Source organism: Haemaphysalis longicornis, unplaced genomic scaffold, assembly GCF_048455015.1.
Source record: "Haemaphysalis longicornis isolate Haplotype H1 unplaced genomic scaffold, Haemaphysalis longicornis Haplotype H1 scaffold_4, whole genome shotgun sequence".
Lineage (NCBI taxonomy): Eukaryota > Metazoa > Arthropoda > Arachnida > Ixodida > Ixodidae > Haemaphysalis > Haemaphysalis longicornis.
Window position 1 is genome coordinate 103,342,633 of NW_027526361.1, and position 70,564 is coordinate 103,413,196.

General features: G+C 47.1%; 5 protein-coding genes across 5 annotated transcripts in view; 2 read left to right on the forward strand and 3 right to left on the reverse strand.

The window, feature by feature from the left end:
* Positions 1-2,937: 2,937 nt before the first annotated feature.
* Positions 2,938-4,999, forward strand: LOC144179904 (uncharacterized). Its single transcript, XM_077708327.1, has 2 exons — positions 2,938-4,785; positions 4,847-4,999. The coding sequence occupies exons 1-2, from the start codon at positions 2,938-2,940 to the stop codon at positions 4,997-4,999; spliced, it is 2,001 nt and encodes a 666-aa protein (XP_077564453.1).
* A 177-nt stretch (positions 5,000-5,176) lies between these two features.
* Positions 5,177-6,196, forward strand: LOC144180470 (uncharacterized). The gene is made up of 2 exons (XM_077708811.1): positions 5,177-5,361; positions 5,441-6,196. Exons 1-2 carry the CDS (start codon positions 5,185-5,187, stop codon positions 6,194-6,196), a joined length of 933 nt encoding a protein of 310 aa, XP_077564937.1. The 5' UTR covers positions 5,177-5,184.
* Positions 6,197-10,613: 4,417 nt separating this feature from the next.
* LOC144179906 (ornithine decarboxylase-like) lies at positions 10,614-34,326 on the reverse strand. The gene is made up of 9 exons (XM_077708328.1): positions 34,243-34,326; positions 32,163-32,259; positions 27,081-27,157; positions 23,879-24,045; positions 17,191-17,328; positions 14,175-14,340; positions 13,399-13,552; positions 11,981-12,084; positions 10,614-11,446 (listed from the first exon to the last, which is right to left on the reverse strand). The coding sequence occupies exons 1-9, from the start codon at positions 34,324-34,326 to the stop codon at positions 11,117-11,119; spliced, it is 1,317 nt and encodes a 438-aa protein (XP_077564454.1). The 3' UTR covers positions 10,614-11,116.
* Positions 34,327-47,839: 13,513 nt separating this feature from the next.
* LOC144180471 (uncharacterized) lies at positions 47,840-49,534 on the reverse strand. The gene is made up of 3 exons (XM_077708812.1): positions 49,402-49,534; positions 48,691-48,749; positions 47,840-48,371 (listed from the first exon to the last, which is right to left on the reverse strand). The coding sequence occupies exons 1-3, from the start codon at positions 49,421-49,423 to the stop codon at positions 48,084-48,086; spliced, it is 369 nt and encodes a 122-aa protein (XP_077564938.1). The 5' UTR covers positions 49,424-49,534; the 3' UTR covers positions 47,840-48,083.
* Positions 49,535-57,351: 7,817 nt separating this feature from the next.
* The window catches only part of LOC144179907 (uncharacterized), a 518,871-nt gene continuing 505,658 nt past the window's right edge, over positions 57,352-70,564 (reverse strand). Inside the window, exons 24-28 of the mRNA XM_077708329.1 lie at positions 69,638-69,798; positions 67,883-67,974; positions 65,947-66,090; positions 61,607-61,769; positions 57,352-57,488 (exon numbers count right to left, since the gene is read on the reverse strand). Coding sequence (XP_077564455.1) covers positions 57,402-57,488; positions 61,607-61,769; positions 65,947-66,090; positions 67,883-67,974; positions 69,638-69,798 — 647 coding nt within the window. The 3' untranslated portion in view covers positions 57,352-57,401. The remainder of the gene's footprint in view (positions 57,489-61,606; positions 61,770-65,946; positions 66,091-67,882; positions 67,975-69,637; positions 69,799-70,564) is intronic.

Below are 70,564 nucleotides of genomic sequence, written 5' to 3' on the forward strand. Positions count from 1 at the left end.
TGTAACACATCAAACCAACACAAAGCACTTTGTATAACCGGAGAAGAGATTTGGCTGAACCACCGCCGGTGTTGGTGGAGAGCATGCGGAGTATGCGGCCGAATGAAGTAATCTTGCCCTTGAGGTGGCGAACATGAAGCGACGAGCATTACTATCACATGTTACTCCAGAGAACCATAAAAATCACCTATTGCGGCCAGAACTCCATATGCAAATGTAGTCGGCGTATAGACGGAGTTTTACCGACTGGGGCACGCATTTCTCCAGCCCTACTATGGCAATGCTAAACAGTGTAGGGTTCAGCACCCCACCCTGGGGAACACCCCGGTCACCCGGTGTAGCGATAAATCGTCGCTGTCCGTAAACATTTACACATACCTTTCGGAGAGGTAGTCAGATAGGCACACGTACATGCGGCCCCTGATGCCTACAGATTTCAGCACCGAGCGGATGGCTTCATGCTCGACGCAGTCATACGCTGACGATGTCGAGGAACACGGCAACAGTAATGGACCACCGAGAATTTGCTTGTCTTATGCTATTTGCAATGGCGATGAAGTTGTCGAAGCTGCTACAACCCTTGCGGAAAACAGAAAGCTGTGCCTGGTATATATCTCGGATGGTCAAATTCTAGTCCAACCGGAACAGCACCACCTTTTCCATCAGTTTCCCAACACAATTCAGGAGCGCTATAGGTCGGTAGGACTCGATGGCGGTGAGACCTTTACCTGTCTTCAGGATTGGGACAAGGCGAGCGTGTTTCCACTTTGGATCTAGACGCCCAGTCCCCCACGAAAGATTGAAGGCATGCAGGAGGCAACCTTTTTCCCTTTTCACGTAGATGCGAAAGGGTTGCGTAGGTGATGACATCCGGGCGTTTATTATGTACTCCGTTTTGGCGAATTGTTTCAACTTTGGCCGGAACGCTGAATCAGAGGACAGACAGACAGACAGACAGACAGACAGACAGACAGACAGACAGACAGACAGACAGACAGACAGACAGACAGACTTATCGTGTTTAAGTGGCCCAAGAGGAGCTATATTCTTGACAAACGACGCGCTAAAAATGGCGAAAAAAGGATCCACCACGTGAGATATGAAAGCAAGCACAAAAAGTACAAAGTACATACACTCGCTCGTGCTTTTGCAGGAAGGACAAGAAACAAAGTATAAAGAAAAAATCTGTGCTGTCCCAACAGATGGTGCCCGAACAGTGCGGAGGCTGGAGGAACAAAAGGAGAGAAGGAGAGCGTGACGGTTGGGAGCGCCGAGCGGAAAAAAGAGTTACGTGGCAGGGACGGTGGACGAATATCATCTTTCGGTGATATCCGCATCGGAGCAAGCAGTTGCCCGGCCACTTTTCATTAAACGACTAAAGGAGATTGGGTTTTTTTTTTTTCAGGGTTTTCTTGCGTGTCCCACAAACAAGACATCTTGCCACCGCAATCTAAGAAATCGCGCACAGTCTCTATACCGAAAAACGTAGTGGATGCAGACCAATAATACTCATCAACATTAATCCCAAAGTTTTCCTGAAAGTTGTGTATAAGCAGCTGCAGTCAATAATGAGTTCATTGCCGGGTCCCAGAGAGACGTACGGTGTGAATAAGGGTCGAAGTAATACAGGTAAACCTGGATATAACGAAGTTTCCAAAAAACTCGCAATTTTTAGTTACATGCAGGTTTCGCGTTAGGGCATGCGTGAATGAAGCCGACTCGAAGCCCAAATGCTACACATCAGTGAAGGTGATGTGTAGCATTTAGCATGATGTGTAGTGAAGGATTTAGTTCACAGTGAAGAACTGGGATTTGCGTCGGCTGCTTTCGCACGAACGTGGACAGTATGCAGCGCTCCAAAGAAGCGAGGTCACTTACCTCCGTATCAAAAAACGTAACTGAAGTATCACTTCGGCCTTTTGACAGTTCTCGGCACCTTAATGGGTTTCAGGTACCGAACGTATGCCGAAGGGTGCCTTTTCATAAACTTGCTGCTCTTTTCCGCACTCAGAATGGTTGAGAGGGTGCTAACTGACGTACCGTACCGGACGGCAACGTTCTATTTTTTCGCCGGCGGAGACGGCATTCAAACTGGCGAGCCTGTCTTGAAAAGGCACTACTTTCCCTTTTTTGGCAGTAGAACTCATCATCGGTAAAGCGACACCACAGACAGCAGCGGAGACGCGCTAGTACACGGCGACAGGCAGGCCTCGCACCTTACCGCACCTTACCCCGCACTCACACCTCCAAACGCACGGTTGTTTGCGGTGCTGGAGAAATTCGCCGATTCAGGATATTTCTCACTACTGACCTGGCTTCCTCTCATCGTCCTAGCCCGGCCACATGGCAACCGACCCTCCATACCCTCGGTGGTGTTCATTAGTGAGCTCAGTACTAGCCTTCGCACATCGGGGCATGAGGCTACAATTCATAACACCATAACTGACTGGAAAGCTTTTCGAGCACAAAGCCAAGTTCTCCCATCCCCGCTAAGACACCTCTAAAACCGCCCTCAAAGAATTGGTTAGTAGCCTCATAAAGACCAAAGAACAACACGAAAGAATTGTCGATCCAAACACCCCAGCCCCTTACGTGCACTGCAAAATGCTGCACCTATGGGAAGCTTATACCAGTATTAACAAGCGACGGCGGAAACATAAGCATAGTATGTGTCGCACCTAGCAACGTTACTAGACTTTTTTTCAGTTGTCAAACTCCGCCGCGGCGCGTGACACCTTTCTATTGAGCGCCGCGTGGGGGCGCGCGCGACACGATTTGCCCGGTTCGGTGAGAGGTGAAACCGCGACGGAGCCGGCCCTGCAAGCGCAGAAAGCGACCGCGTCGTTCTGCTTGAGTTGTTGTTATGCGCGTTTGCTTTGGTTTTCCGTGTATAGACGTAAAATGTTGATGACTGCTGTGACTGTGTAGTGAGAAGCAATGCCCCGTTGCTTTGTGACCGGCTGCAAAAGCGGCTACGACTCTGCGAAGAGCGCAGCTGAGAAGAGACACTTTTTCAAACCGCCTAGCGAGACTTCGAGGCTTCAAGAATGGCAACACGCAATCCCAAGGAGCGACAGGGAGCTCACGAGCTCTTGTGCTGTGTGCGACCTCCACTTTCAGGAAGCAGACATTGTGAAAAACTTCGTGCACAACATCCGCGGTGACGTCGTCGTCATACCGCGAGACAAGTGGAGCCTCAAAGATGATGCCGTACCCCGCTTGTTTTCAAACTGCCCGAAATATCTTTCGAAGCCTTTGCGGAAACACAAAGCTCCTGCTGTGAGGTCACCTCTCCAACCGAAGCGTCGGAATGTTCAGGACGACGCCGAAGAAGAAAACACAGCGCCGAACACCTTCGACTATGGGGAGAGAGACGGCTCTGTGGCAGGCAGCGTCGCACTCAATAGCACCCAGTCCTTGTTCGAGGAGCTATCGACAATGGCGCAAGAGGGACGGCGGCTGCAAGGCTGGTCGACTGAACTCGTTGGTTCTATTGTCGTGCTCTACAAACTCGAGGTAGAAAACGCAGTCCCCCGAGTCGGCAAGGCAGTGACGTTGTCAAACGACCTTTCTCTGTCAGTCAGTGTGAATGGGCGGCTTGTACCACGAACTGCCTACACAGAATGCTCGCCCCTGGAGGTTAAGTCATTAAGTGACCTAACATGCTTGCTGACCTATGTGGAAAAGCTAAAGCCATGTCAGGGCTTTCCTGCCAAGCTTTACCCACAAATATCGTCTTCGTCGGTAGCAAGTAAAGATGGTGAGACTTGGCAACGCAAAACATGCACCACACTGAGCTTGGATGCCACCTGCACAGAATGCAAAACGTTGGGTAGACTGCTTTTGATGCGCACGAAGAACTGCCAAGTGCGCAAACCCAGACCCAAGAGTAAGTGCATTAAAACGCTGCGTCGTAAAGTGATCCGAGCCACGCTCAAGAGAGAGAGGCTAAGCAAAGAGCTGGCTTCTATGAAAAAGCAACTTTGTAACGTGACTGAAGCTAAAATCGAAAGTGTGCTTCATGTTCTCCCTGCAAAGCAGCAACTGGCTTTCAAAACGGCTGTAATGGCAGCAAAGACAAAAATGAAAAACGGAAGGCGTTATGACGACGAATGGGTGATGACATGCCTGTTGTTGCAAATTTCCAGCCCAAAAGCTTACACCTTAATATCAGACATGCAGCTGTTGCCCCTTCCCACTAAAGCCCACTTGCGTCAAATAATCAGTGGCATCCCATGCAAATACGGGTACAATGAAGTTGCGCTAAGTACAATTAAGGCGCACTTCCAGGGTAAGAGTCACATCAGAAGGAGCGGCGTTCTGCTTCTGGACGAGATCAAACTAAAGCAGTCGGTTGCATTCAACAAGGCGTCGTGCAAAATGGACGGCTTCGTCGACTATGGTGACGTAACATCCACAGCCACTGATCAGCTTGCTGATCATGGCCTAGTCCTCATGTTTGTGCCGCTGTTTGAGGACTGGGTGCAGCCCATAGCAAGCTTTGCGACAAAAGGAGCAGCCCCTGGGAAGGTGCTTTCGGAACTCGTGCTGAGGGCTGTGCTTGAACTGCACAAAAGCAACGCCTCTGTGCTTCCTATAATAAGTGATGGAGCCGGGAACAACCGCTCAATGTGGACCCAGCTCGGTATATCGGGCAAGCTGGACTCGACGTGCCATCACATCGAGCATCCTTGCGAACCTTCACAGAGGATTTATTTCATTTGTGATGTGCCGCACATAATCAAGTGCATCAGAAATCATCTGAAGAAACATACTTATGGATTGGTAAGAAAAAAGGCGCAAATGTTTGGAGTTAGATTTTAATCGCTCACTTTTTTACTTCCAGGCAGGTGATCATAAGATCAACTTTGGTCACTATGTTACACTGTTCGAAACAGAAAAGGACAAACACCTAAGAGTCGTGCCAAAACCTACGCGAGCCCATGTTGCACCTGATAACCTTCAGAAGGGTGTCAGGCTTTCCACCCAGGTATTTTGACTGCTATAGTCTGTGAGTTACTCGTTACGCGTTGTTTGTTTTCATTAATCTCCACACCGAATGGAGCCCACACCCTGGACCCCTTTTCATTGCGATTGAGCCTAGTACGTTCTTGAGCACTCACTTTGTTCAGCATGTTAACATCATGACACTAATATTTTCAGCTCCTAAAAGACTTCCTGGAAATGCTCAACACGACAGAGCGAAATGCAGTCAAAAAGAATCTGAAGCTTTTTGCATCACAGCAAACAACAGAGTCTTTACGAGTGACTTTGCTGTCCACCATAGACGTCATTGCATTTTTGCTGGCTCAAGGTGCCAACTATGTCCTTACCGCAAAGTTAAATCAGGACCCTTTGGAGGTAAGCATGCTGTTCTTGTTTTTGCTTGGTGCATTTTGTTAGCACATTTCAGTGCAGTTCAAAGGCATGTCTTTTTCAGCGACACTTCGGACTGGCGCGGTCATTTGGAGGTGACGAGTCTCATCCGACTGTTGTCAACTTCAGTCAGATATTCCGCCTCCTCAGCCTCTACACACCGATAAAGACAGCTTTGCGTGGCAGTGTGCAAGGCACACCCTGTTCTGTGCTCGTTAGTGTAACTGACACACTTAAGATAACGAAGGACGACCACCAAGAAGAGAAAGTCCGCCTGCATGACATAGTGGAAGCCAAAATGATGGAAATCACAACTGCTTCTGCTGACACATCTGAGCAAGGGCCAAGCGACCACGCCTATTTCAAGGGTGAGGTAGAGGACAGCGTTGTGTACTACCTGTGTGGCTATGTCATACGCAAGTTCACCAAGCATGCATCATGCCATCTCTGCATAGAAGACATCAGCTCCGCCACACCTGTGCTTGCTTCTGACAGCTACTTAACCGACTACAGGAGCTTCAAGCAAGGCAGTTTAAAGCATCCAACGCAGAAGATGTTGACGTTTTTTAAAATAGTCAACAAAGTAGTTTCAGCTTGTCTGGACAAGGAAGATCTCTGCGGGGACATATTTTGGAAAGAGTTGGAAGAGTTGGAGAAGCACCACCTTTCTCGACTTGGCTGTGACCAGCACAATGCAGCATTCACGTGCCCACTGTTGAACTTTTTCGTCACCACCCGTTTCTTCTCGCGGGATGTGAACCGCCGTCTGGGAAGCAGCCAAAAAGTGGCAATAGCGAACAAAAAGGCCCGCCTTCTGTGAGTAATCACGCAGCAGCCGGATAAGGTTGTTTGTGTTCTCTGAATGTGTGAAGTACTCATGCAGGTGCGTTGTTTGTGTTTTTAAGTGTGTGCTAGTGCGTTACTTTTGTTCTTTGAATGTGTGAAGCACTCATGCTTGTGCGTAAAATAAATGTTTGTCAGGGCGTACATACATTTCCTCGGCGTTCGCTGCTAAGCTAGGAGCCGGGCTGCAGCAAAGGTAAGTGCGAGCGCTTTGAGTCGTCGTCGTCTTTCTCTTGTACTCGCCGGTAGTTCGCGCTTTCAAGAAGCAACTTGTTGCACCAACTGCCACAAGCAACCACGCCTGCGAGTGATGGTGTGCGAAAATAATCTAGCTGTTTCGAACCAACGTGCTGACGCACGCTCGCGATACGCGCTGCTTTCTTTATCGAAAGTTCGCGAGCAATACTAGCCGCCCAGTCGGCCTTTTCCGGTTTTCTGGAAAATAGGAGGCAACGTGCCTCAAATAGAAGGAAAATTTTATCCGAAAAAGCATACAGAACCTATGAACAGCATCCGCAACTGCGCTGAACTGCAGGGGAACGTTGCCTGTTCAGCTGCGCGCCGACCCGCTCGATCGGGCCGACCGTGGCGCGAGCGCCCCTGGCGGCAGTAAACGGAGCGGGGTCATTTGTGGGGCGGTCCGGGCGGAGTTTGACAACTGGAAAAGTATCTAGTAACGTTGGCACCTAGGCCCTCCTACGTCACCTAATCAACCCGACCAAGACCCCCATGCACTACAACACTCGCATTACACAGCTCCTGCATCATCTCAATATATCCCAGGAAGACATATTCCGAAGCCTCAAAAGCACATACATACCCCAGCTCCTCCTATGCCTCACAACCCTCCCCCCCCCCCCCCCATACACACGCTCCCCTATCTCCATCCTGAATGCCGCCATAACTCGAGAGGAAATTCAAGCTGCACTACTTCAGCTTCGCCGACACACATCAAGGGGTCTTGATTGTATAAAAAATGAAATATTACTACACCTCGACGATTGCTCACTCGACTATCTCATTGAAATTTTCAACTCACACTGGACATCAGGCACGCTCCCGGCGAAAAGAAAGTATTCAGACAAAACGCTTATACCTCAACCTGGCCAAGCCCTGGACATTCCCAACTTACGACCAATATCCCTTATTTCATGTCTCGGAAAACTTCTCGAGCACATCATCCACACACGTATCACACTCCATCTCGAAACTGCCTCTCTCTTGCCACCTAACATCATTGGTTTCAGACCAGGCCTAACAATCAAGACGCCCCAATTCAAATTCAGTATGATGTAATACACAACACCCCTGCCAAAGACAACGCCGCCATTCTAGCGAAAGATCTGCACAAAGCCTTCGATCACATAAAAGATGAGGCCATCCTACACAACATCAGCACACTCAATATTGGCAGCATAACGTACACCTATATCCCAAACTTCGTCCCGAATCGCACCGCGTCCCTCCGCCTAGGCACAAGTAACTCAGACAATTAAGTCACCATGCCGAACTTCGGAACCCCACAAGGAGCCGATACTCCCCGCTACTCTTCAACATAGCCCTTTTTCCCTTGCACTTGATCTCAACAACATTCCCTCGCTTAGAAACATCATGTGTGTGTACGACATCACAATCTGGGCCCAACGGGGTAGCGATGCACCCATAGAGAACACACTCTCAGAAGGAGCTGCTACAGCCTCAAAAGCTGGTCTCACCCGCTCCACCAACAAATCCCAGCTTCTCATATTCCCCCCGCCACGAACCCGCACGGCCCCTAACACTCCCATACGCATCCAGGTTCATGACCAACCGGGCTGAACCAACCGTGGCTGAATTCATGACCAACCGTGCCCAAATTCATGACCAACCGTGGCTGAAGGGCAAGATACAGGAGGGCGCCAAAAACCTGCCCTCAGTTTCACAACTGAATACTGCGGTCGAGTTTTACAAGCTGCCACCTACACTTGAAAAGTTAGCACTCTTCCGGGTAACAACGACGATGGTTTATCGCAGATTTCTCCTGTGGGTTTCCGTGGTTGCCTTCCGTATTTAAACTTTGAATAATTGAGCTTTGAATTTGCCCAGCACGGAGTTTGGTCTTTTGATCGAAGCGTCTTTGAGTTTCACCTTTTCCCATTCAATTTCGAACAAAGAAAGCTTCTCGTTCAGCCATTGTCGTCGTTAGGTAGAAAAGTGCATGATTTTGATGCTTAATTTTCCACTTCCATGCTCCGCGCCTCTCCACTTTCTAACTGCTGCCACTGTGTCCGAAATACGTCTGTGGTGGAGGACTCAGTCTGAAGCACCCCTATTTGAGGCAACGGTCGCGAGTTTTTCTGGTTTCTTCACAAGGCATTACACGATTTTTTAGGTCCTCCGCCAAGTATACTTAAACAATAAAAAGCGCGGGCTGAAGTTAACACTGCCAAATTTTTTAACTATCTGTGCCAGCTTTTATTTCACGCACGTTGTAAAATGGGAAGTGAGGCGGGATGGTTTGTAGCTTGGGCTGTTGGGTGGTTGAATAACTTTGGCTCTTGATAAAATGACCACTACAAACGTGGTAGTTCCGCTTCGGCTCTCGGGCTCCCATGCTGTCACTCAAGGAAACTGAAGGCATAAGGCTCACGGTTGCAGAAATAAAGTGTAAACTGCGGCGACGATTCCACGGCCACACGGTAGTCGATCTCGTACGGGCATTTCTCTTCAAAGCACGCGTATCGAGGTATCCCACCGTTAAGGCAGGCGTGGAAACCGTAGTCGTTGAAACCAGCGAAGATAATTTAAAGTGGTAGAAAAGAATGCTAATAATAATAGTTTTATTCCTAATCAGATACCGTGTAGCCAGGCGCAGAGCGCCGCAAAACACGCTCATGTCAATGTAGCCCGTTCCCAACCTTAGAAGCGTTCAATAAGTTTACGTAGCCATTAGTACATTTAGGAACAAATGAATACTAATAGTTGGAACCATGCGTAGATCGCTGCAAAAGCGCTGATGTCATTGTAGCCCATATCCAAATTTAGAAGCGTGCGACAAGTTTAAGCAGCCGTTACTTCATCTAAGAACCCAGCACATCTGTCTCGACTTCGTTCCACTGCACATATCCGCTTACAACACCAGAAAAACATTCAAAGCACCGAAGCAAACACGGCAAAAATAACGGAAGGCTGCGCAGTCCGATGCAACGGCTCATTCCACTAACCAGGGGAGCGCTCAGTGGTGGCACTGCCCGGTGCCTATAGGGACCGGGTACATATAGGGAATAATTTTTATAGGGAAAAATTATTTACGGTTGGAATATCAAGGAATAAGACATTAGTAGTGGATCGGAAAGCCTATCATCTGTGGCTCCTGCTGGACCTCCACGCTATATGGCGCAGTCGAATGACTGTGCAAAATTGTGTTGTAATGCACGCCCTGTGCGCGGCAATTTCGTGCATAGCATTTGTTGTGAGCAAAAGTTCTGCTGTAGAAGCGAATGCGATGATGAAATGTGTTCGCTTGCTGAGCTAAAATTCATGAACGTGCGCGAGAATGTTGCCGCCAAGCACGAGCATGGTGCTATGTACTTTGTTTTTAATCTTTGTCTTGTGTGTACCTGCCCAATCAGGCAATAACAACAAACCTGTGGTAGCCAGCACTCGGTTCCTGTTCTACAGACCCGGGTTCAAATTCTACTCTTCTAAATTCTACACTTCAAATTCTAAGCTCTTACTGCGCGGCCTTTTCCTACACCCGCCAACAACAACGATGGGTGTTCTCGCGATGAGGCATTTAGAGGTTTCGCGTTATAATTTATTTCCACCTCTCGGGGCCAGTGCGCCAGCAGCCAACGGCCCGAAAAACTGCGCATGCGCGACAGCCCGCGACGAGTTTTCTTTTTTTTTTTTTCCTTGCTCGCCGCGTGAGAGCAGCCGCGGAGTCTATCGTTCTCGTCCTCTTGTCGCTGTGTGGACAGATCGACGGCAAAATTTTTAAAGCGAAGCTCTCTATGCCTCACTGATGGCGTTCGATGTCGCCGCTGCTATTTGCAGGAAAGCCATCTTTACAGTATTGGTTTCACAAAACGATGAAGGTGATAGCGAAGGCAATCAAGCGCCCCAAGAAAAACAAAACGCTTACCGTGGTCGGAATCAAAACCGGGTATTTGCGTTACGAACGAGATTTAGATCCTATTGCGCCATTCCGACGTGGTCGAAGCAGTTTGTACTTTGAACTTTGACGTTGACTCAGGTTGCACGGAAAAAAGCTTCGCGTTTTAAGCATCCTTCTCTTAATAAACGGGCTTTGACATTTTGCACACATGCCTTATATATTGCTCACGGAATAATAGATACATTTATTTACAGGTAGGAACAACGCCTCGAAGAAAGCAGCGGACGAAAGACCGAGACATACGTTTTAATTCGGATACAGCGACAAAGAGAAACTTTTTGTTAAGTAAGGTGAGCGGAAGGATGTTATCAGGGCCTCCACCCTGTCAGAAAGAAAAAAAACGACTATGACAAGGCGCTGCACAATTTGCGTAAAACAACTGCATCCTGAGAACTGTGAGACTGAGAGAAACGCAACTGTGAGACTGAGAGAAACGAAACATTAAGAAAACACACTTAAGCGGCCAGCATTATTATTTCGGCTGAAAGACCTTGAACAATGGTAGCTGCATTTTGCCTTACTTTTTCCTGATGCTTTGCATTCCTATGATAAGAAATGCTTCAGGGAAAGCAACAGCTATTCTTTCGACTTTGTTTCTTAATGTTGTCGAATCTTTTATCTAGAAATGAAGCCACGTTGGCGTGAAGAAAGAGAAGCGGTAGGTGAAGCGAAAGCAAATACGCGGAATGCGTGAGGTGCGAAACCGTTATTCTGGAAACGCACGAGTGGAACACCACAAAATTACACCAGTGCTCCTGGTTTCTCCGCCGATGTGGCTGAGTTCCCCAAGGCTTGCACAGCCTGGCAGTAAGCGGGCGATAGCCCCCATGCCCGGAGAATGCGAGAGACGCGATCCACGTCATTACTCTCCGTCCTGTAGTGGACAGGCGGGAAGCCGCTGCCGTTGAAGCCGCTGACTTTGACCATACTGTAGGCACCCATGTTGTCCATGAGCAGCCACTCGCCCACGGTCACGTCGAAGAAAGGCACGTCGCTCTCGAACACGTCATACGGATGGCACGTTGCACCCCACAGGGTCGCCAGCTGGCTTCGGGGCCGTTCGTACGGGGGCTGGAAGTCGAAATTTTTGCATGTATGGTTATGTTTAGAGGAACTTGAGATCAGGAGTTTCTCATTACTGAACTGAGTACTTACTAGAAATAGTAATATCAAAAATGTTTCGTGTACAAAAGTGCCTTGAAATCTTAATACCATACTTTTGGTGTAACTGTTCATTAATTTCCACTGCTTTTGTTGCCGCCACTTCTAGATCCTAACCGCACCCAACTCAGTTTCACCTTTTCTTCGTCCGTGCATTGTTTTAAGGAATAAGTTGGTTTACGTTTAGACCTAACCGGGATAAGTCGTTTTAAGACCGCAATTGAGCCTTGCAACAAATGTAAGAGTTGGTACTTTCCAAATTACGTAGCATGTGTCTCAGGCCAAGAAGATAAGCGGGCTTTTGACAGACGAAGGCACAAGTGGAGGTTGCCTGTTCATAAGTGCGTTGTTACAATTACTGGAAGATGGCATGTGGACACTGCTCATTCAATGTTAATCAAAAAATGGCATGTCCTGACTCAGTTAAAGGAAACATTCTCTTACCGCCAGTGGTGAAGGCACGATGTCCAGGATTTTGTACATCTTTCGCGGGATGCAGTTCTCGCGACTCTCGTTGACGTAGATATCGTGGTGTTCTCGCACGGTGCCTAAGAAGGAAGAAAAAAGCTACAGCAACACGCGAGAAGTAGCATTTGTGAATTTCGCGAGCAATCTTTCTAGAGGATACCTATACGCTTAGGTATGTTTATCTCAAACCGCCTACGCCACAAGGCCCAAAGCCTTTATGAAATAAATGTCATTTTAGTCTGAAATGCCGGTTTAATTCATACGTCCCACAAGCATGCCATGAAGCGCAACCTGCCGCATGGTGCCTACAGGCGGACGAGGGAACAAGACGGATTGATTTCTGAAAGGCTCGCAGAGTAACGCTGACGCACAAAACCTTTTTGCTCATTTGCTCGACGTGGCCCCATTTTGAGAGGATAAAACGTTATCAGGCTCCAGTGGTCAATTTTAAAACACTTTTTGGACGAGGTTGCTGGTATTTATGCTCATCTATGCATCATCATATATCTACCTGAGAACAATATAGTGGAAAATGTTGTAGAAGAAAGTGTTGCGTCTGAACCTTTGTCTCGCTTCGATGCTGCATTAGAACCATTTTACCAGCGAAAAACAACAGGGACCTAGAGAGAAGCAAGCAGGACAATCGCTAGACAATCGCTCTCTAGGTCCCTGTATTTTCGCTGGTAAAATGATTTTAAGTCAACACCAACTAGCCCAACTTTCAGTCTTATTCGTTGCTGCAAATCGCAGTCTACTTTTCTTGGCCACAAGCAGGGTTTTCCGCTAGGGGGCCGTGCAGTGCAGTTGCGCTACGCATAGCCTCCAATGTTCGCTCCAATCGACAAGTATGTGAAGTCGTGGGAATCAAAAAGAGAGACGGAGTTTGAAGACGCCAGATGTTTGCGTGGTACCTACGGTGGTCCATCATTTATGGCTGGCTCAGGTTCCGCGCTCGTTCCAACGGAGCTAAGCCAAGCGAAGAACACGCAGGACTGCTAACCGCCGCGGCACGTCCAAAAGTACGTGGCCCAAGCATGGGGACCAAAGTACCTGACACCTACGACTGCATGCACGTAGCACGTTTCTCGACAGACCCCATCGCGTTACACGCGCTCACGTATAGATAGCGATGCCCTCCAAGCAATAGCTGATGACGACAAAAACAGTGGCAGAACGATGTAGAATGGCTTGAGGGTGTTACATCAACTTTCATAGGATAAAATTTACTCTTAATATTACACAATTGGCTCGGTTTTTGACTAACTGTAAGGGCCTGTTATACCGTTAAAACCACGCCTAACAACAAGCCCACCGTTATGAAGGGGGCGAAAGTCAAATTCCCATTCTAAATGGCGGGCAAGCACATCAAGGTAGGCCTTAAGTGTATTCCCTACCATCAATGGTGGTTAGCTGGCTTCTCTTGGCGACGACCTTGACCGCCAAAGTATAGGGCGACGTGGCAAAGAACGCTCCTGGCTCAGCAATGACCGTGGTCCCGGATGAGGGCGGAAAATGCGTTTCTAGCGCTGACCGCACACCTGCAGAGACCTGCTCCGGAAAACCACGACGCAGTGTAAGCAAACAAACATAAATTTCACAATATGAATTTGTGCTCCGACACAATTCGCGTTCACGGACTGCCTCCGTATCGTGTATTGCTTAGCAAAAAAAAACTCCTCAAGGCACAAAAGCCTCCTCACGTACCTTCGATGGGGCAGCATTATGGCTTCTCTTAGCAATACTTTCTGCAACGTGTTTCTGTAAAGTGACGTCACGACTCGGTAACAAGACTCTCACTTGATGCTGCAACGTGGCGCCATGACTTGTCCAAATGACTTGCGATGCTATGTCATGACTTCGTCACTTGACTGTGACGGGCACATAATGCTTTCGCATTAAATAAATGTTGAACATGTTTAACTCCTTATATCAATGCTATGGCAATCATCCGGATATACACAGTAAATGTGCGGTAGCTTTGAAGCAATTCATCATCATCATTAACATGATCGCTAGTATTGGCAACATTTTTCTAACCGAGTCTGCCAAAACAGTATGGTTCATACTTCAGTTGGTTTAGCAACCTCATTTTCCATTGCTGGCACTGCTTTTCAGCTTGAGCAAATAGCAAGAAAGCGATGCATTATTTTATTAAATTAGGTATCCTTACTTCAGCAAAGACGTCCATCTTGCGGTGACTGCCTAACATTCCTCCGCCGATATCAAGCACGCTCATTTGGACCCCGAGCCGACCAGCAAGGTCGAACAACTTCTTCGCTTGCTCGATCGCAGCTTGGTAAATCCCCGGGGTGCTGGGCACGCAGCCAAGGTGAAAGCTGTAAAGCAAAAAAAAATTCCCTGAATTCTTCGAAACGCAAACTTATTTCAATTTTGCGGTAACCGAAATGTCTCGCAACAAAGGTGTCGCTTCGCCGCGTTAAACTCCACGTACACAATCAATTTTCAAGCGTAAGCGCGTTTTCCTTGGCTCCTTAAAGGGCTACTGAAGTGCTTTTAAAATGGGGTAAAAATATATTTTTCGCCATTAATACATTGGGTTGTTTATGCCTGTAAAGTTTTTTTCGTCATTTTTAGCTTGGGGACAGAGGTATTCGTCGGTAAAGTTGACCTTACGCCCCGCCCATTGCTCCCTCTCGTATCGCCGGAAGAGCGAAAAACCGAGAGGCAGCGACCGGAAGTAGCGTCATATTCGGAAGATCGCCAGGGGCGTGCGCCGCGGCTTCGCTGTGTCCTCGTTTTGTGGGCGAAGTTCCGAATTTAGCGGGCCTGTAATCTGCACTTTATTAATTATCATTGTCCAGAGTTGCTTCCGCGTCGATTTTTAACCGTTATGTCGCTGTTTTTTTAGAGATTTCCTAAATTGACTCCTAGATATCAGAGATTTCCTACCCGAGCCACCCAGCGCCCGTGGGCCGGCCGTGTCGTCGGGTTCTCTGTGCTCATACGCGAAGCGACGGGTTTAAACAAATACGGAGGTGCCCCAAGTTCCTGATACATTATTACGGGATTAGAAAATTTGTGGGACCGCAGCGCTCTGGCTTTCCTGAACTTCTTGTTCGTTTTCCCGATCAATATTGTTAGCTATGACGACAGCTTAGCTAAGTAGGTAGATTTTAAGAAGAAATCAAGCAAGCTGGAAAGCATGAAGCGTTTTCTGCCTGTGAGAGTGCTCCGCACACTCGCCGGTCGTGCATTCCCGTGAGGCACACGATGCGGTTCGAACCGCGCATGCCGTGGCAGCAACCGCTCTTCGCTGCTGTCCAGAAACAGGGCAGTCGCGAAAAGCAAGGTAAACATGCAAGAGAGTGGATGATAGTGTGGGGAAAAACTGAGCCAGGGATTGTCATCCCAGGCAATTTTGAAAGAGGTGATCGAATTTGAATCACGATGCGAAGCGCCGGCCGGTCAAGGAGGCTCGTCGACGGCAGCAAATGCACCTGCCCGAGCACAAGATGCGGCGAGAGGCCGGTGGATGGCGCTACCTGCGCGCAAGAATGAACACAGCACCGATCGCTAGTATGACTATCAACGTGAAAATATGGTTCCACGTGCGAGAAAGGGGATGACAGTGTGGTGAAAAACTGTGTTAAGGATAGTCATTCGCAATTGTACAGATAGCAGCGACCAAATATCTGCCTCTATGCTAAGCCTAAAGTCTCAACATCCGAGGCGATCCGTGCAACCCAAGCCGGCTGGAGCTGTGGGGGGAGGCGTTCTTCTAAAGTTCGTTGCGGGCCAGCGTGCTGCGTTTGGGTTCCTCTACATTTTGGGGGGCCACCAACGTTAGGTTCCCCTATTCTAAAGCTGCGTATGTGCAGTAATGCCACGTTCCGCCGACCGGCCGCGCAGCGACCCGGCGCCAGCACCTCCGCGCGACGCGGCGACCGGCCGCTCGCTAGCTGCTGCTTGCGCGCATCGCGGGCCGCTGCACATAGCTTGTTACCGCCTGTTCGAATGTAAAAACTAAGTTACACATGCGAGGAAGGGGATGATGGTGTGTAGAAAAACTGGGCTAGAAATTCTGACTAGCGCTGGTAGTGAAAGGCGGCGAACCAATATCTACACAACTTCCCTGCATCCGAGATACAGAAGTCGGCCATGAGCCGTAAGGGGAGAACCCCTTTCGAAAGTTCGCCGAGAGCCAACTTGTTATGGTTATTTCCCTCAGGCTCTCCTATTCTAAGGGAAGATTGTGTAACTCTTCCATTCACCAGAGGACTTTCTGGCCCGTACCTGAACGGGAACATAACGAGCTCTTCAGGCCGAGCGATCACCGCAGCGCGGGCACTTCCGAATATGACGTCATCTGCCGCCAGCCAATCGCGAAAGGCAACCAAGGCTGTCGCCGTGCCCCCGGGCAGGGGTCGTTTGTTTTGACGAAAAAAGATGGTTTGGGGTATTTACACACAAAATAAACATGTTTTTCGAATTCATCGTCAAGAAAACCATACAGTAATGCCCCCAACAATTTTTTTTTTCAAAAGCTCTTCACCAGCCCTTTAACGAAAGCGCTTTGAAGAAGTGCGCAGTCGCAGTAGACTCATGCAGAATTCTTCGCTATAACAGACAAACCCTGGTATTTTGAATCCGTCCTCTACTCGAGCCTCCAGTCGATGAGATCCTTGAGCGATTTTTGCATATGAAAGCATTGCGATATCCTCCTCTCATCCGAGTCGAGGGAGAACATAGAGTGTAGAATAGACTGAGAATACGCCACAAAAACATCAGCTATTCAATAACAATGGCTGCTTCAGTAAAGCAGGCGGGAAGCTTTCGTTCCCATTCCGAATTTGGCCTTGGGCACACGAGCAGTCCGCAAAATATCGCGTGTAAACGTGAGAGCCGTCGGTTGCCAGAAGAAGAAGAGTGAAAATTCCATTAGGGTTGATAGCTTGGGACCGTATTGCCTAAAGTAATAAACACTCAGAATTTCCCTGCAAAAACCTACCCGTCTCTTTTAACCCCACCTAATACTTTATAAAAATAAAATGGGCATAAATCATGCTAAAATTAAGAAAAAAAGGGAAACGCTTTACACTATACTAGAACATGCATACATCATTCAACGCTCGCACGTAACCCTCCATTACCAAGTGCAACATCACTATTAAATTTCACAATATTGTCAGCAACAAAACTTCAAAGAATAAACTATAAATACTTACGCAACTCCTACCACCGTGTGGCCTAGTTTTATGGCAGTTCTGAGAACTTTTTCGGCATCGGCGAGTGGACATCCAAACTTCAGCTCCAGTTGCCTTTCCTTTACTTGCTGCCCTCCAGTTGCGAACCTCAAAAGGAGTCTGCAAGCGACGCGTTTAAGCGTTCTAAATGTGTCTCTTGGGTGCGCATGCACCATACGATGCGGCCAGAGCTTAACACTCCGCGCCAGGTTTCTTGAGCAGTAATACCCCCCTCAAACGTGCCTATTTAAGTGCACTCCCACTGAGTGCACTCGGCTAAAATGTCATTCGGGCGCAGCCGAACAGCAAACGCGAATGACAATTACCGCCGAACGCACTTAAAGCTGAGCGTGTTCCCGAAACACACTTTACCCGGGCCGGCTCGCCGAGTGAGTTGTCTCGTCCACAGGGGCCTTAAAATTTGGAAAAATAACATAAAAGAACGAGCTTTGAGTCGTCTGTAAATTATGTTAGAAGTTAATTGTGGGTATATTGCTGATTTAGTTTTACGAAAAGAGAAGCAGCGACGAGAAAGAAGAAAATAATCCCTCGCCCAACGACGTGCTAGCGCCGCCTCGTGAGGTGTTGTTCCATGACTAAAAGAAGGGGAACAGCGCAAATTTGACAGACACGAGAAGGAGGAGACGACACGCACAGCGCTGACTTACAACAGTTTATTCTTTACCGCTCGGGCACATATATACCACCACGGTTAAAAATACAAGGAAAAGCAAGACTAACACGATAGTGTCTCTTATCACCATTGGTCGTCACACATCACCATTCGCTCTGCGCCACAAAAACACGTGCTGCACTAACCTGGGGTCAAAAAATCTAATTCTTTTTGGGAGAGGGTCAGAGAGGGCATGCTTACGCATTTATCTTTTAGGCGGGCGATTTCGGCAGCTTCAATTATTTCTCTAGTGGTTTTATGCTTATTTTTTGCTATAACCTTTGTTTCAGAAAAAATAGGGCTGCATCCGCTAACGCTGCAGTCCCTACAGTGGAGGCCCAAGTGGCCACTGATTGCCTTGGTTACTTTGTAGTGGTGCTCTTTCAGCCTTTCATTTAGGCACCTTCCTGTTTGCCCTATATATTGTTTACCACAGGACAGCGGAACGGAATATACTACCCCTTCTATGCAGTCTACAAACCGATTTTCATGCTTTGTTGAGCAAGACTGCATTGTTCTTGCTGTTTTGTTGACTCTTGAGCACATCCCTGACAATTTATTGGGGGCGGAAAATACTACTTCCACGTTAGCGCGTTTGCCTATTTTTTTCAAGTTATGTGCAATTCGATGCAAGTAGGGAATCACAGTTATCTTTTTGCTTCTGTTTTGATCTGATACTGGTAGGCTGTCCTGCGTGTTTCTTTTTAATTTTTGTAGAAATCCATGGCCGCCGTTCTCTGAGGCGTTCGCGTAGGTAGTTTTTGTGGTCGTGTACCCGTTTCAGTACCAGCACTTTCAGTTATAATCCGCGCTCCCTGATAATTTTCCCTCGACGATATGGCTGCTGCGATTCGCTGCGCAGCGTATAACAATAAAATTATGACCACCGGTATTCATCCGCAGTCCCAACTGCGTGTTTTGTGGACTTGTGAGAAACGCCGATTACAGTGTATAACAATGTAAACACAATAAAGCGTTTATATTGTTCCTCACGCGACACAGAGGTGGAATTTCAAGTAATTTTGTCGAATATTCATGCCAGCTATCGTCACTGACATCCCAGCAAGGACACTTTATTTCGTCGTTTAACAGCGCGCAGCCAAAGGGTCATTCGGGGAGCCCGAGTGCACTCGGCCTGAGTGCCTTAAATAGGCACGTTTGACAGGGGTATAAGATCCACTGAAGCAGGGTAAATAAAGAGGGGGCAAGTTCCCCTGTTATAGCAACTCATCATGACAATTGGGTGTGTTCATACTGGAATTTTTCAGAGCCAAGTCGGATGGATATAGAGATATACTATTAATATGATGCTGAGATTCTCGAATAGAAATATAACATTTCAACCGTGATTCATTATTACATGATGGCGCTTATAAAGGATTAAGAAGACCCTTTAAGAAGAACCTTTAAGAACGGTTTTACAACGGATTACGAAGACCCTCTTACAAAACCTAATAGCATAATTACAACATAAACTTTGATTAATTTGCGCGTAATCTTCTAATTATGTGTGCGGCGCTCATAAGAGACCCCAATGCTCGCAAAGGCACATTAATGGATCCTATTGTTTTGTGAATGGCATTTTATGATTAGCTACCAACAGGCTACGTCGAAATGCAGTATATGGCGTCCTGATAATTAGAAGAATAAAGCAAAATGCGAGTAAAGTTGTACCACTACTCTACGATGGCACCAGTAAAATAAAACGGGGAGAAATGAATCCTGGTCAAATCCCGGTCGCGTGATGGTGACCAGGCGGTTAGATTGGTAGACAATGAAGATCAGAACGACCAAAGCAGTTAGCGCAGTTGTGTGCGCTGAGTCTACTTCAAAACTTTGTCGAATAAATGTGCGAAGCGCAAGAAGAATTAGTTACAGAGGGGATGAACTCACATCACCGAAAATATTTAAAATTGAGTACCGCACTCAACGGGCAGGGAGTTGAATTAGGAAGAAACAATAAGGTACAACAGCCTATTGGAGCGTGAGAGCAGAAAAAGGGAGAGGTAGATTTATTCGGCTCAGGCAAAAAATTGGGAAGAGCAGGTTGAACTGTGTCGCCGGAGAAAACGAGCTCAAGACAGGGGCACTAGGAAGCAGCTGAACGTCGGACTATGAACGAAATATGAACCCTCGGCGCGGGTATGTTCCGTCACCCTTGGTTGTCTTACGACTGTGTAGCCTACCGCTCACCCCAACGAGGGCAGAGCAACGTCAAACTCATAATATGTCGCGCTGCGGGTGCCCTGTAACTTAGTTGGACTTTAAAGCGCAACATTAGGTTTACCGTCAGCATATAACTGGAAAGAGTAGGTTAATGCACCTTTACGTATATATACTATGGCCTTCGTTAGTGGTCTAATTGTAACCCTACTGTAGAGCTTAATGACGGGCCAAACTAGTTCAACCTCCTGATATATCAAGATGCACGCACCTGTTACTGCGCTACACATCAAAGCGCAACGGAAGGCCTAATCTCCGAAAATTCCGGGAAAGCATTAACCGATGCACCTCTCCAAGCATGTGCTACGCGTCGCAGCCAATAGGAGTTTTAGGCGTCGTTTTGTTGGTACATACCCCGGACCCCGGCTATTTCGCTGAATAGGCCATTTAATGACTTCGCATTAAAACTAGGCGAAATGTACCGCTTGCGCAACGCCTGATGGCCATGTGCTCTTCGTAATCAGCTGCAATGCCGTGACGAAATCACGTGTCCACGTAATAACGTCTAGCGACGTTGTTGGGCAAAAATACCGCGAGCGGGAGCTTTTCTTTTTTGTTTTTTCTTCGGAGTCATGAATTCTTTGTGATTTTGCATGAACCAGCAGTTAGCGCAAAGTCCTGCTTTTAACTCTTTATAAGCTATAGGAATTATAAATTTGGCTCTTCCTAAGTCAAACGTCATCGAGAAAAGAGGTTACGCTACATATTTTGTTTTTTGCGGCTGCACAGTGCACTCCACTATAACACCATCTAGCTACCCTGATTGTAGTGGAGTGCTGCTGCGGAAGCAGCTTTTCTGTGTGTGTGTGTGTGTGTGTGTGTGTGTGTGTGTGTGTGTGTGTGTGTGTGTGTGTGTGTGTGTGTGTGTGTGTGTGTGTGTGTGTGTGTGTGTGTGTGTGTGTGTGTGTGTGTGTGTGTGTGTGTGTGTGTATGTGTGTGTGTGTGCGTGCATATGTGTGTCCCTTTTACATGTATGTCGCACATTAACATTTAGTTTATTTGTATATATGTGTAGTCTTCTCTCTGCTTTAATTGTGTAACTCCTTTTTCTCCTTTGTGTTTTAGATATGGTCCTTGTTGCGATCCCATTTGGGTTGTGCATATGTACCATGTTGCCCTTCTCGCCTACCCCGCGCTATTCCTATGTACTCTTTCCTCCCTATCCCACCTCCCCTACACCAGCAGGCGTTCCGATAGTCCGCCCCTAGGCGAAACAATTTACGCATGCTGGTGGTCCTTCCTCTTTCCTAATGATCAATAGATACATACATACATAGCAATACAACCATGGTCATTGGTGTGGTTTTACAGCGTTACGAAGGCGCTGTGCAGGCTGTTACGTGTCGACTGAGTGTGTGTGTGCGTGTGTTGACGCGGTGCGCGGCCTTCGACAGCGCACAGCGTGACGGCGCGCTTTGATGCTTTCCCGCATAGCATTGGCGCCGCGAGCAGAAGACACTTGCAGCGCTCATGCGATTTAGAGAATACTGCGCGGCCTGAACCCTCTCGAAAACGCAGGAGCCTGCCTAAGCGGCCATTGACGGCAGCGGCATCTGACTCGTCGCCTCTCCGTCTCTTCAAGAATGTTTTAGGGGCGAAGCACCTTAGGACCTCGCTTTATCCGTGGCTTGTCCATTGGCGTCCGTGTAGACAGTGTTGCGCATGCGCGAGGAGCATTGGATTGTATTGCATTAGATTAAACTGAATTGTATCCGATTGGATTGGATTGGAATCGTATATACTGTACACACGCGTTGTCACTCATTTACTTGCCCGAGTGGGCAATGTCACGGATGATTTACGGTAAGAACGATCCCCAGCGCTTCGCCCACTCGTCATGATTCACTTCGTTGAGATGCGTGAATTTTTTACTTGTGTATGTTTGACTCTGGCGTCCGTAGACCCCTCCTTTTCCCCTATCTCCCTCTCTGCATACACCGGTTCTGCAGAACACATCACAGGACTTGTGTTTTGTGTATCTGTACTTTTGGTGACGTGCGCAACGCACTGAAAGGTTATGCGCCGTTGCGAACTTATCGTTATAAATTCTTGCCCTTCGGCTAGCCCAGTGAGTGAGACTCCCGGGATCCACTCAGAGCGTTGCTCTGCCCATTCAGTTGCCATGGTATTAGCACGCCAGGGTGCTGCTCGCGTATCATCGCTGTCCTCTTCTCACCATGCAGTTAAGCTTTCTTCGCTCTGCATCGTTGAAACGGGGGCAACTCCCCTGCAAGCCACTTGTTCACCACGCTACCACTACATGACGGAGGTCGGTTCTGGAACGCCCTCGTTAATGTAACTCTGCCTTGCCATTATAAAGAACCTAAGGCCGTCTACTCCAACCATTATTTTTCTAGTAAGGCGTTGCGCTGGTGAGCCCAAGGACGCGGGTTTTATGCTGGCCGAGGCGGACCTTTGTCTGATGCATTCGATAGACGACACCAACCGCGTTTCGAGACTTGAGGGCAGGAAAAATATACCCCGGTGGTAGAAATTATTCCGCAGCCATCCACTAAAGCGCGCCTCCGGTGTAGCTTCTTCATACCTGCCTGCCTGCCTGCCTGCTTGTCCGTCTGTCCGTCCGTCCGTCCATCCGTCCGTCCATCTGTCTGTCTGTCTGTCTGTCTGTCTGTCTGTCTGTCTGTCTGTCTGTCTGTCTGTCTGTCTGTCTGTCTGTTCAACCAACCAGCCAAAAATAGGCGAAAGAATGCTTGAGCACAAGCATATATAATAAAAACCGCTACAAAATACAGAACACTGCGGCCACTCTTACGTGACGACATTATTCAGCACACAGGTAACTTCAAAACTAAAATAAATATGATATGACGATATAAAACCGCCATCGAAGAGAGGCGAAATAAAGCAAACATCAAACCAAAAGAGGCCAGCACAAGCCGTTATGAGCACAACCGAAACAAAAGGTCCCAACAACTGGCGCGAGCAGGACGAGCATTGGAAAATAAAATTGAGGAAACCGTATTGCATTCATCATGGAACGAAAGAAAGGGGGGAAGATAGGCGTGAGTGGTTGGAGGGGGAGACGACGGAAGGTTTTACGTGGCAGCGGTGGCAGAGGAGTTTCGATGACACTTGCAGCGAAGCAATGGGTACGCAGCATGACATTAGAACGAGACTGAATGCCACTTCCCAGACGGTGTCGTGTGAATGAAAAGCCGAGCAGCGAACTGAATCGGGTAAAGAACGTCATTTATAGCAGAAAAAGACGTGTAAATCGCAAGAAGTTCAAAATATTCACCTCTGGTGTGGAAGACATGTGCACCATTTGGACAAAGAACATGTGGACGTGCGGACCAGCTTGTGGTACGTCGTACGCGTTATTTCACAACTTTGATTTTCCTAGTCCACAAGCTGTGACTTACTGCTCACGAAGGCTTCACCGGCCAGGATGGGGATCCCCTCTAGCTAGAGAGACGCATTTCCAGCGCGCCTAAATAAATGTCGGGGCTTTACCAGAAAAATAAACCGGTGCATTAGTTCGGTTGCGTTCTTCCCTGAGGCTGTGACGCCAGCTCACACCATAAAAATTTCCGTTGCACGTAAATGGATGTGAAAGATTGCCAGTTTTTATGACTCAGCTTCCTTTTTTCGGTGCGTGTTTATATTCCAGAATTTCCGCATTAGGGTATGGGGTTCAGAAAGCAGGACGCTATTGCAACGTTCAACATTCTTTCATTTGGTTGCTCACTTGTAAAGCGTTTAGGTATTTTCTCCTACTTCATCTAAGAAATTGTGTAATAGGAAGAATACAACCTTGAATTCTTGTCTGAAATCTTGTGGAGTTCCTCCACGCAGTCAAACGTCATTAAAGTGATTCCAACACTTTTGGAATATTCAAGGTGTGAAACTTGCTTGGCAGGATTCGCGTATAAAATCCTACTGGGGTCCACGCCACACTTCAGCACCAACTGAATTTCCCGCTGAAAAAAAAGAACGACAATTCAGCGCCCTTTGACCTTCCAAAGAGGGAAGTGCAGCAAAGTTAGCGCTCAGGTTGGAGTTGCTGGGCTCAGGTTTAGCTATACTGAGAATTTGCTATACTGAATACAAGGACAGTGGCCGATCTCCATACGTCACTGACTAAGGACACACACTATTGGTTGGTAGACCCAATGGCGTGTTTTATTATACCGTGGCTACGCTAATAACAGCGCAGTCTCTACTGCGCCGCTTAGATGGCCGCTGAAGAACGCGCGGCATTGCGCAATGTCACGAGGTATCGAGACGCCTTGCGGGGTGAGGAGGACACACGACTCAGGGAGGAGGCGCGGGCGATTGGAAGGTGTATACAGTTAACCGTGGATATGACGATGTTGACAAAAAATGGTATTTTTTTGTCACGTGCAGGTTTTCGTTGCATGCAGGTTCCCAGTTAAGGTTCGCGGGAATGAAGTACAAACGAAAACAAATTGCTCGACATCAGTGATGGCGATTTCAGCCTCAAAGGATTTATTTCACGGTGACAAATAGCGTGATTTGTTCCTGCTGCTTTCCGACGAACTTAGTCACTGCACGGCACTTCAAAGAAGCAAGCTCACGTAACCCCGTATGCACAAACGTAACTTAAGTATAACTTTCGCCTTCTGACACCTTTTGGTGCATCATTCCGGTTCAAGGCACAAACGTATGGTGAACGGACGGCTTTTCCCGAAGTTGATGATCGTTGCCACACTCAAAATTGTTAAGCTGCGGTACTGTACCAGGTGGCGGCGTTCTTCTTTCTCGACGGCAGAGACGGCATTCAAAATTGCAAGCTTGTCTTGAAAAGACAAAATTTCTCATTTCCTGGCAGTAGAACTGAGTACCGACGAACCGCCACCACGGACAGCAATGGAGACGTGCGGCTACACGCCGACAGGCGGGCTTAGCGCCTAACCCATACTTCCCTCACACTGCAAACGCACGGTAGTTTGCGATGCGGGCAAAGTTCGCTAAATTAGTGCCCTTCTCAAGCCGATTTTTCAGAAAAAAAGGGGAAAAGCGATAGCTCATTAGCGTAGCGAATTCATTACCTCAAGGTTAACCGTCGCGCGCCTTCCTTACATACAGGTCGCAAACACATGGCTTTCAATGGGGCTGGGAATGGGGAATTGAAAAGCTTCGTAAAATATGGGAATTCGTTACTTAGAGGTTCGTTATATCCAGGTGTAACTGTATAAAGTGGAGCTGTAACCATACTTCCTACGTAGGCTACCGTGCCGCACTGTGTACCACAGAATGTTGGAAAGCAAGCGCACAGATACCAAACTTACAGCGATTGTCTTAAGGTTGGCTAGACCTCTAAACAAAAAAGCATTATTGGGAAGAGAGTTCTCCAGGGCGATATAACATTCTTATACGAAATATTGAGGCATTAAGACCTTTCTATCAATTTTTTTTTCCATCCGCTGAACACAGGCCGCTGAGCAAATTGCCGCCAGCGCGAGACCGTGGGATCCTAGCCTTGCATGTTCACTCTAAAAAAAAAAAAAAAAAACTTGCTGTGACAATGGAGTACCGTTTTACGTTTGAGGTTTTACGTTACACAACCCAAGTTTTATTTTCAGCGAAGCTTACATGGCTGGAATTCGATGTATCTTTTGTGTCTACGTACTATCTTGATCACAGTTAGGGTGCACACGGGAGCGCGTGTCATTCCGTGTGCAGGAGCCGCCTGTCGGCGTTCAGTATAACTTCGCACGCATGCGCAGTTCATTTGCAACGAGGCTATGTAATGCGCGTGTGAATTTACCCGGAACGCCTACAGGCGGCTCCCGCGCATGGAATGACCCGCGCTTCCGTGTTCACTTTAGCTGTGATCAAGATAGTACGTTTGAAGTGCCAGGTGTTCTATAGTCCAAGGTATTAAAGATTAACGCCCTGGTGTGTGGTCTGTGAGCACACGGCAACCACTAATGTCGCACGCCGTTCAAAACACATGATTAGGACGTCATGCTTGTATGACTCGTCACATGGATATGCACCGAAAGTAGATTAGTTATTATTACGTACTATTTTCAAAACCAAAACATGACTTACAGCCTAATCCTATGGGTGGAATTCATTGAAATGTTTAGCTGTCAATTTCTTCGCTTGGCAACACTGTAAACGGCCACGAACATGGCACGGCTTGTGCCACTGCGCCCGTACGCCGAAGAAAAAAAAACACCGGCGTGCGTCGTCAGCTCCGTTTCAACCTGATTCTCAACGGTGGTTTCAACAGAGATGTCATTAACATTGCAGTCGAGGCATTACTTCGCGTTCGGTGGGGTAGAGTTTGGAACACCCGGCACAATTGATGTGCTAGCACGGACAAGTACCGCCATCCCGCGGAGCCTCACGTAACCAGTAACGGGGCGCTCACTTGGTTGCCTGCATGCGTGCCTCGACAGTGAATACAAGCGATACGTCTCGTCTCGTTAATGGAAATTTTTAGCTGATTTGTTAGCAACAGACACTATTTTCAAGATTAGAATTGTTATGATGAAACCGTACGTTAGTATGTATGCCTCTTTCCTAGGGGTGACCATCATCAGCCCTCAAGAAAAATAAAATTTGCTCGCACCTTTCACCTAAGGCATGTGTCACCTTTGTACCGCGGGTTAAAAGTTCCCGGTCATGTTCCTTCAGAGTGGAAGGGCTCAGCATTTTTCGAGCATTACATTTTTGCTATGAACTCAGACTCCCAATCTACCTAGAGTTGAAACACATACCCACGTCTGGGAAAGTAATTGGGGTTGCTCTGGACCTCTCGTTTAAAATCCTGTGCCTACCTCCTATTTTTATTTTGCGCTTTGCAAAGGCAATATTCGCACTAGGCTATAGATAGTTTTGGCAGGGCAAAATCCGCCATGTCCAATGGAGGCCAATTTTTGATGTTTTGCCAATACTTCCGCTAGGCCACCTGAGCTTATACCGATCCTTGAGAATGTCTGAATTTGCAACAATAACGAGAATGGTTCGGTTTTTTCCTCACCTTGTTCGAACAGTCAAAATTAAATCCCTCCTTTGCAAGCGTTTCAATGATTACAGGATACGTGTTGGCTTTTATAGCTGAAAATGGGCATAAAATCATTAAGGAAACGATTTTGCATGTAAAGACAGATCGAAATGCACATAACTCCGCTAAACGCGAAGTCTATATCATCGTTTCTAGTTACATATTACAAAGGCTATGACAATTGTAGAGTAGGAGATCAGTGTACCAAGCACTTTATTCTCGCTCACAGTAAAAAACAAAAAGTTAGCTATACTTTATTACAGGGAAAATTTGCGCACACTAACAGTCCCAAAAACGACTAACAAATAAAAATTGCTAACGAGGATTGACGAAATAGGACGATGGAATTATATCAACTGGGAATCTACCTTGTAACAGTTACAAAGGCGCTGCCGCGCATTACCGGCCTAGCAAACTATATATAGCGGCGATAACCAAAAAAGACATCCCCCTCGCGAGGGGCACGATCAAATGCACAGCATTTCCGAGGGGGTGCGCCGGCAAGTCGTATCTCTCGATCGCGGGACCCGTGTCGCCATCTTTTGGAGGCGCGGGACAACTTGTGGCGCTTTCGAAACAAACGAGAAATGAGTGAAGGATATAAGGCGCTTTCGGTGCATCGAAATCTGTGTGGGTTTCGTGGCTCGGTCGGTAGTGCGCCGGGCACCTTGCGCTCCGCCCGCGGCGTCATGGGTTCGAAACCGGGCGCCGGAAACTGTTATTTCTTCCTGGCTGCGGCAAGCTACGACAAGGCGCGCCTGCGGACTACGACAAGGCGCGCATGCGGCCTACGACAAGGCACGCCAACGCCGCGTGACATTGTGAGTTACTAAAATGCTATGCATTTAAAACGTGCTTAAAAATTACTGATGATTACAATACTTCCTAATGCGAAATTTGGGCGCAGCGCGAACTGCAATCTTCTCGGTCACGGTGCATATCTCCTGCGTTTCGGAAACTGATCGCGTGATCATCGAATGCACGGCGGCGCGCGCTACCCGGCCATTGTCTCGCAGCGCTTCGTGCCGAGTATGCTGTTGCAAATCGTTGTACCCCAATACGCCCTGCAGGAAAGCCAACTTTCTCTTACGATGATGGGTGATCGTGGGTGAAGGGAAAGGAAATCGCAAGGCTTTCTTGGTATGGATTCCTTTGTAGGTACGCATCATTTCTCTGGAATATCTGCAGCAGCTCTCGGATGCGCACTCCTTAGGCCTAACGTTTGGGTTTAGGGTGTACGGCGCGGATCGGTCCGTGTTGTTTGGCGTTCGCTTCGACCATGTCGAAATGGAGCAATCGGAGAGACACCGGCTTTGTAACGCGAGGGACCGAGGTTCGATTGAGGCCCCTGAGAGCCTTTTTTCAAGACGATAGTCTTTCTTGGGCTCCTAAAACTCAAAACAATTGGTTTGTCTGTCTGTCTGGGACTCGACTTAGCCACCCAGCTAAAGTGAAATAAAATCTGCGCAATATTCTTATATACTCAAAGCCAAATCTAAACGTCTAAGTCCGGTGTCAGTGTTCATACTTGCCAACATTGTTACATTACACAAATAAAACGCATAAAATCAATACATAAGTGATATTTGCAGTGTTCTTTTATTTAAAAATTCATGGATCCTTGGTTTTTGCGATACCGAACGAAATGCTACATCAACGGTAGAAAATCGTCGCCTGCTGTTGCCAGCGCTACCACCTGGCTGCATTTAAGAAATCAAACGGCGATAGCAAGGAAAGGTTCAACTAAATGGGATCCACGTTCCGCTTGGAACGCTCGTGCAGTAGGGCATCGTGGTTCTATAAATGTAGTAGGAGGGCGCCTCAATTCACGAGCGCCTGCGCCGTGCAGCGCTCGCATCGTGAGCGGAGCGCTCGCATCGAGACACCCGACTAGGAGCTGTAGAACGTGGTAAACTTAAATTGACGTGAGCAAACCTATAGCGTTTTATCTTGCAGGAATGAGACGGGAGAGGAGCAGCATGAGAGGTGGGCTGGCTAGAGAAGGGAGGCTTTTAATTGGCAGGGGCGCCAGTCGACTACCGTCTTTCGGAGACATTTGCAACGAAAGGAGTAGATAGGCGTCCATTTTTTAACAACGAAGCTGTTTAGCAAATCGTATTTTTTCCTGTCCGCAGTTAAAAATACCGACCGCGCGCACGTGAGCGCCTGCCTCGCGGCGACCTTCCGGCAGTTAAACAAACCAAGAAAGGGCCGAGCGAACGTGTGTTCTTGCCTCGGGGCTACCGCCCAGCGTCCGTGGCGCACGTTTGTCAAGCCAAGCATACCCACTCAGTGAGATTGGTCAAGATTGGCACAAAATAAAACTCCAGCGTTCGCTGTAACCATGGGAACACTTACTCGGAACGAGAGAGACACGCAATACCGTACGCCCCCCCCCCCCCCTTAAGGTGCAGTTCAGGGATTATCACTTGCAAAAAAAAAATAAAGGAAGCTCACACTTATAGCAACAATGATGGAGTAAAGGTCGTTGCGAAGAAGAAACACATCGGCTGCAATCGTGAACTTAAACCGTCGTGATGGTCGTTAGGGTTGGGTGCAGCTTCGCTACCGTGAAGTATTGCGCATTAGTGTGAGCTTCCTTCATTTTTCTTTCACTTCAGCCACGATCATTCATCATCATCGTCAGAGAAAGTTGGCTTTCCTGCAGGGCGTACTGACGTACAACGGCATCAGAGAGGACACTAAAGTTGCGCTCTAAACCCGCCGCTCCAACCTTAATGGACAAACTACTCGCGCGAAAGAGGCGCAACTAATTTTTTTCGGTGGAACTGCGGAATATACCAGCCAAAGTAGAGGATTCCTGAGTGAATAGAGACGCGTTTAGACTATTGCGCCAGTAATTTATCATCATTGTCGCTGGTTGTCGTACGTAAACAAACACGGACAGTGAAATGTAGAAATGGCTCGCGCATTCACTTGCCTAACTGAAGAATTGAACAAGTATTCCGACGTACACTTACCACAAGGCGAAACATTTGGCCGGTATCAAAACTTACGCAAATATCACTTGCAGTTGCAGGAAATCTGATTAACGTTTAAGAGCTTAACTTAGGGCCTCTTTGAAACACACGTACTCAGAAAGAGTTCCAGCGTGCAGTTATTTTACATTTACAGTAATCTGCTTTGATGTTTGTTTCAGAAAACTGCGTGCACAAGCTTTACCACTCCGTTAAAAAATTTGGGGCATCACACATCGTTCTGCGGAGAAGAGTATAGCGACACCAGGTTTTACGCTTTCGGCATTTTCTGCATCAATGAGGGACCGTTGTTGCGACGACCGGTTTATCGGCATTCAAGACGCTGCGTATAATCTGCAGATACATTCAAGAATGTTTGTATCCAGTCGTGCCCCCTTGTCGTTCACAAAACCGGCCATTTATGCTGCCACAAGTTTTGCAAACGTGGGCATTTCCCCGAAAGAGAGGCCATGACCACAGCCTGCTGCAGAGCACGCTTGAAGGGCTTATTTTCGCAGTCTTTCAGTCGCCTCTACAAATAAGAACGCACAGCGCAACTAATTTTCTTGGAAAAAAAGACAACAGGCTTATTACACTCGTAGGCAACTTTTTCCAACTTGTGAGACATCTTGCGCATGTAGGGGAGAAGCTTCTACTTTCACTTGCATAGATCAGTACGTAGTCCACGTTGTGGCACGCACTTGAGGCACGAAACAACTCGGTATTCTCAGCCAAGACAGGACAAGGAACTGGGCCGGTTCATTTGCAGTGTTCAACGAGTGCTGCATGAGTGCTCCACACGGCACGCCGCAATAGCACGGATTGTAGGGACGTTTTTTAGTGCAAACGCATCAGGCTTGGCAACCATACAGGCACTACGTGCAATCGGAAAACTGTGCGAGTACCCTGAAGCCTAGTACGGTGTTACGAACGCCCACAGTAGCACATAACAGGGGGGCTGTATTTATACATGCATGAATTGATGCCGAGAACTGGCGTGCGCCGGGGTAAAGGGGGTTGTAGGGATGAAAGACAAAAATAACTGGCTGCCAACAAATAAGGCCTACCGTAAATTTCTTTTGTGGGGATAAGCTACGCACCAAATACATACTGCTTCGAAATATGTTCTAAAAAGAAAGATCAGGCCTCTTGCAATTACAGAGAAAAAAAGGAACTGCACCATCGGAAAGTTATATGGACTACGACGTCACCTTGAAGCCTTCGTATTTGCGTAAATGCCTTTTTGTGGATTTTCGTTTTCGTCTTGTTTATCTTAAACAACTTTTTTTCTCCTTTTATGCTTTCCCTTGCTGGGGGATCTCCTCCCAGTACAAAATCCTGCGTACACCACTGACGCCGAGTACGGTGCACACTCGTTAAACAGAACTATCGCCAGCCTAATGACGTAAACAAAACAAAATCAGAATTGCTGGCGCATCCACCCTAGGCAATCGGCTTGGGCAATCTATGGCAGGGCCACGTGTTAAAATAAGAGGAGGGTGCTTGCCTCGCTGATACAAAATCAGCGAAGCGAAGGTCCGAAAAGAACAGTCCGCTCAAGCGGAGGATCAGCTGATGTTCTGTAGCGTAAGTGAGCGTCCACATACGACGTAACTTTGGGGGTAGATATGCCCCAGTGGAGATCTGTCTTAAATGCAGCTGCCGTTTCCGTGAGAGCCTGCATATGGTGGTGAGGACTAGTGTAACTGAGGCCACTAACACGATAAATACTGGACTTGGTACGCACCGTTAACGCTGGTAATCAATGCTCCGGAAGTTATCGTTTAGAAATGTTTCCTAATAGAAGCTTTTCCCGAAACACCTACGAGAATTAATGCTCTCGACTGGCTTTTTGACTGTAGCCTCTGCTCTGTTACTAAACGAGCGCCTAGATTTGGTGGCAGTGTAAAATCCGGCCCAACCCATTGCACGTATTTCGTGTTCCAGCAGGTCACGGTACCTCAGTAGGCTGATCAGCCATTCTTTCCCTGTGCGCGGTGGAATTGAGTTTTTTTAACGCGGGAAGACAATTTATGGTGAATTTTCCGTGCCGCACAGACAATTTTAGCAGATCTCTCACCGTAGAAGGGGGTGACGCGCGGCAGCTCCCTTCGCCAATCCTGGACACGATTTTTCAGCACACGCAAGTCACACACGTAGAAGGCGTTATCCTCTTCCTGAAAAGGGGGCAGTAAAGTGTTTTATCAAAGCAATGCGGCTAACATGGTAGAGGTGATGGTGGTCATGTTTATTAACTGGCGGAGCTAGCCTTGCGTAGTATGCCAGCAATTTCCTCCCCGATCAGCCCATTTCACCGCAATGAATGGGAAATCACTAGGAGTCACTGAAACTTGTGTCCCTCGAAAACCGGAGGATCAGGCGCCAAATTTTTCTCCTTGGGATCCAATGGTCTCTTGGGAAAAAAATATGCCGTACATGGAGTGTTTGTTTTTCTTAGATGCAACCAACTGAAGCACGGTGGCATGTGTGGCGATTCAAGAAGTTAAGACAGCCCTACTATGACAGATCCAATTCAAGAAGTTAGGACAGCCCCATATCTTCCTCCGCTAAGTGATTTTTGTTTTCTTATACCACGCAATCCACCATTCTCTAGTTCTTTAAATCTAGGCACGTAAATAAATCACTTTATCGTGAGAAATAATTTAAAAAACGTGAGAGACAGGGCGAACTAACGTGACGCAGACTAGAAGTCACACACGCAGCGCAGACTAACAACCAGGTTTTATTGCTTGCAGACGGCTCAAATAAACATCTACAAAGCAATGAAAAGGTTGGGCGGTGTTTTACGTTCTCGGTTTCTCCTTTAAGTAACCATTTGTTCCGTTTTTGTTTCCGGAGATCCCGTAACCTGAATTTAGTGACACTTGATAAAAACCAAGGCTGATATCCAGCAGCTTCTAGACTACCGATTTGGGCGTCAAAACAACGTTGTGCTGGGTGCTCGCACGACGACATAGTTAATGCTCACTTCAAACAAGATGGGGCCACCCCTCTTTTGCCTGTTAGAAATAAGCATTGACTAGATCGTGCGAGCACTCAGGCAAACATAGTTCTGACGCCCGAATCGGCAGACTAGAAGCCGCTGGATATCAACCTCCGTTTTTATCAAGCGTCCGTGAATCCCTGTTACGGGATCTCCGGAAACAAAAACAGAACAAACCATTACTTAACTAAGAAACCGAGAACATAAAATATCGCACAACCGTTATTCCATGCGTGCATAAGGTGTCGCATGAAGTTAAGAAAATTGCCGAGAGAGGGGGCACAGTAATTCTCGTAATAAACATAATAAACTCAATACACTGAGCTAGGTCAGTGCGATGGTGAATATGGATAAAGGGCAACTCATGTAAGACGAAACACAAAACGAAGTACGTGGGTTACTTTTAGTGTGTCATCTACGAAATCTCCCTGCCATGCAAACGAAGATATGTTGGTCAGACGGGAAGACGCATTAATGTACGGCTCCAGGAGCATGCAAGTTCACTAAAAGCGAATATCGGCGGCGTCTTGGCTGCGCATTGTCGCCAGTGTATGTGCGAACCAGAATTTGATCAGTGTCATATCATTCGAAGATATGCGGACAGACGCACACGTGATATATATGGCGTTTTTGCATCAGTCAGAGGGGCAACAAATGTGTAAGCAAAGCGCCTGTGTTTATCATGAAAATGAAATCATGTATCTTTGAAACGAATAACGGGGTGCTTATTAATGACAATGGGACAAGAACTTATGTTCACTTCGTGTTATTCGCAACTTTTCTTTTTTTCCTTTCTATGGCTTTGTAAAAGTGTATTTAAGCCGCCTGCAAGCATAAGTACTTCGTTGTTAGTCAGCGCTGTGTGTGTGTCTTTTACTCTGCGTCCTGTTAGTTCGCGCTGTTTCTCGCGTTTTTAACATGCACCAACCAGTCCACTTGATCCCCGTTCTAAAAAAATCTGTTGATGAAAATCAATCGAAGGAATCATAAACGTCGCTGCCATGATGCGTGGCATCTGGATTGACACTTAGAACGTGTACTGCTTCTTCATGAGGCATGATTATAGTCGCCACAATACACATTTAGCCGCCTCGGTATGAACTGCATGCCTCTCACCACTGCAAAGGCGCGCTGGATACGCTTACGAGTCGCTCACCTGCATTTCTACGACATTCATGGCGATATCCCGAACACTTCCCTCATCATGGACCAAGAAGCTTCCAGGCTTGTCTTGCTCCATTTCTGCGGCTGTGTCAAGTAGCCAAAAGAAGACAAGTGCAATACACAATTGATTTTAATTTCAAGCCAACAACAACCAGCCCGTCAATGGATGGTGGGAGAATAGTGAGCAGACACCCTAAATTCTATCGCACAACCTGATTTTCCGAAAATAACATGTCATTAAAACAGGCTTTATTAGCTTGCTGTCGCTTAGCACTTTTGTCGTCAGAGTGTGCATGCTCTTGAGGCAAGCTTGCGAGCAGTGCTTTCCGGGAGAAAAATATTGGCCTAAAAGGGAATTGTGCGTTCGAGTTTTCGTCATATTATAGCAATTTACGATTTGTTGGCGACAAGTTGTGCTAAAGAGACAAGGGCTTTAGAACTGAAGGCCCAAAGCATCAACCGCGCTAAAGGGCAAGATTTCATGTTACTCAGCGCACAAAAGAAACAGATTGAACCTAATTTGGAGAAGCTGCAACTGAATTATGAGGCTCCGCGCAGGGACGCGTCTTGTAGCCCAGGTGTACGTCTCAGCGCACAATTAAAGCCACCAGGTTCACCGTCTACAGATATATCTAGCGTTGGCCGCCATCCCTTACGGTTTCGAAGCTTTGTATTGTTCTCGGAAACAGCTTCGACAACCAATAACCAGTCCACAAAACCATGTATGCAGTCACCACTTCGCAACTGAGCGACCAGGGTGGCCAAACACGAAATAGGATTAGTAACCGAACAAGTCATCTGAAACGCCTGGCATAAGTTTTGTACTGGCTGCACTTGAATGAATTTCTTAAGACCAGTTGTAGAATGCTTAAACAGGTAGTCTGCAAGTTATGGCGACAACTGACGCCACCATTTTTTGGGAAAAAGAAAATAATAGAATCATTGCATTGACAGGGCTATACTTTCACGGGAAGCCATGACTTAGGCAGGCTTTGAAGAGGTCAACTCCGGCGATTAGCTTAATTACCACAGCCGAAAATTTGCTTTTCAAGTGCCAAGTCGCCGTACAACCTCTGAGCCCTCAGATTAGCGTAAAAACAGGCTTACGAGCGTCGATGTAGGCCCAACTGGTGCGTCGTCCAATTTAGTTTACGTGCGCTCCTTTCGGTTAGTCCCGAAAGTGAATTTATTAACCCTCCATACTTGCAAATCTGAAGTGACCAGAACATCGACATAAGTCTTATGGAACAATTTTGTGTACTTAATAATGCCAGCTCCTGTTATACATCGCTGCTATCTTCTTTTAGGGCGCAGCCCTTTGGCGGCCGTTTCTGGGCTGAGCCGCGTCGTCGTCGTAACCGGGTGAACGATGGCAAGACAGACGAGTGAAAGAAAAAGCAAACTGTAAAAGAAAGCAAAAGAGGAGAGTGTCGCAAAATTGGGAGGGGAGGGCGGTTCGCCGTGGCGGCGCGCGCCGGCGCTATCCGAAAGTGCGCGGTAGGGGAGAGGGGGGGGGCAGTATGCTGTGCCCGCAGGAGGCGCTCGGCGGCGCGACGTGTGACCAAAACGGGAAGGGGGCGTGCGCGTGACTATGATGTGCGTTCACTTGAGACGCACTTCACGGTCCCTTCCTGAGACGCACTTCGCGCTGCCGACGCAGAGGCTCATCATCGCTGGCGTCAAGTGAACCCACTAGTAAGTGGTGCATCAGCGATCTGCTGCTGCGCCCAAACATCGCATTAGAGAGTATCGTAATCGCCAGCCAAATTTTCCTTATAGAAAAATGTATATGCATTAGGACTCGTTGTTCAACCCATTTTTTTTTTAATTAATAGCAAAAAGGAGGGAGGCTCAGGGGCAGCTGGGGCGCCAGTTATATATCTTCTCACAAAATAATTGGGGCAGTCTTCGCACGAGTGACGCGAAGACAGCGCAAACAGCGAAGCTAGCGGCCCCACACATCCTGTTACTCGTTCGGCTCAGTTTATGCGTAATTCTGCTTCGAGACCCGGTCAAGTGTTTCGAGCGGTGTCATCGTTAGCAACCCAAACAGGTATTAACATTCGGTCATTAAGGTATGCACAATGTACGCGTGCCCACCGACTTTGCGGTGAAGCTCCGAGAGTAGCGGAGAGCACAGCGGGACGAGCGCTTCCCCAAAATTTCTGAACTCGTTTGGTGGCCACCGTTGGACTTGTGTGTCTGACGTGTGGGACACGAAGAAGTTGACTAACGCTTTATGGCTTCTGAACCTTTTATACACCTTCATTCATTTTGGCATTAATCCCTCTCTTTGCACAGTCAAAACTGCACCACTCGTCGCAACAAGCGATAGAGCGAGGCACCCCGGGATGCTTTTTTCAAAGCCGCGCTTGTCCAATTTGCAGCGCGCCTCTCCGCAACGCGCTTCCAAGGCCGTGCTTGTGCCAGTTGTATCGCAACTCCGACAGGTGGCGGCCCGAGTACCGCCGAGTAGAGTTCCTGTATATAGCTCCCGGGAGCTATATACAGGAACTCTACACCCGAGTAAGGTCCTGGACCTTACGCCCGAGCGCGGCGAGGCAAAGCTACCGTGGTGCCTGTGCGCGCAATGACGACATCGCTCAGCGAGGTTTTACTGCCCACGTTCTCCGGCCCAGCCAACAGCTTAAAAGGTATCGCTGTTTAAAAAAAGAAATGCTCGAACATTTGCATTTTTAGAAAGTTCAATAACGCAAGTATTGTCCGTTTTTTGTATTATAATAATTAAGGTGGATGCTTACAACATTTCAAGAAGGGGGAAGGCGAAAGCCTACTTCAGTTTTCAGCTGATCTGCTTTTCGTCTTTCGGTTAACATTCATGTTGCTCTGATGGGGTTGCTTGCGCAGCTTAGACCATAGCCGCTACCTGCCGACAACGCTGACGAGTGACATTGACTTCATAACGTACATTGCAATATCTCTTACGTCAATGACATTTTCAATATTTGATTGGCGTAGACATTTTCTCTCGACTTAGCATCCCTTCTAGTTCAGCCACACTATTTATTTTATTCGTGCTGTATACGTCAGTCCAACATCGTAAATTCAACCCAAAGAGGCAAGCTGTGTGTCCTTATATGCGAAGCCTTAATTCAGGATTCTGCAGTCACAGCACAGGCGGGCATTTCTAAAGCACCTTCACTACAATCCGTAAGGACATTGTAAACTCGCCCCATATTCAGAACATTGTGTTTTGTCACATCGAGGATGCGGAGCTGGAAATACTGCCGAATAATCTTTATACAACTCGAAACTCGAGAATCATGCTCGTGCTTAGAGCATACTTGTTTTGCATACTTGCTGACACCTAGAGAACAGTGTAAGCACCGACTTTTTTGGGTTCATGCACTATGGCGCTGCTGATTGGCGTGAATAAGCTGATGTATGGCCGAGACGATTTCTGGGGTAAAAGGGTTCCCACAAAATGCCACATATTGACAGATGTGAACTCGGCAGGAATTCAGAAACCCTTAAATGACAAAAACACAGTTTAGTCATTTTTGCAGCGTTGAGGAATTTAAGGCACATTTGATGAAAACTGAGCACTCTTAGCGTACTGAAATGATCAAGCTAAGATCCGGATGGTTCACCATACAAGTTGGCGCATGTTTCAAGGAACATTTCTAGTGTAGTTGGGGCAAGGTTGCGCTCTGGAACGTTTGACCTAACTTATTACTAAGAACATTTTCGTCGGTCATCTGCGTTTATGTAAGGCCCTCGACGGCGTTATAACCAGACCCTAGCGCAAGATCCCTACGGCACTGGCTGCACAGCAACAAGGACGTGCTGACTGGGCATTTCTCGTTCCTCAAGGACGCCAATCTCGTCAATAACGCAAACTATGATGACCTCTAACGCTAACCTACCCTTTCCTATGTCCCTCTGCTCAGCCGATTGGACAAGCAACCGGTCAAACTAGAGGCTACTCTAGGACATCGACCCCTACAATCAACTTCGCAGAAGGCAACAAAAGCCCTTCTGCGTTTCATGATACAGCCACGGCTTGTGTATCAGGCACAGTTCCAGCACACGACGCAAGCGGACTGGACTAGGCTTGAGGCAATCAACAGGGCCGCCATGCGCGCCATTACTGGCCTTCCTCGCATAACACCAATTCCACCGCTACAAGCCAGAGCCCAGCTAAACACGCTAGATGAGATCATCCATCAGCGTCGTTCCGCTTGACTGCTAAAGCGTGGATATGTACCGGAGGCAGCAGCTCTAGCTGCATATATGGGCCACGTTCCTGATACGATGCCAGCCTTTTCTGCGGCTAGACCGCCCTTGCTCTACCATCAGGTGACGGACAACAAGCCTCTGGCAAGGCTACATGTCCGAACCTCTGGCATTCATCAACCTCCGGATGCAGCCCTCCTTCATGTCCGTCACTGGGCGCCTGCGACGCGGCCACGAGTCATGCAGACTTTCGTGGACGCCGGTGCACACGACTGCCTCGTAACCACAGCCTTGGCTAGTTCCTCTCACCCAACCTTAAACCAGTGCTGCGCCTACGAGACCCTCCGCCCTCTACCAAGCCTGTTGGCAGAACTTACTGCAATTCGGGATGGTCTCCAAGCGCTTGCATCGACAGTAACTACCGGCGTGAAATTAGAAATTTACACGGTCTCAACGACACAGATATGGGATCTACGTCGCGTTGCGCGTAGCACCAGCATATTGGCACGTATTCACGCGATCCTGGACACACACCCATACCCTGTGCGTGTTTTGTGGGTTCGCCGGGACATGCTTCCTGTCCACATCGCGTCGGATCAAGCCTGTCGCCGTTAGACGGTCCACGGCCACTACCACTTCTTCCGGTGTCCACCCTAGAAGAACTGCTGGTGGAAAAGGAAAACCTCCGCCGCGACATGCGTGCTTTACTTCCACCGCGTGGAACTGACCTCCCCAGTGGGCTCGCTCGCCGGGAGGAGGTCGTGCTGCGGAGGCTTAGATTTGGGGTGGCCTTATCCCCAGCAGTGACCCACGCTTGGCCTGCCCGCTATCACGTACCGTTTGCGGACACCTGTCCCTTTTGTACGGTCCCTGCGTCCGAAGCCGACACGAGCCACCTTCTATGGACCTGCCCTGCCCTTCAAACCTCTCGCCTGCAACCCCTCCGACGCAAAGGGCTCCATCCTGGGAGACCCCCTGATCTACAGCGGTGGATATGGGGCCCTAAGTAACAGTCTCTGCTGACGTTTCTGCGTGAAACAAATGTGATGTTGTATATATAACTGTTATGCCGTAAGGCAAACTCTCGCAAAAAAATGAAGGACACACGCTTGGATGAAAGACTATAGTGCCCACAAAGGGACTAAAGTGTGTGCGTGACCACGCTCCTATCCCCTCTTTTTCGCCTGCCCTCTCTTTCATCCCCTGAACACCCCCTCCCCAGTGTCGAGTAGCAATCCGGGCTCTAAGTCTGGATAACTTTTCGGCCTTTCCATTCGTCTTTCTCCTCATCCTTAAAGAGACACTGAAGTCCAAATATAACTTGCTCTAGATCGATAGATTAGGTCACCGAGAACACGAATATACCACTTTTATCTTTTTTTTTTTTTAAATGAGCTATAAAATAGGTAAAACATGAAGACCGGGGCCGCCGCCACTACCTATACCCCGCAACTTGTACCGGAAATGCTTAAATCGTTTAGAGTGCGAAACGTCTGTCATAGCTGCCGCTGGATGGCGCTACTTGTCCACACTTGGGGTGGCGGTACAAATTTTCGAGACAGCGTGTGAGCTACGCACGAGCGGTTGGTCCGACGCCAACAGTCGCGAGGCTTCAAAAGAAAAATGGTTTTCTCCAATAAAGCGTCAATACTAATCACGGGTCCCACTAAGGAACACTTTGCTTAGTGGTGTGGAGCTGCAAAGGACGTAGGAGTTTGGGAATGCACGACTGATTTGACCGAAACTCACCAAACGGCTTGGCACGTAGTAGTATTGTATTCGGTTGCTTCTGTACCGCTATCCATAACCGCTGCCTCACTTGCTTCGAATTTATTGTGACGCAGAATGCAACTGTTTGCGTTACGTTTAATTAGCGCTTGATTAGCAATTTCTCAGCAATGAAGGCATTTTTCTGCACCAAATCAACGCTAAAAGGGCTCTGGGAAGGTCAGATGTTCGTTTGAAGCCAACTCTCTGGTTGCCTTCAGTGTTCCTTAATTATTATCAATCGTTTCTTGACATCGGGCATTATGCGAATAGAATATGCATATCTGCTTTTCATAACAACATCATCAGACCAAGAATACAATTTTCATGCTGAGTTATGTGAGATAAATATGCGATTCAGAATGGAAGTCATGAAAGCGTACCTGGTTGTTGGGGCTTCGGTGGCGCTTACGTGAGTGTTCTACGTGTAACTACCTCGAGAGGGTCACTACACATCCTGTTTTTTAGGTTGCATGAGGAGCAGGTGGCGTCGGTTTTGGCGCACCTGTGATGTAGGCCCTGTATCTCACCGGCTTAGCAGCCGTCACAGCCTACCCCACCCCACATGCTATTTATGGAGCCTTTAAGCCTTCGCAAATATTAGGTCTATGGGTACTTCAGAAGAGGTACAAGGACATTCTAAAATGACTATACAGACAACCTACAAGTCTGCTTTGTCTCAGATATTGGAAAGCTCATATCTAAGTACAGTTTTTAGACGGGAAACGCTGAGGTCATTGGCGAAGAAATAATGTTTGCAGTTTATGTTTTAAAATACCCTGCTTTCTGAGCCATCACGCAACGTGGCTCAAGAACATCTCTTAAGAGCGCAAGAACCGACGGCGGTACTTACAGTAGAGCCGATGGGAACAGCTTCCTCACTCTCTCCCTTTTCCTCGGTCATCGATCGCAATTTTTCCCGTGTTTTTACCACACATCCTCTTCATGTTAACCTTCCAACACACGCCCACGCGCGCTGATAAAAACGGAAGGAAGCGGTTATTGCCACAGTGGTTAATGCTTCCACAGCCCCGCATCAATACGCCGAGGAGGAGGAATAAACGTGTATCTGAAGTTGTCAGCCCTGGGGAAGAGTCCTCATTCCAGGACCCCTTGAGTCCGTCCGGCTTCTTGGGCTCGCTGCACCAGCCAAAGCTGGTCGTCAGGGTCCGAGCTGGACAGTGCTCTCTCCCAGTCAATACGCCGAGCCGCTTTTGAAACGCGCGTTTTGTTTTGCTTAGTTGCAATTGCCGTCCACGAACTTCCATAAAGGACTGAAAAAAACGGTGTTCCTAGCAGTCCGCTTTCCTAGAAAATCGATGTTTCCGACGCACCGTTCCCATTCGCTAAACTTTCAAACACCCTCGCGTTGTACGCTTTTGCCCGTAAATACTTTCCTCGCAACACTTTTTTTTTCTCCCCGACCCCGTTTCCGTACCGAGACAATGATAGTTCTCAGAACAGAACAGAAAGTGGCATGACGGGAAGAGACTCACAGAAAAGCCTGAAGAGTGGGCAATCAGTTTCTTATGAATGTTTTGAGTGCCCAATAGGCCCTTTTTCGTACGAAGGAAAGGGCAGGGTCTGTGGCGTAGCAATAAAACTAAATTACGAACCAAACTATCTGATGATGCTTTTGTATACAGGGGGCTCGCGACAGAACGTTTTTCCTTCCTTGTGGCATTTTTTTTCTTTCTTTTATAGCTTTCAAGGAAATATCTAGCTAGAAATGACAAGCTGGTGGTTCTCTCTCAGCAATGCTGGATCTCTTTGAGCCTTCATTTCAACGGTGTCGTTTAGCGCTTACATGCTTTGTGTTCGCACTCTGTGATGGTAGAATAGCGGAACGACTTTTCGGACGCCCCACTTTCTTAGACCTTCCTGAATATCCAGACTCTGACATGGCACCATCACGTGCTCCATGGAGTCAAAATATAACAACGACCTAAATTTCGGACGTTTAAAGCCTTTGTTGTTCGACATTCAAGATTTTCTTTCTTTTAATCGCGAGCAAAGGCTGCCAAAAACGCAAACATCACTTCCTATTTCGTTCTGCAGCCTCGAACCTGCGTTTCATGCGTACCGCCAGCTTATCCCAAATACAGCCTCAATAGCAGGCTCCGCTTGCTGCACCGTCCCGCCAACCCATGGATGAAGAAAGTCAGCCGTCAGTCGCCACGGTGGTCGATTGTGCTGTTTGAATCGTGTCATCAACAACCGCTCGTAGACGACACCACCTTCCTCATCCGCATCCTCGAACGCCCCAGGGAAACACGAGTTGCTCCAGCCGCTCGACGTTTTCAGAAAGGTCGTGAAGTGTAACCCCTACCATTAGTGGTTGATAACCGGGTCCTTTTGGCGACAATCTTAACGGCCAACGTATAAAGCGACGTGACGAAGAACTCGCCCGGCTCAGCTATGACCACAGTGCCACAGGAGGGAGGGAAATACAAGTCTAGCGCTGATCGCACTCCGGCGAAGACCTGCGCAGTCAAACACCGGCGCAGTGCAGGCAGAATACGGTTATATTAAAGACGATAGTCTTTCTTGGGCTACTTAAACCCAGAAATTTTGGCTTGTCTGTACGTCTGTCTGTCCGTCTGTCTGTCTGTGACTCGATTCAGCCACCCGGCCAAAGCAAAACAATGCTTTCGCAATAGTCTTATATAGTCACCGCTAAATCTACCCGTCCAAGTTCGGTGTAATGTTCATACTTGTCAACATTGTTGAAGAAGAACAAGACATTACGCAAATATAAGACAACAAATCAATGCAGAAGTGATATTTGCAGTGTTCCTTTATAAAAAAATCAAACATGCTTGACTTTTGCGAAATTAAATGCTTCATCAACTGCAGAAAAAGAATTCGCTCCGCCGTCGCCTGCTGTCGCCCGCGCCACAATAGCTTCTGGCGTCATTTTAAGAAATCAACCGGCATCAGTTACGCAAGGTTCCACTAGGTAGTTTCCACGTTCTGCTTGCAACTCACGTGGAGTAGGGAAACGCGGATCTATAAACGCTGAAGTAGGGCGCCTCGATTAACGCGCGTCTTCGCCGTACAGCAGCGTTCGCATCGAGACACCCGGTTTGGAGCAGTGGAACGCGGGAAATTTAAAATGATTTCAGCAAACCTTTAGCGTCTTTACCTTTGGAGGAGCGCGACGCAAGAGGAACAACATGAGAGGTGAGCGGGAAAGCGAAGGGAGGCATTTACTTGGCAAAAGCCGATTAAGGCTATCGTCTTTTGACGGCATTTGCAACGAAAGGAGCAGATACGCGGCCAATTTTTTCGTATGCCTCCCTTACACAGCGCAGTAAGCGAAAGTATCTCCCTCAGTTTCTTTCATTAAATGTAAACATCGAGGAGAAAAAATTGGCAGTGCGTTTATTCATCTGAGATGTATTTTATCGGGCACTTCAGATATGCTTCACATGAATCTTACAATTCAGAAACTGAAGCAGCGCCTCTAGTGTACTCGAAATGTATTTAGGCAAAGCTTTTTTAATATATTTAAAATGCATTTTCAATAAATATTTTCCCTGCATTGAGAGTGTATTTCTACCATGTTCATTCCAAAAACGTAAAAGGCATTTGAAATATATTTCGAATATATTCGAAGTATATTTCTATGCTTCAGCATACGTTTAAAGTATACTCAGAGTGCTGCTCTAAGTGTAGTCATGGAAGCGTATTTTTATCATATTTACAGTGCATTTACACGGTGATCGTTTGGCGGGAAGAAATACATTTTGAATATATTCTGAATGCCTTAAGCGCACATTCGTGAGGTTCAGTGCATTCTTAATTTATTTGGAGGGTACTTAAAAGCACTGTATTTTCCCCGCATTTGTATTTTCAATATTTAGTAAAAATTTAGAAAATGCAATTTTTAATGCACTTGAAATACATGTACAAATACAAAGCATATTTGAAGAGCACTTCAAGCATACTCATACGTATTTCAAACGTATTACTTTTCGATAAATCACTCATAAATCATTATTTGTAATCATTGATAATCCCTTATAGGCTCACGGCTGACATTCTTTGTTCGGTCTCGGAAGTTCTTTTTTTTTTGTACCATTCGTGTCGACGCGTTGGTCATTCAAGGTCACTTTGCAAGGATACATATAAGGCTTCGACCGGAATAAAGTAGCTGTCTCGCGCAAACTGCCGCATTTGTTCGGAGGTCGTGGCGGGACTGCAGCCATCCGATCGCAGCGCACTGCAAACCAGCAAATAAGAAAGGAAAGAGAGGCGGGGTGGTGGTGGGTCTCAATGGATGCCGATTAATCAACACTGATTAAAATAAACACCTTCTCTGTGAACGTGACGCAGCCTGAGATTTGAAATCCGGCTCCCACCTTTTCTGGTGGCCTTATTAGCGCGCTAATGCCCGATGGCTGTCCGAGCGTGACAAAGCGGTTCTTCACCGCGTGCGGCTAAATGTCACTTACACAAGTTATTTTGGCTTCAAGATGAAACAGGCCGCTTCCCCCTTCTGCACTCTTTGTGACGTGCGCGAGGACTTTAACCACCCATTATGTGAATGTACAAGGTATAGAGCAACTAGGACGTCCCTTTTAGTGTCTTTGGGCCTTCCGCTTTCTATAGTTTTGTTCTATAGTTTTGTTGCGTGCAGGCAATTCGTGATTGTAACTAGCTGTGCACAGCAACTGAAGAGAAGCAGCCATTCTCTCGTAGAAGAAGTTGTCGGGTTACGTGGTTGTCAAAGCACTCATCGACTTCCTTGCGTAGCTTATCTTGGATGGCGGTGTTTAGTGCTAGCTCGTAGGCGGCTCAGGCCAGTACGGTGGAGATGGTGCCGTAGCCGGCCAGGAAGAACGGCACGCACTGGGACAAGGCTGCGTCCTCGGTCAGCGCTGAACAGCGAACGGACAGTGCGCATTTCGACTGTAGATGTGCATAAGCGAAACCAGGCTCTGTGCATCAAATGAGTCGTGTGCACACTCCGGAGTAATGCGCATGCATACTCACCTTTGGATGCACGGGGGCTGACATTTTTCAACTACGAGTCGAGATCAAACATCGTGGATTCCTTCCCACTGACGTTTCAGAACTTTCGGTGGTCAGGTTCCCCTCGTAAGCGTCCATCAAAAGCTGCAGAAAGTCCTCATGCCGCTACAAAACATGCAGCGAAAAAAAGAGGATTATCATTGATTAAACTACGTCGCAATGAGTACACGAACGCCATCCGAACTTTTTTTTTATTTTTTTTATTTGTTTTTACTTCTTGACGTTGTGCGGTCAAGCTAATCAGTCGATTTATTTATACATCAGCAGTGACAACCATGCCAGAAACCCCTATCGGCGTGTTCCTGTACGGAGCATGATTACGCCTTATCTAAATTCTTCTTTTTCTGAGGTTCTGCCTCCAACGTAACTTAGCGTTGCCGGCGTAAATCAGCGTTACCACACTTGCTTCCTGACATTTTTATTCTACCTATGCTCATGGGGGAGCTTCAAGGCTTATACAACCAAACTCAGTCGGACATTCCGAAGCTCATTGGCCCCAGGGAAACGCTTTTCATAGCTGACACAACGATTGGATTCTGGCAGGAGATTACTAGTAACTCTGGAACGTGGTAGAATGTGTAAACCCGACTACACACTTTAGGGCTGGCTTGCACAGATTTTGGTTACAATAACAGAGAGGTGTACAAAAACCAAAAAAAAAGGAAAACACATAGAGTTTCACCTCCGTAACGCATAAGGAGTTTGCACTGTTCTTGTCTGTAGTCACTGCCCTTCCACGGAGGGCGTATCGAGAGAAAGAAAGTAGAGGTTGGGAGGCTTGATAATTTACGTACCCACACTCGTGGACAAAAGAGCTTCTAGTGCGCGCTTTCGACTTTCAAATTCAATTTTTCCATGGTCTCATGGCTCAGCACTTCATTTGTATTCTTAAGCAAAGTATCAAGCATCGGAGCATCCTAGCAGGAGCTCATTCATCAGGCGTCGGAGAAATTGCTGTTGTCTAAATCATGCACTGGAAACTTCTTGCCCCTGGTTCACGTAGGAACAAAGTATATTTCGGCATGCACCTCATTCTGCGATGAAAACCGAGATCCTCGGAATTCAGCGGGCGCCACTACATGTTTATTCTTCCTGCCGTTCTCTTTACTTTCCTTCTCCAGCGAGGCATTGCAGAATTCCTCATCAGTATGGTGGCAGCAGCTGTCGAAGCCTACTATGTGGAACGCAACGCTTGCGATAAATAGTTATCTGGGTACTTGTTTTTTAGTATAGAAAAGTCGTCCCACATGAAATATTTATTTCATGCGACAGGAAATGACTCAGCCAGTGACCAACTCACAACATAAAAAGACGGACAACGACCAACTCGGTGTGGCCGCCATTATTACCTGTTACTTTTAATTTCTTTTACCATTCGCCAAATCACGTCGTCTTCTTTGACGTGTAGTTACACAAGTTAGCTACACTTGTTTTGTGGAGTGCAGAGGGAAGGGGCAATTAAGGACGAAAAGGTAAGGCCAGTGAATTAACCAGACTAAACCCGGTTAATTACCTTGTACATGGCAAATGAACAGAGGTGGGCAAATGAAGGGTAGGAGAATCAAATATTAAGAAATAGATATAATCGACAAAAATCATTTAGACCTTTCAAAACGACAAAATATGTTCGACACCTAGGAACTTCTTACGACGCGGTCAATGCGAGAGCATTATAGTCGGGTACAACTTAAGAACAGCAATCAAAGTTGCGTGTGCTTCATCACCGCAGCCGGATGTTAATCCGCGCGGCGCAAGTAGGGCGTTACTGGGAATATTTTGAACATTGCACGAGCCATTTCCGTGAATTTTTGGACTTACTGTGCTAATAAACTACTGCAACAGCGACAAACAAACTACGTGAGAAAAGGCAGACGATATCACACATTCATAACAATCTCCTTTCAAAAACGCGCGCGCCCTGTGGCCTCTGCAGGTTGGTCGCCTAGACGGAGTGATACCGCACATGACCTACTGCCATTCCTAACTTGTTTCCGAGTAGAGTGCTTAATTGTAGAGCGGACACGTGGGTGCTGAGTGCACCGCCATGCTCCACAGCTTCTGTTCATGCGGACGGTTCAAAGACCGTCGCCGCATATTCCAATGAAATTCGAAGGCAAGTTCCCCACTCTAAGAACTAAAGGAGTCCCACCAATTCCCAAAGGGAATAGAAACCCTTGTCCCATATACGATTCCCTTTTCCAGCATCAGGCAACTCCCTTTTTAGCAGAATAGCCTTACCCTTCACAAGGGAGTCGCAGGCCTCTCGCGGAGAGGGGGTCGAGGTATTCTCACAGGAGTTGCGGGAACCGCGTCCGGCAATTCCCTCACCACGGATCGAATAATTCCTCCAGTCAGGGAGTTATACAATTATTTACCAGAATCTTGCTATACCTCTGCCACCCCTCAGAATTACCTTATTCCACCAAACAGCATTTTGCAATACTTCACCAGGAAGGGTTAGCGTACTCTTTTCAGAATCATTGTATTCTTTCAACCAGAGTCCCATAATGCCTCCTCAAGGAGGGCTAGCTTACTCTTTGTCAGCACTAATGTATTCCTTTGAAGCAGGATCTATGCACTACCTGCGAGTTGCCGAACTCTACTATTCAGAGGCAGCACGATGTTACCTTTAACAAGACTACACTTTAGCATCCACAACAGCATTAGTGTCAGCCCTCTTTACTTCATGCTTACAAACTGAAATACAGTAAAATTACTTCACAAGTAAACATAGCAAGGCGTCTTTACAAAAAAAGCTGTCGTTTGTGCTTAGCCAAAAAAAAATAAAACAAATCGTTTTCACACTGCATTTCATGCTTTATTTTGACATCCTCACACACGTCGCTCCACCTGTATTGCAGTTGCTGCTTTTATGACCGAAACCATCTGCTCTGTCGGTGGTAGGCCGAGCATCATCTCAAAAAGCAGACAGGTCCGCTTTGTCTTTGGGGCATACTGGATGTTGAAGGTCCAGTAGACCGCCAAAAGCAAAGCGAACCCGTCCACTATGTCCATAGTCGTCAGCTGGAGCTCTTCGAAGTGCACGGTCACGGCTCCAGATTTCTCCGCAGTTTGGCCCGAGAACAAGATCCTGGGGTAAAGGGAAGTCTCTCCTGGCTCCTGAATAAAAAGCACACAAATGCAAGTACCAGAATAAACAGAAGGAACAGTATTTTGCTCTTCCTTCCTCAGTGGACAAACCACTGTACAAAGCGATTCTCAGGAAAACGAATCGCTAGTTAGTAGTCTATACACTTTAAGCTAACAATTTAGTGACTACGCTAACGATTCATCAATGTGACATTCACAATTGTCTACTGATGAGGCAAAATGCTCCCTTTAGCAAATTTGAATTGCTGTGATGGTGATTGCTGAGCCTGATTCACAAGTACTACACTGGACTTCACTTACTCAACATACAGAAGAAAAATATGCATACCAGCTTTGAGAGCAAGGCCTCTGGCTTTTCTTTCACCAGCAGTGCAACTGAAAAGCCATCTGAGAAGAACGAGAGCACGGATTAATTTAAAGCATCGGGGTCCTGATCCCCTATGCAAATTTTAAACCAACAAGGTCCTCCTCCTCTTTTTTTCCAACCAACCACTTTCAGAAAAAGCAGCCAGACCAACAAGAGAACCTGCAACCTCAGGCCAACCTGCAAGTACTTGGTGTTATCAAAAAGGATGGCTTGAAGACAAGCAATATTACAGCAAAACTGTCAGCCTCTCATTATTGGAAGTAATCATGGGATCAGTGAACAGTAACAAGGCCGAATCATGGAGAGTAACAAGAGGCAAGCAGAAAATAAATGCCGCACAACCGCATTCCTAATCCCCATCAATCTTGAAGCTGCACATCGAATCTTACTCGTGACCAAATAGGTTTGTTAAAAAATACTGCAGTGTTTGGTAGTTTGAAAAAGCTAAGCATTAATGCACTGCGGTGGAAGCGACACATTTTTAATCAAGCAGAAAGTTGGTTACGCTGTTATGTTATGTCTGTAATGACATTTATAATAAAACACAACTAAGGTCAGTCGATGCTAGAAAGCAAAAGTGTATGCAAATGACACCATGAAGGCTAAAAGACACATTTTTATTTGCCAGATGACTATGGCAAAGTGACCAAAGATGAAGTGTTTATTACTTACAGCTGTCGGCCGCATCAGGCATCTTTGCTCTCTTTCTGCTTCCGAACGCCAGGCGATCACAATATGTTGTTGAACAGCACTATTGTAGAATAGCCCTGGAAACATCCACGGGAAACACCTTTACGTCGTAGCACCTGTAATAAGTAAAAAAAAAGTTCACTATAATGCTAAATGCACGCTGCTTACTAAATACAGAACCTAGCACCAGTTTTACCACATGTCCGCGTGAAAATATTCAGCCTAAAGTTCTAGCTTGTCAACACTCGCTATGAAACAAAACGTACTGCAGTATTCATTTTTCAATACTACGTTTTACGGTAGCCGTTACTTGGCTCTTTCTTGAGAAAACAGTACGGAATTTCACCGAAAATGGGCTTCACTCTTATTGCAGTCGCGCAAGGTAATAAGAAAAAAGTCCAATAGACAAAGCAACACGCCAGCGGTTCCGTGAAATTTTGTTGTGGCTACTGTAGCCACATAAACAATTAATCGCGATGAAATGCCCTGCCGTCAACGTTTTATTAGCGTTAAGTATTGTTTTCTAACAACGCGGGACCAGAGGCTACAAGGCAACGCACTACACAATGGGTTCGGAACGCACACACATTCACGTTCTTTTTTTTTGCAAGACATCTATGCCAACTTGGAGGTTGAATTGAAACCTTGTGACCTTTGACTGCGTTATATTTTAAGGGGTAACCAAATAAAGCGACGCTACCAACCTAACTGATTGGGTAATAAACTGGTTACGGTGTTGCTGTCGCCGTCGCTCACTTCTGCCTCCTCAGACGCGCCAGATGGGAACGGAACCGACGGATAAGCCCGGCGGCAGTGTTGCTCAAGAAGATAATGAAACGAAAGCCTAATTTATAGCTAGCGCTGGACACATGTACGATTAGTACACGTGATTCGCATGCGACTGATCGTTACGATTGATCGTTAGGGCCTGTTTTGGGTCGTTCGCTGGTCCGAGGAGGCTCACGACGTGCGACTGGCAAGCAAGATGCAGTCGTGCCATCATTGCGATCGAGAGTCCGCTGAGCCCCAACCGCCCGCAACAGGCTTGCGTTGCTCGGGTCGGCTCGGGTGTTGGGAACCTTAGGCTTAGCATTCTGGCGGACATTTGATCGCCGCTATCTGTGCAACTGCGGATGACAATCCGTAACACAACTTTTCGCCACACTATCATCCTTTTTCTCGCATGTGAAACTTTATTTGGGCTATAACGGCCGTTTGAGCGATCGGTGACCAAGACATCTGCGTAGCCTGTTTAGATGCTTCCGCGCAGGTATCGCCATCTCTCGACCGCTCGGCGCACCGCGCGCCGTGGCATCCACGGCCGGTCAGCGCAGGCTTGCATAGCGGCAGATATCTGATCGCCGCTTTTAAAATAAGCCCTGACAACAATCCCTAGCACAATTTTTCACCACATTAACACCTACTTTTTCGCATGTGGAACTTCTTCTTAGCGAACAGATTGATTCGGGAGAGCAGCGACAAGCGGTTGCTACCGTGGTCTGCGCCGGTTCGAGCCGCTGAGTGTGTCGAGCTGGCAGGCGCGGCCGGCGTGGCGTGAGCGCGGACTGTTCCCGAAGGCAGAAAACGCTTCAAGATTGCTTGCTTTATCAATTTCTTGCGAAAAAACGCGCGGAATCTACAAATTCAACTCAGCGATCGTCGTAGTTGACCATAAAGCAAAAACAGTGGGCGGAGCGACGCCGACGACACATCGCATGCGCGCATCGGGCCATGTGTCTCAAATTCATGCGTACGGCTACTCGTGGCGACAGTCGTAACGATCAGTCGCATGCGAATCGCGTGTACCAATCGTACATGTGCCCAGTGCCTAAAGAAGCCAGCTTAATAAATCCGCAACTCTTATACTGCACACAAGTCTTGTTTCAACGCATGCTGATCGTCGTGAACCTGCGATGGGAGCACGGCCGCTTGTTCGAAAAACACAAAGCCGGAAAAAGGATAGCTAGAACTGGTGTCACACAAATGAAAGCACATGTATGTGACCACTTAATTCTTCGCAAGAACCAACAAGGCTAAGCAGCACTCACAAGCGCCAGTTGTTATAAATAAAGCTGAAGTTTTGGCGGGAACGAGCGCGAGCTCTCCCGTACTGCGCAAGAAAAACTGAAATGGTTACTTACGTTTTCAGTGGCGGCTGCAGCAGCCAAACGATGTTATTCCACCAGTCAGGTATACTTCAAACACAGCCACCGACACCAAAACGCACCTCACAGACACGTACAGGAGTACTACGGCGGTTTCAATGCCACAAAAGAGACGGAGACGTCGGAGAGACGCCTCCGTCCGCCAGCCCCGCCGCGATGAAAAGACCGCGCAAAGGTACAACGCTCAAGTAGTCCGACGGACACCGTTGCGTCAGAACACACAAATGACCCATTCCTAGAGGACGTGTAACACTATCTCGCACGCTCTTTTGAATACGCTGCACTTTATTTTAAGTGCGCTTTGTTTCATGGCCCGGTGCTGTGGCTGTTTAGGTAACTACTTTTTCATACGATTTCAAAGAGTTCGCGTCCGCCATAGAGGTGTCTGCCTTTTTGCACACCTGAAAGCGTGCAGCTGAAGTTGATAGAGTCGATATACTGTACTATTCTCTCTCGCGGAGGATATACGAACTCCATCGATGCGAGACAGAGTCGGTACGCTGTTCTATTCTCTCCCGCGAAAGGGGTACAACCGCCGCTTAGCTCCATCAAGAGCGGGGAGAGTTCGCCAGCAGTTTTATTCTGGTTTCCTAGTAGAGTGAACACGCCATCTAACGCCACGCGTGGTGCGGACGGTGTCAAACGGCCCTGGCAGGAATAGGAACGCTGTTTGATTCTTCAACTACTCCCCGCGGGCGCCCGTGTAAGGCAGCGCACTCGTTCTATACGCGGCAATGACGTGGTGTTTATACAGCTGCACCTGTTTAGTGGCGCACATGGGTCCTCTCGTTATCGTCATTATCCCTTTCCCTTTGCAACGTTTATTTCTGCTTTCGGTTACTATGACTAAGAGGCTTGGCCTATACCTCGTATTAGCCCTACATACGTGCTATTAGCAAGGACGTGCTTTCCTCCCCACCCAATTGCTACTTAGGTAATTGTCACACTCAAATCTCTCCTGTACCACTGAGCACATGTAATAACACCTGTTTCAGCGTTGAAGGGTATACAACCTATGCGCTATGTTCAGCTATAGTCAGCCAGAGTCATCGAACTGTGGTGGTCCAGGGCGCTTCATGCATACGTGTTGAACTCTGTACGGTATTTTTTGTTGTTGTTGTTGGCTGTAGTGCAAGCCTGGAAATAAAAACAAAAAAGCTGTGGTTTTCCTGGGGTTCCATGCCCATCGCATCTCCGAGGACACTGGTTTGAGTCGCACCGTGCACAAAATGTAAGCAATTATTTTTTTAACTCAATTAGCTAGTTTCTAGATTTTTCCTGTGCAATATGGCGTTATTCCGGGCGTTCATTGAGCCGCATTTTACCCTTTGAACAGTTCGGCCATTTTGTGTGCCGTCCGCCCTCAATGTTGAGCGTCTTGAATTGCCGAATTTTTCGACCAACTTAGTTAACTAATTATTTCCCATTGAAACTTCCCATACAAGTGGTACACACGAAAAAGTGACTACACTCCTTCACACAGGCTAGTTGTCCTTAGAAAGGAAAGAAGCGTTTTCAAACCTTTCGGAAAACTTACAGCTGAGGCTAATAACGATGAAGCCAATACCTGTTCAAAACACGAATGGCCATCCAATTTTTGATGACGCCGTAACATAGATTCTTTATGCTCAGTACTCTCGTCCACATCACGCGCATCACGGACACGGCTACGACCAAAGTTGCTCACAGCTACAGGGGACGGATAAAATGATCTGAGCACGAAGAGAACCATGAGCGCGCTACCGCTGAAGTGGAGAAACCAGAGGAATCGTGTGTTAATTTAAAATGTCAAGGAGCGATACTTAAAAATGTAGCTTTGTGTGGGAGCGCAAAGGCCTTGCAGCATTATTTTTTGCATTTGGTATAGGGGCGGCCTGTGCAAATCCTCATGAGAAGATTGAGCTGCTTAGTGCGTTCAGGCATTGCCGACCGGGACAACATTTGGCAAGTTGGTGGTGAACCTATCTGGTTTCTACCTCAATTTGTTTATTGTTCGAGGTTCTAAGCTTCTGGTTGTACTAAAGGGTTTGCAGAGCAGGCTTGGAACTGTCCCAAAAACGACCATTGTCGGGGTCACCGACAATGGCCCAGGGATTAACCTCGCCTCTCGGTTATTCTCCTTTTTTATAGTGGAGTGTGTCACACAGGACTGCAATCTCCGAAACATTCGATATCCGTAAGTTATTACTAACCGTAACCGAACATTAATAAATATTGTTGGTATGACTGCAAAACTGGACGAACCATAGCATTTTACCAAGCCGTCTGCTACAATTTTAAGCGGTCGCTGCAAGACGCTTGTAACAAGCACAAAACGAGCTACTAGAATACGTGTGTTGATACATGCGCCTCCTGTTGCTGGAGGCGGCATGCGGCAAACTGAGGGCTGGGTCACCAAGGGGTAGGAGGTGATGGCCTAGTATCGGGCACAAAGCATGTCGGAAAGCCTCCGTCATTGGCAGCAGCCATTTATCCAAGGAGAGAAATATTGGTTTGTGGGAGAAGTTAGCTGTAATCAAAGGAGAAGCTGGCTAAACTTTAGATACAGCACGTCAACGAAGGCCCGAAAGCTCCTCCAGCAGTTCTTGAATTATTTTGCTCGGTATCCTTCATTTTCAAAAAAATTACCCCACCTTCCCGCGAGGGGAACCCTGTGGAGATGCGACGCATCTTGGGGGTTCACTTGGTGTTTCCGTTGGGTTGATTTTCTAATTGCGTGAAACGTGTGAGGAGCGTGTATGATGTATTCTTTATTTAACACGCGGCGTGACGTTAACGATGACGGCCTTGTGGTCGCTGAAGTGTACGGGTAGTGGATGGTGAAGTAACGGGACCACCGTGCAATTTGCAGCGAAGATCAAGTCTAGGCACGTGCCCGAAATCGGAACGCCGGTGCTGAAACGACCGCTGCTATGACGCAACGTGGCGCGGCTATGACGCAACACAATCCAACACAATCCACTTTAATCCAATCCAATCCAATCCAATCCAAATCCAATCCAAGCCAAGCCAAGCCAACCCAATCCAATCCAATCCAATGCCCCTCGCGAGAGAGTGTTCGCTATCGGAGAGGAGAGGGGGTGAGCGGCGGAGAGTGCAGCTCGTGCGGCGAGGAGAATGGGGGAGGGGTGTGGACGGACAACAACAACGCCGTATGGAGGGACAAGGCGAGTGAATGAGATGCAGTCGCATCTAAAATGGTACAGCATCAAAGAAGTGAAGAAGCGAAAGAAAGTCACGCATGCCACAAACCTTCCTAGAGGCGATATAAGCCTTATACTCGTGATGAGTCACAACATACGCGCCCTTTGAAAACACAAAGAAATTCATCTCTTAACTTACTTTATAGCTAAGAATTCACTGCCCAAATTAAGACTCATGCCAATCACTGGGTTCCACTCCATAACTATCCCAACCCGAGGAGCCCATGTTACCTTGCGAAGGGTATACCTTGCGCAGAGTTGGGAGAAGCATCGCACGCATGCCGCGCACGTAGTGCCGCGCCCGAAAACTTCTTTTGCCGCACTGATTACCGCCAACTTGTAGTCTATGATAATGACTGTCGGAACAGGCATACGACATTTTGCTTTAAATACGCTTCATAAATGACGTTCCTTGGAGGACCACATTGAGCTTCGATAGGTATACACTTGTTTGAATGGCCAAGGCAAAACGGAAAGTGTGCCGTATGTCTTGCAAACAAGGCTCCACCTCCAAAAACCAGCCTGTGTTGGTGGTGTCCACTGCATATATATAACAAACCAGAAATGACTTAAGAGGCCCCCTTCCTCTTGTTGCTCTTACGTCCCGTAGTAGGAGCCCTGCTATGCTTGCTGCTTCTGCCCGGCCGGCAGAGCCATGCAGGCTGAGTGATCTCGCAGTCGAACCCCTTTTTAAGAATAAATCGGCGCAGCCTGCACTAGTGTTTCAAGGCTGGAGAAACAGCAGAGCTGGCGGCCCCTCTCCCATCGTCGGGGACCCGATCGTTGCACATCGCATGAATTTCCGAACTTGCGCTGAAAGTTCTCCATCACTGGCAGGCTCGGATCGTTTCGTTCGCAGGCTCTCACACCTCTCCCAGAGTGAACCATATTAGCAGGCGCTAGAACCCGCGGAAACCGGCTTAGCGAACTAGGCGTCTGAAGCGCCAACTCGCCGACCCCCCCCCCCCCCCCTTGTTTTAGGGGTGAAGCTCCTAAAGCCATGGGTCTGTCCATCCCTTGTGTCTCGTGGTACGTGACCGCCGCATGCTTTCGGAGATGTCGCAAAGTGGGCCGCGTTGCACGCGCAAGAACCGGCTGCAACCGGCAGCGCAAACTCGGCACCGGGAGCGCGAGCTTGTCTGTGTTCGCCAACGGAGGCGCGAGCGCACGTGCACTGCGAGGGGGAGATCACGCAAGAGATCACGCCACGAACTCAGGCAGTCGTTCTCGGAGATCGAACGAGACGCAAGGACCTTTGCTCGTTTCCTCTCGTCTTGTTCGGGCACAAGTTCGCCCTAAATAAAAGTTCTTTCTTCAAATACGCACTCAGATGTATCCATATGAACCCTACCACGATCCGAGGAACGTGTATAGACTTAGTGTTTGCAAACTTCCCATTGCAGCCAGTACAAGAACCTCTCTCGCTTCATTTCACAGATCATAAAGCCGTCGTAATGAAGGGACCTCGCAATCCAGTCATGACAACGACGAAATGAAAAGAACAAACGAAGAAACGAAACAACAAACGAACAAGAACAAAATAAAAGAACAAAATAAAAGTTGATTTGTACAATGTACGCACACAGTCTTACGTCTTTCTTAATGATGTAATGGGCGAACTTTCACGGGAGAGTTACGGTTACCGATGATCTCCCGCTCTCGAGCTTCGCCCCACTTATCATCATTCATTCCGTGGATATGGCGTGATTTTTTTTTTCAGGCATGAACGCACGAGAATTGGCGAGGAGATCAGCACGCTAGACATTCCGCCACGAGCTCTGGACAGAGGGTTCTCGAAGGTCGAGCTGGCCTTCGCCGGGCGCTCGTCACGAGGCGTACGATCACGTGCGCTCGGCTGGGATGAGTTTTCTGGTAACGCTTCACGGCGGACCTAAAAGCTTAGACGGCTCCGGTGTTAAAACACCTGCGATAAAATCGACCGCGAGGGTTCCTAGCCCAAGGCTACAAACTTCCGCTAAGCTTTATTTTTTGCAGAGATACAGAGCACGCACACTTTGTGCAGTAAGTATGAGGATTCCTCCGGACAGTTCCAAGGCTTCCCTCCGCTCTGACATTTTGAATTCTAAGCCATCATTTTAAGCATAAGTTATCGTTGTAAATTATGGCTTCAAAAATTTTTAACCCAACACAGATTTTAGTCTCGGTTTGCTGTAAAAGTAGGTCATGCAACCTCTTTGTGTACACAGGGTGATTTCAGCGCGATCGTTTCACCTTAATTCATTTTGCACTATGGTCTGTGAGACCAGGGTGCGAACAATGCTAGAATGCTTCGGAAGGAACGCCGGCTGTGGGGAAAGTCTGGTAAAATCTCATTACCAGTAAGCTTCTTCAAGTCTTACCGGACCGAAAAGTTCTTGTCAAGGTGACCCGTGAGGTTTTCCTCACGTTCTTCGCCCCGGAAGAGTGCATTAAAAACGGACAGTCGTGTTTATTGTAAGTATTTCTTCGCAATCAGGTACTGTAACATTTCTTTCGTGGTTTGATTTTATGACAGTGTCGTCATCAATATCCAGGAGAGCTTTGAGTCATGAGGCCATAATGAAGGGCGCCTTCTTCACTGTGGCTTCACTCAGGCAGTAGGAGATCTCTGGGATCACGGTGGTGGCCGGCCTCGCACGCCGACGGTGATACTCTTGATCTTCAGTACGGAGACACTCGCTCTTTCAAACTCCAGCGGAACCTGCAACATAAAGCAAGAAAGCGAAGGAAAAGGAATTGGGTCACACATCACGTGCACTCTGGAGTTTTTGAGCTCAGAAGTCTTTAGAGCTATGGCTCCCTGCTTTGAGGGCTCAAGGTGCCAGCTTGTGCAGTAGACACTCAACTTTTTGTGATAAACAAAATATATCCTGTTGTAAGAACTTGTGGTGTAACGGCATCCAAAATGATGCGGAGTCAATAAAGGTTAGAGTTAAAGCTAATGGATGCGCAGATAGGTGAGTCTATTTCACAGTTACGCAGTATTTGAACTGTCTGTGAGTAACCACTTTAAAGGGATATTAATCGTCTGATGTTATTTTACATTGCTTTTAAAAATAAAAAACAGAGCTTTAGAAAGGAGCGCGGAGATTCGGCGTCGTGTGGGAATTCCATCATATATCTATATGTTATGACTACGTGTCTTGCTCAACGCCGACTATCATATGCCATTTTCCTCTTGTACCATAAACAAGGGACATGGCCCGATCGTATCTACACAATTTGCATCGAAAAGCCTCCTCTTTTTTAGCTTTCTTTTTTCGACAGTGCTGAGACGTGGACCACCCATGCACTAGGTGAAAAGGCACAAATGCAGAGACGCATTCAGGGGAACAAAAAGTGTCTCATCCAGGAGAACATGTTTTTACTGGTAGCCTTTCTTGGGCTACTTAAACCCAAAAAGTTCAGCCTGCCTGTCTGGCCTGCCTGCCCGCCCGCCTGCCCGCCCGCCTACCTGCCCGCCCGCCTGCCTGCCTGCCTGCCTGCCTGCCTGCCTGGTCCTCGTATCTGCCACCCGGTCAAAGATTAAAAATATCTGAAACGACGAGTTTAAATAGGCAAAACATTTACAATCTACTCAATCTGGTACCACACACCATAGTTGTCAACATTTTAGAGCAAAAGAAAAGAATAATCATCTTGCAGGCAAAACATCACTACACAACTCCTACTAGGCAGTGTTATTTTATTAGACGTAAATGTGTGGTTAATGTTTTCAATGAAAATAAAAAAATACGCGTTGAAAACAATGTTTTGATCCATAAATGCAAAAAAAAAGAAATCTCGCAGTTGTGACTAGACCTCAGGGCTGCATTTATTTATTTATTTATTTATTTATTTATTTATTTATTTATTTATTTATTTAGAATATCTCTGAAGGCCCTCTCGCGGAGGGTATTACAAAGGGGGGGGTAATATATATAATATAACAAATTAATAACTAGTCGCACAAATGCACAAACTGGACAAACTATAAACATTAAAGGGACCCGGCAACACTTTCGATAAACGCTTTCCCTTTTTCCTTCTCGTTTGGAAGCACTGGGAAAGCTACAGTTATCTGCGCCATTTGCTCGTCGCACCAGACACGCCTTCCGTGTCTGCCTTGTTTTTGTCGCTTTATTTTTAAAGTTCTATCGAAAAGCGGTCATTGCGGCAACTCAAAGAAAACCGACCAAGAGCCGCTACATGACCTCAGGGACGTAATTCTGGTGGTCGAACAACGTCAAGACCGGGAAAGAGAGAAAAATCTTTTGGGCGAGTTTTCAAATTATCTGATGGGCATAGAGCAGTAATTTCTGGCCGAGGTACTTTGTGAACCCTACTCTAAGTAGCGGGTGTGTTGGGTTACTCCGTTCTGCAAGCATGTAAGAATCGAAAAAGTTGAAAAAAGTGTTGCGGGGTCCTTTAAAAATGAAATACAAGGCTTAATATTCTTGTCCTATAATAAATATTAATCATAAATACACAAAATAGAGTGTGACTAAACGAAACACAAAACGTAAGTAATCTCGCCTACATAACACAAACGAGCACTTGTTTACTTATTTACTTGTTGCCATTTGCTTTACTTTTATTTGTTTTTTTTCTCTATATGTTGTTTTATCTCTGTTTCCTCTCTCTCTCTTTTCTATCACTCTTTTTTCCTTCTCTCTCTTTCTATCTTGCTACATGATGCAGCAACGTATTACTATTAAGGGGGCGCAGACCTTTGTCAAGCCGCGTATCGCAGGCTTTTTGTCTGCCCCCTGGCACCTGTATGAATTTGCAGTTGTCAAATAAAAATTGATTGATTGATTGATTAATTGATTGATTGATTGATTGATTGATTGATTGATTGATTGATTGATTGATTGATTGATTGATTGATTGATTGATTGATTGATTGATTGATTGATTGATTGATTGATTGATAATGATCCAGCACATAGCAAAAGCACGTGTGAAATGGATAAGGCAATTGCAGCATCAATTAAGAGCAGGAACCACAAAAAAATGCATGTTGCACTGAAGTCAAACATCAATTTTTTGTCACCGTTTGTAGTATAAAAAGGGAAAGAAAAAAAGAAGGGTGGGTATGAAGGGCTGACGCACTTACATTCGTATTCAGTGGCTTCTGAAATGTATTTATATCGGTGATGTTGGGATCTTTAATGGCAAGTTATTCCACACGGTTGTTGTGCGTAGTATTAACGACATTGCATAATTTGCTGGGCGACACGTGAAGCGTTCGATCTTAAAGGATTATTACGGCGGGGAAAGATAGCAGGGGGTGGCCTAGAGAAGTCCTCGTGAAGGGATGCATGGTGGTGGAGCCTGTGAAGTAGCGATTAACGAGCGGTGTTGCAACGACATGATAACTCTTGCAGTTCGGCACTATTCCGCAGTGCAGTTACGCTGGTGTGACGTGTGGGACGTGAGTGTGACGTCAGATAAAACTGTACTGAAAAAAAAAAAACTCGCAACTTTCCCCTAGAAAACCATTTGTAACAAAACAGGCATGATAACTACCGGTGAACGTGTACGCAGATCCTATTTCGAAGCGAAAATGGGCCAGATCCTGTTGTGGCACGGATCAAAATAAGCTAAATCCATTTTCCCGATAGCAGTGCGCTTTTGCTTTGACGTCATATAACCAACACGGCAGCCCCTTTGTGAGTTTCCGCCTAGGGATGTCAGGCGAGATGAAATAAATATTTAAGACATAATTAATTATTTAAAATAACATCTAATTATTTACCTAATTTTTAATTACTTGCGGGGGTAACCATTTTCTAGCTGGCATGTAAACCATATCTCATAACAGCTTTGAAAGTGTTGCACTTAAGTCCCATATCAAAGTTTCACTGTTTCCTCAAATTCTTTTTGGGTGGATTTGACTATTTCCAGAAAAAAAAAAGCTTCTCAAATATGTACAACACCAGCGTGAACAAACATGCCTAACAGCAAATAAACTCAAACTTATAGCCCCACACCAGCAGGCGTTCCGGTGTCCACCCTTGGGTGAAACAAACTACGCCTGCTGGTTGTCTTTCCTTTCCTTGTTAACAAAAAAATCATTCATTCATTCATTCATTCATTCATAGCTTTAAAGGAGTCTTGGAGCCAATATACCTGCCACCTGAATCCATTTTAAGCTATCTCAATCCACATTCCCCCGTTTTAATCCACCTTTTTCCCACCTGACTTTTCATTACCATCAATCACTAATCGATCATTATTCCATCGTAATCAACTTTAACTCACCTTACTAAACATGACCATCAATCATTAGTCAATCAGTTATTACTTCGGAGATTGTTACCATCCCTTATACACGGCTGGCATGCTTTGGTTCACTTGCCACGTTCGTTAGGTCACGAGATAATTTTTTTCCGAGATTTTGTAGCATTCATGTCGATGTCAAGGTCATTCAAGGTCACCTTGCAATAATACACGTACAATGTGACCTAAAAAGGGGGTCCTTATAAGGCTTTTGCCTTAATACAAGAAGGATGTACACCCGGTGTCAAAAGTTTCTGGGACGCGATTTCGAAAACAGAAGTCAAATTCTCTGCTGTCGCGTGGCTAAGAACTTGATTTCCCATCCTAAGCGAAGCATCAGATTTATAAGCATCATCTCCATACGCACAGAAGGAGCTTATTTACCAGGCAGCAGAGAAATTGTCTTTCATTTTGGAAATCGCGCCCCGGAAACTCTTGACGCCGGGTGTACTTCGGGGCTTCTTCAGTACAGTAATCTGGCGCTCTCCTCTCGGTTTCCTTGCCCGTAAAGGAGGACACCATAATCACTGCTCAGTGCATCACGGGGTAACTGACCTTTGTTTTATCCGTGCGCACAAACTGCACGCTGCGCACGGAATGAGCGAGGCCCATCTTCATGACCTGCAAGCCGAAGCGCATGCCAACGCAGTTTCGGGGTCCCGCGCCGAAGGGCAGGTACGAGTAGGGTTTGATGGAAGAGACATTCTCGTCGCTGAACCTGGAACAAAAAAAGAAGAAACAAGCAATGCTGTGCCTTCGGGTCTAATTAATTACTTTTGCGCACGTATTCGATCCTGTGTGTCACAGCGGTGCTTATCAGGGAATGTGACATAAAGTACAGCCAAAGGTCTTTCCAGCACGTACACGACGTTCATGCGTGCATCTGCAAATCACTCCGTCGCAGGCAACTCAACCCAGCTCAATCAATATATGAGCATGTTGTAATTCTTGCTTTTGTGCGGTGGTAGAGAACGAATACGCTGCTGTGCGCTTGAAGTTCCGCACGACGGTGACTAGCAGTGTAGCGCCGCAACCACGAGGATTACGAGAGAACATGGAGCACGTTTTCTCTGTGGAGACAGCATAAGGAAGCGTAGTGATTACAATTTCACTTTGCTCATACTTCACCATCATAAAACATAAATTAGACGCTCTAACTGTCTGCGCGAGAGCTGGTGTGATAGACTAACCACTTTCTCATTGATTGCGAGCGGAAGATTCGTTCTGATCGATGCACTACACGTGCGAAGTATACCCATCGTAGTGTAAGTGCCGCACCGTCGTTACCTACACGTTAGCTACGCGGAGTAGGGAAGAGCAGCGTCGTCACATTTCGCCCTCTGGCGCCGCTGAAAATCATCGAAGAAGCAAAAGGAAAATCGTATTTCCGGAAATTAAAAGAGAAAGATCTATAAAAATCTATCGAGGCGCCTGAGCTTTCTCGCGTGGTTTGATAATGTGTGAGCATCCCTTCTTTTTGAGTTATGGCACTGAGTTACCTTGCGGACTTTGGGGTCGGTAAGTTTAGCGATGCTGAGTGTATGATGCCGCGAAACACGCACGATTTATAATAGACCACATTTCAACCTTTCCATCATTAACATTTTTAGGGGCGACGCCCCTTAGAGGCTGGGGCTGTCGGCTTCTCCTGTCGTCGTCATCGTAATCGTCGTTCGTCTCATGTAGTCACGGTACTAAAACACCGGGAAACTCGTTTACGCCTCGTGCTGGAACGTAACGCGTGCTAAAAAATAACGGGACTTTACGCCTCGCGCTGGAGCGCTTACTTTTACAGCAAAGCTGTATACCTCTACCCCACAACGGTTTCATCTCCGTTGGCAAAAACGACAAGGCGCCAAAAATGCACTTATACACTGCATGCTTCGCCCCTCCCCAGGTTTCACGTTAGTGGAGATGGCCCGGGAATTTTTTTACTTGAATTTTTAAATGCGGAGCATTTCTTAGGCTCGCGATGTCACTCGACGATGTTGTCGGCGCCATCCACACGCTCACTGCGCATGCGCGTCGCGTCGAGGCGCAGGTGCGCGTCTCTCCCCCGTACCCTCCTCGCTCTCAACAACAGGTGCGGCGGTGCGGGAGGAGCGCGTGTACCCCGTGCGCTCCGTCGCTCTCAACAACAGCTGCGGCGGTGCGGGGGGAGCGCGTCTGTGCACGCATGCGTCGTAGCTACCCGTGCGCTGCGTCGCGCTCAACAGTAACGGCGGCAGGGCGTGTACACGTGATAACGGCGTGGTTGGTGCGTGGAAAGTTCGCGCGCTTGTGTACGGAAGTGTGCGCATGCGCGTCTCTCCCCCGTACTCCTCTTCCTCGAACGCGGGCGGTGTGTATATAAGCGGCGGAGCGCGCGTTCGGAATTCAGTCAAGGGCGTCTTTGCTTGGCTTTCGCTTGACTTGACGCTTTGCTTGACGGCACCAAGCAATAAAGACAGACTTTAACTTTACACTCCTTGCCTTCGCTTCTCCTTCATTCAATAAATAAGACTAATAAAGACGAAATAACAATTACGCATTCCCAAACCATACCCAATTACGCAACATTCACGCGATACCCCACCACACTGCGACGCATTTACTCGAGTTCCCCCCGTGGGAAGATGCGGGCGGGTTTTTTTTGTCTTCTTTGTCGGTTTTATGACTAAGCTTAACGTTAGATAGCGTCATCTTAATGACGCCCGAAGCAGTGTCAATCTGATCATACGTCAAGGTGCGGATACCGGTTTACGACGTTAGCCCTGAAAGAGGGACATTAGGATTAACTCCGGGTCATCACAATCTAGCGTCACACCCTTCCGCTGCTGAGCTAGCAGTTCGCTTGGTCACATTCTGACATTTTCACATTTCTTCATAAAGGGGCCCTGCAACACTTTTTTCATATTTTTTTTTATCTTAAATGCTTGAAGAACTTCGTCACCCAACACACCCAGTACTTAGATTAGGGTGCCGCAAAGTACCTCAGCCAAAAGTTACTGCTCTATGCACATCAGATAACTTGTAAACTCGCTCAAAAAATTTGTCTGTCTTTCCCGGTCTTGACGTTCTTCGACGGCTCGAATTACGTCACTAAGGCCATGTAGTGGCTGTTGACCGGTTTTCCTTCAGTTGCAGCAGTGAACGCTTTTCAATGGCAAGTTTTTAAAAAAAGTCCCAAAAACAGAGCAGAAATGGAAGGCGTATACGTGGTGCGACGAGCAAATCACGCAGTGCCGCTTCGTGCTGGCGATAACTATAGCTTTCGCAGTGGTTCCAGACGCGAAGAAAAGAGTGAAAGCGCTTATCGAATGTGTTGCACGGTCCATATAAACCGCTGGGCACTCGATAAAGATTTATAGTACACCATCATTCCTTTTCGCTCAGCCGTATCTCGTGTACCAGCCAATCCAACCAACAGGGGCACCAGGCTGCCGCAACCTCGTGTTCGCAGCTCATATGGACGGACGTCAGGCAAACGCATACCGGCGTTAGCAACCAATGGCGATATCAGGCACACACATTCCACTTTCTGAGCGAAGGCATATCCGCCAATGCACATGCATATACTCGCGTTCGCAGCCAATGGGAATTTTGCGCCCATGCACGTTCCTGGCGCCACCTTGTGGCTACGCAGATCCGGGGACGGCGCTTTCATCACCGCCTGAACCATGTAATGCTTGAGCAGGATTGAGCGTGAAAAGAGCTCCCCGCGTGTCATTCGCTACCCCGCCCCGTACACCGCCTGCAAAGCAGTATTACGCTCGCGTCCCACACCTGACAGCACAGCTGTGCGCGAAAATAAACTTTTAGGCGTTAAATTATAAGCGGACTTCTAAACTACAATGTTGGAGTGTAGAAGGGTGACAACTACCATTACGGCATCGTTTTGCAAACACTATGAAATCATGACCACACTGAAATTTGAGAGTGTAACCATGCATCTTAATCACCTCCAACCCCTTTAAACATTGTATACTGGGGCGCGTTACGTTTTGTTTTATCTGAGTCTGACAGCTGGCATTTAAAAAATAGTTCATTTATGCTACCGAGTGAGACGACATCCACGTCGGCAGCAAAGGTTGGTATCTCCATGGCGGGGAAGAGCCGCGCTTGCTGTTGCAGATTTTGGTGATTGCGTGGCTGCAGATTACGACGGCAGTCGTGTATATCAGCCGCTTTGGCGCACCTTATGTGGCAGAAATGTGTTGCCTACCTAGAGCTTCTCTTTTGGCGGGCTACCACTTTTCCCCATGTATTCACATTGGCTGCCAAAAAAAAGGGCAACGATTGGACTGTTTGGCTGCAGTGAGGCTGTTGAAGAGCTGGCTTGGCTGTAGGTGCCAGCTGAAGAGTGACACAGCTAGTATAAAAATTCAGCCCATTCCTTTCCGGACAACAGGCACCTAATGCAATTCATATTCCATTCCTCTAAGCATTGTCGCCATTCCATTCCCATTCCGTTACGGGGCCCCAAAAAAGTGTAATGAAGCAGAGCCTTTCCAATTCCGGTGTGGTGACCTCACAACACTAGTCCAGAGCCGCAGGGTGCTGAGCCACGCGAATTTTGATTGATGCGGTCTTGGAGCCGCTCGCTCGAATTTCGCACGCTGTCTTTAAAGCTCGGATAAATCCTACATAGTATAAATTTTCGCTGGACCTGCCGCATTCTGTTTCTTTGCAAGTGTGTAATTTAAAATGTTCTGTAAGTTTCACTTCTTAAAAAGATCAATATCGTAAAGTAATTCCTTAAATGACCAAAGTAAACAAATTCGTCTCAGATGGTCCGCGCCACATTGAATGAATATTATTTCTTACTAGACAATGTCACATTTCTAATTTTATACTTTGCTCGGAGTTTCTTAAAACAGCTTGCATTTGCATCACTTTTTGCATAAAGCTCTCACCTTTCGGGGTCAAATGTATCCGGATTCGGGAAGAAGTCAGCATCACGGTGCATGGCGTAGACTGGAACAATGATGGCGGTGCCCTTGGGTAACCTTATCGTTGTATCCCCCAGCTGGTAATCGACGATAGCGGTTCTCTCTACCCTGTGCGAAAAAGGAAGTGTAGAAACTTACAGGTACACATGGTATGTCGTCTGCGGACTTCGCTGAGCTTGTTTTATCTTCTAATGCCGCTGTTGCTCTTTAGTTTTGCAGCAAGGGTTTCAAAAAGCCGCATTACTTTTGCTATAACGACTTAGTTCGTTACCTGGCTATTTTAATCCACTTATAATTTGGTCATGCCGCATAGTGTAACAAAGCCTATGATTTGTGTGTAAGGTCGAAGCCATATAAGTACAAGGGGATTATTATAGAAACATAAATCTTTCTCATTTGTGATACCCTTCGCAAAAATGAATAGAATAGAATAAGAGATCAGCAGTGCCGACCTAAATCCAACAGCCAGTTTCACTGAAAAAATCCTTCCGAAAATTGTAATTTTGTGTGATTTCCGGCATACGTCAATTCATTTCGATAAGGTAGCATTTATGCGAATCACTGCAGGAGATTTTTTTAACTATTTTGCTAAAACTATTATCCTTCTTGGGTAATCAGCATTATGTATCTTGGCCTTTAGATTTGAGATCACCTTGCTTCCACTAAACGCGTTGACTGCGTAAATTAAAAAAATATGGTTTGCGTGCATAAATACGCACGCGAACCATATTTTTTAATGCGTACGAATCTTTTTGCAGCAACCTGGGGTTGTTGGAAAAATTGGGGACGTTCGGACCATATACTCATTCTCACTTTTCGTGTTTCAGTAGTTTCTGCTGGTGCCAAAATCGCTAGCACCAGCTGTGTGTCACCCACAATAGCGAGTCTGAAGACGAAGTATAGCCCCTCTTCCCTATCACCGCTTAGCTTTCCATGGCGGGAGGGCAGAACAATGGCAGCTAGACCCAGCATCCTTTGTACTGGAGCAACCAGCTGATGATCACAACACGGCACTCAGGGTTTTCACCGACGGTTCGGTTGACCAAGTAACTGTACGGGTATGTGTTGCCTTCGCGTGTTGGGAATTATATCGAGCGTACACGAGACACTTTGCGACAACATGACATTAGAGTTGGCCGGGCTAACAGCCATTCAACGGCCGTCACAATGGACGGCCGTCAGACACGTCAGACTGGATCAAACAGTCCGTGATCGTCACACAAGCGATAACCGTTTTATGCCGGCTGAAACGACCAGGCAAAACTTCTGGGGTTGTCATGGAAGTCTGGGGATAAGTCAGCTTGCTGGGGGCCCACGGACGTCTTGGGACCATTTCCTCAAACTCAGCCCAAGCGCGCATCTCTGGCAACTACAAGGCATCAAGCCGCAAGAGAACCATCAACTGGGCGATGTTAGATCAGGCGGGTCCCAACCTTCTCCTTTGAGCTTCGACATCTCCCATAGCTTCCTCGAGTCATAGCGCCGTTATCAGAATCTCAGGACGTGTCAATTGATAATTCTTTTTTGGACGTCGAGTGCTACACTGGCCCTACTCAAAACTAAGCGAAACTGCGCTACGCGCGTTTCTAGATTTCGAAGCGGCCGAATAGTTGCGGTAGAGTAACTCGCAATTAGGTGTCAAAAAAATTTCGTCTCTAAGATCTTCAACAGGTATTTTGCTTTGTGCTTAAGCAACAAATTTAGGCATACCTTTATTTTTTTTCAAAATTAGTTGTTTTTTAGCTTTGACCAACTAGAACACGAATAACGCCGTAAGATAAATACAATTAAGCATTGCGAATTAAAATATGGTATTTAACTTACATCAATTCAGTGTTTAGAAGACGATTGGGAGACATCCAACTATAGATGATACTTAAACGTGAAGCATTTTGCATACCTGACTCCTGGAGGGTACAGCCGCATGATCTCCGACACAACGCAGTGCAGGTACGGAAGCTTCGAAATGACGTCCCCACTTGGATTTTCCCCCTGCGGTAGAGTTGACTTGCTATGTAAAGGATACTGTGCATATGTAATATTTAGCCCTACCATGCAGTCTTACCATGAAAGACTACATGGTGCACAAATGTGCGCCTTCATAGTGAGCACCACGTGTTTGCAGGCAATCAAAGCCGGTATACCCGCGAAAGCCAATTAGTACGAAAGGACAACACAAGCTTTCACCCCATTGTGAACAAAGCTTCCGTAGTAAAGACGGAACTATTATTGTTTATTCTTGTTTTTAAAGTTATGGGAGTTCTTTGGACGGTGTCTGTCGTTTTTATTTTTTTTTATCCTACGCATGAATCCTATGCAAAACGTGGAGCGGACGGGAACGAGCTCGCGCGCTAGAAAAACGCATAGAACGACCAGAGAACGTGATCTACGTTGACGCAGCCGAATATTGTACCCGCGACGCCATGACGGTAGGGACAGTCGATCGTTAGGGACCATTACTCACGGCCGCATCGCTCGCTACGGTGCGACGTATACGGAAGGTGAGGAGGTGTTCATTTCCATGACCATATCCAACACCAGCACAAAAATAATTGTTAGCGACTCGAAATCGGCCGTCAGAAATTTTTGAAAAGGCAGCGTATCCCCTCGAACCAGGAGCATACTCGAGAAAGCGAAAAAAAATGGATAAAATTCAAATAACCTGGACGCCAGCACACTCGGGTCTGGCAGGAAACGAGAGGGCCCATGACGCCGCCCGAGGTTTACTCGAACAGGCAGACCCCACCTCACCCGACCTCGTCAGATCGCAGAGACCTGAGGAGGTGGGTTGAGATGGTGTCATACAGAGAAATCATAGATCCTTACAGATTAGCAAGACGAAAGTATCCCGCCGCGCACCGCAGCCTCACTAAAAGAGACTCTGTGTTGTGGAGGCAGTTACAGACGAACCCGTTTCGAAACCCGGTTGCGCTCAGTTGCTGCTACCTCGAAATATCCTAGAGAGATTGTATGGCATGCGTGGGTCGGGCGGACCGCTACCACATGCTATGGTTGTGCCCCGCAAGACAGAATCAAAATAGTGCAGCAAATGCTAGGAGAAACTCGTTTACCGTAACGAACATGAAATTACAACATACAAACCACGTTTTCAGAAAAGGTCAGTGGAAGTAACGCAAGGAACCGGTCAGATTCCGTAATTTATACTACTCCCTTCCTTGAATAAAATGAGCAGATGCAGCTGGAGACGGGAGCCACGCCACCTTACCACTCACTTTTTAAGTTACGTTCAAGTGATTACCCATCAATGGTTTGCCAATGTTGATCAACTGTATTTAGGTTTTAAAAAACTTACACAATCAATGCAACAAGAAATTTCCGCACCCTGTAGCATGCACGACTCAGAGAGTAGCACGAAACAGCAACCGCGCAGATTGGATACAGAAAGCACTTAAGTAATTGCAAACATATTGTTTTAAAATGTAGAGACTATGACAGTTGTTATCAAAGCGAAAGGCCTGCGCGTGAGTACAGCTTTGTTGCTACCCTTATGCAGTTATCGGCGACACTTTTCAGCATGCCGCTGATTTTGTGCAGCTGCTGAATTGTTTCTTAACAGCAGCGAACTTGTCGAACCATTTGAAAGCATCAGTAATTGCGTGACTGGTGTTCTTGTCTCCAACCAGTCGAGGCTTACGTGGACGTCGAAGCACTCGTCGATCTCCTTGCGCAGCCTGTCTTGCACGTTCGGATTCAGCGCCAGCTCGTAGGCAGCACAGCCCATCAAGGTGGAGAGCGAGTCGTAGCCGGCAAGGAAGATCTGCACGCACTGCGCCAGGGCCTCGTCCTCGCTCAGCGCTGAACAGCGAACGGAAAGCGCGCATTACGTATGCCCGTCTGTGAAAGGAAGGGGGACTTGGCTTTTCAGACCTGTGATATCGAAATCATTGTTGTGTGAACGGCGCACATGTAATGAAGAAGGTAAGACTCTGGAGGTTCACGCGATAGCGAAAATACGGAATAACTGCAGCTGGTGCACCAAGCATGTATGCTGCCACTACAGCACAGAGACGACAGATCGATTGCACGACTGAGCTTTTCAGAATGGTCGGTTTTACCGAAACTTGTTAGCAAAAGACCAAAAAGGCCAGTGACATGCTAAAACCAATCATGACCCCTAGAAAGAAAACAAATCGATCGACTTTCTCGTAACTTGGCCATTGTAGTCATAGCTCCAAGATGCTCTAAGTCTCGGGCACGGGCGAGCGTTATCCGCGCGTTAAATCTTTAGAATGGGTGTGAATTTCTTACCCTTCTGTGTTTTTTGTGCATAGAAGTGGTACGAAAATTCGCCTTCAACATCTGTCGTTTCTCCTCCCAGTACATTTTGCTTTCCTTCGCCGAATGACTCCACCAGGAAGTTGTCCTGATCGTTGTCCCACGTACTATATACACGCAGCACAAATATTAGCAGCACATCACATCCATACTTGCACAACAAATGTGGCAAATTACAGTGTTACGTCCCGCGCAGAATGAAAAAAATGAGAGAAGCTCACACTAACGCGTAAGAATTCGAGGCATCGAAGCTGTACGCAACCTTCGTGACCATCACGACGGTTTA

Excerpts from the sequence above, each read along its gene's own strand:
- LOC144179904 (XM_077708327.1), top strand. The coding sequence starts at position 2,938 with ATGCCCCGTTGCTTTGTGACCGGCTGCAAAAGCGGCTACGACTCTGCG. Across the intron at positions 4,786-4,846 it reads AGAAACATACTTATGGATTG|GCAGGTGATCATAAGATCAA; the intron begins GTAAGAAAAAAG and ends TTTTACTTCCAG.
- LOC144180470 (XM_077708811.1), top strand. The coding sequence starts at position 5,185 with ATGCTCAACACGACAGAGCGAAATGCAGTCAAAAAGAATCTGAAGCTT. Across the intron at positions 5,362-5,440 it reads TAAATCAGGACCCTTTGGAG|CGACACTTCGGACTGGCGCG; the intron begins GTAAGCATGCTG and ends TGTCTTTTTCAG.
- LOC144179906 (XM_077708328.1), bottom strand. The coding sequence starts at position 34,326 with ATGGAGCAAGACAAGCCTGGAAGCTTCTTGGTCCATGATGAGGGAAGT. Across the intron at positions 14,341-17,190 it reads CACACGGTGGTAGGAGTTGC|CTTTCACCTTGGCTGCGTGC; the intron begins GTAAGTATTTAT and ends TTTGCTTTACAG. Across the intron at positions 11,447-11,980 it reads TCGTGCCTTCACCACTGGCG|CCCCCGTACGAACGGCCCCG; the intron begins GTAAGAGAATGT and ends TTCGACTTCCAG.
- LOC144180471 (XM_077708812.1), bottom strand. The coding sequence starts at position 49,423 with ATGCCTGATGCGGCCGACAGCT. Across the intron at positions 48,750-49,401 it reads GCCTGATGCGGCCGACAGCT|ATGGCTTTTCAGTTGCACTG; the intron begins GTAAGTAATAAA and ends CGTTCTTCTCAG. Across the intron at positions 48,372-48,690 it reads AGGCCTTGCTCTCAAAGCTG|GAGCCAGGAGAGACTTCCCT; the intron begins GTATGCATATTT and ends CTTTTTATTCAG.